The 72,089-nt window shown below is 34.7% G+C and overlaps 3 protein-coding genes and 1 long non-coding RNA gene across 8 annotated transcripts; all 4 read left to right on the top strand.

The window, feature by feature from the left end:
* Positions 1-3,894: 3,894 nt before the first annotated feature.
* Positions 3,895-10,724, top strand: LOC113045154 (dual specificity mitogen-activated protein kinase kinase 2-like). Its single transcript, XM_026205351.1, has 11 exons — positions 3,895-4,596; positions 4,673-4,883; positions 5,824-5,970; positions 6,053-6,130; positions 7,187-7,238; positions 7,577-7,701; positions 7,799-8,012; positions 9,021-9,073; positions 9,269-9,330; positions 9,424-9,469; positions 9,689-10,724. Exons 1-11 carry the CDS (start codon positions 4,508-4,510, stop codon positions 9,797-9,799), a joined length of 1,188 nt encoding a protein of 395 aa, XP_026061136.1. The 5' UTR covers positions 3,895-4,507; the 3' UTR covers positions 9,800-10,724.
* A 10,096-nt stretch (positions 10,725-20,820) lies between these two features.
* Positions 20,821-56,200, top strand: LOC113045152 (transcription factor E2-alpha-like). 4 transcript variants are annotated; one of them, XM_026205350.1, is made up of 20 exons: positions 20,821-21,148; positions 23,353-23,458; positions 24,316-24,379; positions 31,576-31,646; positions 32,825-32,891; positions 34,583-34,614; positions 34,691-34,799; positions 35,577-35,635; positions 39,114-39,210; positions 40,602-40,702; positions 42,178-42,322; positions 42,420-42,478; positions 43,063-43,141; positions 43,248-43,324; positions 44,121-44,285; positions 45,704-45,815; positions 46,213-46,348; positions 52,899-53,125; positions 54,523-54,627; positions 55,707-56,200. In XM_026205350.1, exons 2-19 carry the CDS (start codon positions 23,405-23,407, stop codon positions 54,618-54,620), a joined length of 1,752 nt encoding a protein of 583 aa, XP_026061135.1. In that variant the 5' UTR covers positions 20,821-21,148; positions 23,353-23,404; the 3' UTR covers positions 54,621-54,627; positions 55,707-56,200. The 4 variants fall into 4 exon arrangements, 3 of the variants coding, with proteins under 3 accessions (XP_026061135.1, XP_026061134.1, XP_026061133.1); XR_003275960.1 differs by having other exon boundaries at positions 20,822-21,148; positions 52,896-53,118; XM_026205349.1 differs by having other exon boundaries at positions 20,822-21,148; positions 52,896-53,125.
* Positions 56,201-58,070: 1,870 nt separating this feature from the next.
* On the top strand, positions 58,071-60,505 carry LOC113045151 (uncharacterized). Its single transcript, XR_003275959.1, has 3 exons — positions 58,071-58,521; positions 59,034-59,160; positions 60,168-60,505. It is a non-coding gene; the product is annotated as an uncharacterized LOC113045151 (long non-coding RNA).
* A 937-nt stretch (positions 60,506-61,442) lies between these two features.
* On the top strand, positions 61,443-66,942 carry LOC113045150 (methyl-CpG-binding domain protein 3-like). 2 transcript variants are annotated; one of them, XM_026205347.1, is made up of 7 exons: positions 61,443-61,591; positions 62,447-62,603; positions 62,685-62,822; positions 63,067-63,157; positions 63,295-63,472; positions 64,771-64,917; positions 66,057-66,942. In XM_026205347.1, exons 1-6 carry the CDS (start codon positions 61,578-61,580, stop codon positions 64,913-64,915), a joined length of 723 nt encoding a protein of 240 aa, XP_026061132.1. In that variant the 5' UTR covers positions 61,443-61,577; the 3' UTR covers positions 64,916-64,917; positions 66,057-66,942. The 2 variants fall into 2 exon arrangements, with proteins under 2 accessions (XP_026061132.1, XP_026061131.1); XM_026205346.1 differs by having other exon boundaries at positions 61,484-61,687.
* The last annotated feature ends 5,147 nt before the right edge of the window (positions 66,943-72,089 follow it).

The raw sequence follows: 72,089 nt of genomic DNA, 5'->3' as shown, positions 1-72,089 counted from the left end.
GTTTTCTGAGTTCCCTGTGATGTACATGTCCAGCTGATTGGTCAATATTCTAATCATCCTGATGAAGGTTGTGTTGGTTAAAAGGACGAGCAATCAGTGTGAGTGCTGTCCAGCCCTCCGGCCACTGCTGACCCCGTGACCCCCTGAGTGACCCAAAGGTCAGCTCCTAAGGTCAACCATCTCCGGCCACTGCACTGGACAGAGTCGTCTCCATGGAAACGCAGGCCACAGAGAGACAGTGGGAGTCATGGAGACGACCCCTGGTTCCTGAGAAGTCCTTCCACTCCCTCTGCTGGAGCTCAACAAACAGACGCTGCAGCTCAGAGAGAACAGAAGCTGCTGGGGATGTTCCTTATGACCTCAATCTGGTGTCAGTCTGCTGCATGTAAAATCAGTCTAGACATTTTTATATTTTAAAGCAGAATTTAGGAAATGTTCCATACAGTGTATAATGCTGTGTTTCCACATAGGCCTATTCATCTTTTCTAATGTCATTTCCTTTCATTTGAGACCAGAAATCTAGGATTGAAGCTGTCATCTCCAATGCAAGAAAAACAAGTCAAGTGAATGAATGTCTTTGTGTTTTCCTTCAGAGTTTTCTGCTCAGCTGAGATCTGCAGTGTTCAGATTCATCATCGTGGTGAGTTATGGCCCTCTAGTGATGTAACAGTGTACAACACTTCATTATAATCTTCTGCTCATACACAATGGTATATTTAAATGTAACTTTATTATATTATATTATATTATACAAGTATAATGTTTGGAACAGTTATGATTGTTTAATGTTTAAAGTCTCTTCTGCTCACCAAATCTTAATTTATTGAATTAAAAAATACAATAAAATTATGAAATATTATTACAATTTAAAATAACTGCTTTCTATTGAATTTGTTAAAATCTAATGTATTTCTGTGATGCTCCGCTGTATTTTCAGCATCATTCCTCCAGTCTTCAGTGTCACATGATCTTCAGAAATCATGAAAATGAACATGTCATTATTATTATTATTATTAAATCATCATTATTATTAAAAACCTCTGTGCCACTGATTATTTTGTGGAAACTGTTTAACTGAACCTGTGCTCAGGTAACAGACGCCTGGTCATGTGACTCTTTGATTGATGACGTATGATCGATGCTGACTCGGAGAGGTTTGTTGTATTCAGACATATTTGTGGGTTTTACTTTAGACATTTTAAACATATTTGCTGATTCTTTGTGATTATGTACACAGATATTTTGGGAGCCACAGAAGTAGATTAATTGTCGTCTTTATTAAAGAGAGTTTTGCCGCCATTTTTAAATGTTAAACTATTGCTTTCATGTTACGCTTAGAATTGTTTTTCTATACTTGATAGGCATGATTAAGACGGTACGTTAAAAATGAGGGGGAAATGTCTTCAGTGATGTCATCATCTCTGTTCAGTTAAATAGTGTCTGTGCAATCATTTGCAATCAAGTCAATGATATCGCTGTAGATGAAGTGACCCCAACTAAGCAAGCCAGAGGCGACAGCGGCAAGGAACCGAAACTCCATCGGTGACAGAATGGAGAAAAAAACCTTGGGAGAAACCAGGCTCAGTTGGGGGCCAGTTCTCCTCTGACCAGACGAAACCAGTAGTTCAATTCCAGGCTGCAGCAAAGTCAGATTGTGCAGAAGAATCATCTGTTTCCTGTGGTCTTGTCCTGGTGGTCCTCTGAGACAAGGTCTTTACAGGGGATCTGTATCTGGGCTCTAGTTGTCCTGGTCTCCGCTGTCTTTCAGGGCAGTAGAGGTCCTTTCTAGGTGCTGATCCACCATCTGGTCTGGATACGTACTGGATCCGGGTGACTGCAGTGACCCTCTGATCTGGACACAGACTGGATCTGGTGGCCACGGTGACCTCGGAACAAGAGAGAAACAGACAAATATTAGCGTAGATGCCATTCTTCTAATGATGTAGAAAGTACATTGGGTGTTATGTGAAGTGTTTCCGGTTCCGGTTTACCTAATTAATGCAGCCTAAAAATCCTTTAACGGATTTGGATATTAAAAGCATATTAGTATGTTATGTGTATGCCAGGTTAAAGAGATGGGTCTTTAATCTAGATTTAAACTGCAAGAGTGTGTCTGCCTCCCGAACAATGTTAGGTAGGTTATTCCAGAGTTTAGGCGCCAAATAGGAAAAGGAGTTTTGAGAACGTAGTGGACGTAGAGGAGTATAATGTAAAAGGAGCTCATTCAAATACTGAGGTGCTAAACCATTCAGGGCTTTATAAGTAATAAGCAATATTTTAAAATCTATACGATGTTTGATAGGGAGCCAGTGCAGTGTGGACAGGACCGGGCTAATATGGTCATACTTCCTGGTTCTAGTAAGAACTCTTGCTGCTGCATTTTGGACTAGCTGTAGTTTGTTTACCAAGTGTGCAGAACAACCACCCAATAAAGCATTACAATAATCTAACCTTGAGGTCATAAATGCATGGATTAGCATTTCTGCATTTGACGTTGAGTGTGTTTGCCTCATTATTTGTTTCAAAAGGCCATGTTTGAGGACAGTGTGACCTTAAAAGAGCAACCTAGTATCAGTGCAGATGTCAGCTGCAAGCAACTTCAGCTATAATCCCATTCTTTCCCATGTGACTTCTCTCAAAACACTGCATTCAAACTATGCTTACAATAGTTTTCTATAGGATAAATCAAATATTTCATCAACGTCTGTCTCATGCTTCATTCTTGCTCTGATAAGTTGTTGTGTCTGTAACTTTAATCTTAACTTTAATTGACAATTAAACATCAGTAAAATGTTCCAAGACCAAAACATATGGTCCAGTCTTGAAATTTTAGGTGGTCCAAACTTTGTATATAATATGATATCTTTATATATTTGTTTAAGTTCAATTTAAACTAAAAAAAAAAAAAGAAATGTTGCCTAGACAATTTCAATTAACAATTCAGTTTCAGGTAATGATGTGTTTTTATGGTTTTAGTTATCAATAATAACTAATAATTCTTTATTCCTCTGTGAACACGAGCAAAGATATTTTCCTGGAAACATTAGTATAATGTTAGCAATCATACATGTTCTTGAAAACAGCTCTCTTGTTCTTGTGCTATTGCTTTGATGTTATAATATTAAAAACAAGATCTCATGCAAGTACTCTTTTGCCGTTAAATACTGAATATAGTAAGCATTTGTCATTCATTGTGTTATATATATATAACAATAAAGTTTCCTTGTTAAATTGTTAGTTCTAAATTTTGGTGAATTTATAAGAAACTTATTCAAAGCTTTTTTTTTAAATTTACTTTACACGTTCTATGCATTATATTGTTGGTATGACTGTACTTTTGTATTGACAAAGCATTTGCAGCTTGTCTGCAATGAGTCTGCAAATAAAAATAAAATAGAAGTTAAGTTGCGATAAAAAAAGAAAAAATCTAAACTAATTCAAAATATAAAAAAACTCATTGTATTTCAAAGATACTAAAATAACATTGCTTTTTAAACAACGTATATATTTTACCCCTTTAAAGAAGGTACTGATAACCATAAATAAAATCGAAATATAATAGAAAAACATATATTTGCCAGTATAAAATTACTCAAATTAATAGCAGTCCAACATCACTAACCATACCAGTCACTGTTTTTGGTAGAAATTATTACTATTGATATTACTATTATTTTTGCTTTTGCAGTATTTTGAAGTAAAACCTTTTTTTTTTTACATAATTCTTACTGTCCAAAAACTTTTAATTGGTAGTGTATTTACAAAAAGGTCACAATTAGTGGTACAAAAATAACGTGGCAGAATGTTAAAAAAAGATAAAATAGCAACATACAATATTTATAAAATGCCAAATGAACTTTTAGCGAGCGTTCTTCTCTCATCTCGCGAGAGTTGGCGCGGGATCTGCGCTCTGATGTTTCCGGTAACCTGCGGAGCGAGCAGCTGGGCCGAAGCTCACCGCGCCCTCTTCCTCCTCAGCCTCCTCTACCGGGACATTCCGCTCACCGGAATCGCCCTCACCCTCCACGGAGCTCGGGAGCTCATTTACCGTTACATGAGAGATCCAGAGAGCGCTGACAGGCGCTTTAAACCTCAGCGGACACTCGAACCGATGCTAGCAAGCTAACAGCATCCTGTCGCGCGGACAGATAAATCAAAACAATGTATTTATTTATTACTCCTAGTTCATTTATACTGCTTTTATAAAGCAAATGTGCTTCTCGCTCAGACACAGGTGTTACGTGTGTTAGCGACAGTAGCACGTGTTGTTTCTAAGTTACAGGTGCTTTTACTCTTAGTTTGTTGTTTATCTCTGTGTATTATAAGAGTCCGCATTAGTAAAGTGAATGTCAGCTCATTCATACTCTTAGAGGTTTAATAAAACAATGAGAAGATCTGAACAGTATATAGACTGATCTGGGAACTTAGCAGCTTGATGTCAAGTTGTGAATCAGAGTTATTACACAGTAAAGCTCAGTCTGAGCTCGTCTTAGATTAAACATCAGCCATGGCTCCGAAGAAGAGACCTGAGCCCATAGTTATAACCGGATCTGTGGAAGCACAGACGAGCTCTACATCCATCGACGCAGCTTCAGAGTAAGTTTGAAGTCCAGTCTGGGAAGAGAAGATCGTGTGCATGTCCCTTGACCTCTTTTCATTCATTTAATCTCAGAGCGAATCTCGAGGCCCTGCAGAAGAAGCTGGAAGAGCTGGATCTGGACGAGCAGCAGAAGAAGCGTCTGGAAGCTTTCCTCACGCAGAAAGCACATCTGGGCGAGCTGAAAGATGACGATTTCCAGCATATCAGTGAACTGGGCGCTGGGAACGGAGGGGTGGTTAATAAAGTGTGCCACAAACCCTCCGGCCTCGTAATGGCCCGGAAAGTGAGTCTCCAACATTTATCATTTATCATTTGCCATTTTCATCACAAACAGTTTTACAGAAGGTTAATTTCATGTCAACTCAACCAGGGGTCCCTGGGTTTAAATGTATGATTTAGCTAAAAAAAAAAAGAAAAGAAAGAAAGACATGTATAGTGATGAAAGCCAAAATATTAAATGTCTTGGATGAATATTTACTGAGTAATCCACTGTTTTAGATGGGGGTCAAAATTGCAGTTTTCACCTGATATTCAGAGTCAGATTACAGAGGGGTAAAAATGACTTCAGAAAGATGGCAGCATCATAATCTTACTTTTACACAGAGATTGTTAGATCTGTTAGTAAAAGCTGTTGACTTCAGCAATCTTTGTTGTGTTATGTGCCAATGGTGACCATCCAAAAATGGGGAAAGAGCACTTTTCAAGTTTTTCTCCAAAGTTTGCATGCTTGTAACTCAAGAAGTATTAAAGATATCTTAAAGCCATTTTAGATACTGGGTCTAAACAAACTTTTCTTTAGATATCTTTATTTTTACGGCCCTATATGGTTCGGTTCCAGAGATATTAGAATCGTAATATGGCTCCAGGAGTAAACCGTGTGATTATATTGGATGAGTTTACCTGTTGGGCGTGACGTTTAATCTCCTGACGATCTCTATAGTCCCATTTTGACAATTGTTAACAAATGCATATTTCAACACAAGGAAAAGCTTTAAAAATCATTAGGAGAAACAACTGGTGGAGTTTATGTCCTAGAATAAAACGGAAACAAAATATCTTGCGTAACCTTAAACCAATTAAAAAAAAACAACTGCAAAAAAATGCATCATCCCATCTCCAGTCAGTCATTCTATCATAAATGTTTCCTGTTGATTTTTTGGAATAATTTTCTGTTGTAATTGACAGCATAGCCATAATGAAAACATCTGCATGTGTTTGTGTAGTTAATTCATCTGGAGATCAAGCCGGCCGTCAGACATCAGATCATCCGGGAGCTGCAGGTCCTGCACGAGTGTAACTCACCGTACATCGTGGGCTTCTACGGAGCGTTTTACAGCGACGGCGAGATCAGCATCTGTATGGAGAACATGGTGCGTCTAGAGGCTTTTACAGTGACTGTAGTGCTGCAAAACGACTGATCGCATTCAGAACTCGTATTCTTCTTCTTGTCAGGACGGAGGCTCTCTGGATCAGGTTCAGAAAGAGGCTCGCAGAATTCCCGAGGAGATCTTGGGAAAAGTCAGCATAGCCGTGAGTGTTTACTGCAATAATGTGTTCAATTACAAAAGCCCTACTTCAGATTGTTTGAGTTTTCGATGTGTGCTAGTGATGCACTGATACAAAACAGCTCTATGTTTAATGACTGGATCTCTACATTATTACAGGAAAACATTGTGATTATTGTGCCACTGCAGCAGAGCAGCTCGAAATGTAATAAAGTGACAGATAAATGAAAGATAAAATACAGTAAAGAGAGAATGAAGAGTGAATATACAGAAGCTTTGTATGCCGTATTTTTCGGACTGTAAGTCGCACCGGAGTATAAGTAGCATCAGTCCAAAACTACGTCATGACGAGGAAAAAAAACATATATATAAGTTGCATTGGAGTATAAGTCACATTTATTTAAAACCAAGAACCAAGAGAAGACATTACCGTCTCCAGCAGCGAGAGGGCGCTCTATGTCTTCAGTGTAGACTACAGGAGAACTGAGCAGCATAGAGCGCCCTCTGGCGGCAGGAGACAGTAATGTTTTCTCTTTGTTCATGTCAAATTAATTTTGATAAATAAGTCGCACCTGACTATAAGTCACAGGACCAGCCAAACAATGAAAAAAGTGTGACTTGTAGTCCGGAAAATACGGTAGTTTGTTTTAACAAGTGGAAGGTAGCATGTAGATGTCTAAAGGAAACATCTATTTACCAATATAAATTTTGCAAGCTAATATGATATTTTTGGTTTCTTTGCCCAAAAGAGGTGTCAGTAATCATTGGAAAGTTTTCAGAATGAAAGAAACATTTCAGTATTGCAAAGTGGTGTGAAATCTCCGATGTGATCTGAAGTTGTCACAATTTTTTATAAGAATAATTACTCGAAAACTTGAATAATTTGCTTCTGTAAAAAACAAAAGGTGATGTTTAGCACAATCTTCATGCTGCTCTTTTTTTTTTTTTTTTTAAACGATGGAACAAATCTCCACTGAAGCTCTCAAATATCATTCTTGCTCTTGTTGTATGGAAAAATATAGTTTTGGAACAACATTTATACTGTTTCATTTTTAATTATTAATTTTTTCTCTTCAAACAGGTTTTAAGAGGTCTCGCTTACCTTCGAGAAAAGCACCAGATTATTCACAGAGGTAAAGGATAAAACACTTCTCCACTTCACACTGCACTTAATAATCGTGCAGTTATTCATCTGAAATGTGTATATACTGTACATTATTACTGTGACAATAGAAGTTATATCTGGAGAGGATGTGATTCCTGTCTTTTCATCCTCCAGTGTAAAAGCTGTTAAAATAAGACGCTTGTTGTAGTATTTCAGTTTGTACACACTGATTTGTGGTCAGAAATATGAGTGCTGTACTCTGTCTGAATTAAAAACAGAAGTACAGACTGTGTTGAAATAATTCTGTCTGTATCTGTCAAACACAAGCACTTGTAGGAAGATAAGACCGTGTTTTCTTGTTCACAGATGTGAAACCTTCCAATATCCTGGTGAATTCCCGCGGAGAGATCAAACTGTGTGACTTCGGCGTGAGCGGCCAGCTCATCGACTCCATGGCTAACTCTTTTGTAGGAACGCGCTCGTACATGTCGGTATGTTTCCACTGGTGTTTAGAGAGAGGATCAGATGTGTTCAAGGGCATGTTTGCATGAAATCGTGTGTGTGTGTGTGTGTGTGTGTGTGTGTCAGCCGGAGCGGTTGCAGGGCACTCATTACTCGGTGCAGTCAGACGTGTGGAGCATGGGTCTGTCTCTGGTGGAGCTGGCCATCGGCCGTTATCCCATTCCTCCACCCGATGCGAGGGAGCTGGAGGGCATCTTCGGCAGGGCAGTGATGGATGTGAGGGATCCAGGGACACACAGTACGTCTGCTCGACCCAGAGCCCCCGGGAGACCCGCCAGCGGTGAGAAACCTTATCTTTGTGGAGGGCAGCGAGAGTCTTGTGCACTGTGATGAAACTGAAGGAGTAGTGAGGGATTTCTGTGCTATTAGAGTCACCACATGAGACATAACTGCTCAGAGGTTTAGGATTCTTCGAATGTTTTTTTAAAAAAATGCTTGCCGTTGTTGCATTTATTTGATGAAAAATACAGTAAAAAGAGTAATACTGTGAAATATTAAAACAGTTGTGAATGTTAAAGTGTAATGTATTTCTGTGATGCTCCGCTGTATTTTCAGCATCATTCCTCCAGTCTTCAGTGTCACATGATCTTCAGAAATCAGAATAATATGATCATTTACTGCTCGAGAAACATTTCTGATTATTATCAGTGTTGAAATCGGTTGTGCTGATCAATATTTTTGTGAAACTGGGATGCATTTTATTTTTCAGGATTCACAGATGAACAGAAAGTTCAGAAGAACAGCATTTATTAGAAATAGAAGTCTTATGTAACTATCACTTTTGAGCAATTTTTGAACTCTTTCTGTGATTAAGTTTTTTGTGTGTGTGTTACAAATTTATTTTTTTGTTAACAAATTTAAGTTAAAAAACATGTTTAATTTGTACATTTTAATTTTAAAATTAAACACTGATAAATGAATACATTAACAACATTGATATTAATCAGAAATGTTTCTTGAATCATTATTCTGATTTCTGAAGATCATGTGACACTGAAGACTGGAGGAATGATGCTGAAAATACAGCGGAGCATCACAGAAATATATTACGCTTTAACACATATTCACTCAGAAAACAGCTGTTTGAAATAGTAATAATATTTCACATTATTAGTATTTTTGACTTCATTCCAAACTTGTTACTGATAGTCTAAATTCAAAGCAGTGAATATGACTAGTGTAATATCATGTTGAATGCCAGCAGGGGTCAGTATAAAGACACGGCTCACTGTTATATCACACAAACATGAAGTGTCTCATTTCTCTCTGTGTGACTGTTCTCTTTCAGGTCCAGGGCCAGTCATGGCTATATTTGAGCTGCTGGATTATATAGTCAATGAGGTGAGAGTCTTACGCTTTCAAACACAAGCTTCAGTTTCAGACTGAACGCCTGGACACCTGCTGTCCTGAAGCTGACGTCTGTGTCTGAACTAACAGTATTCATTACTTCGTGTGTAGAGCAGTAGTTTCCAGTGCAGGGCTCTTTAAGTCACTGCTGCGGTTATTATTGATGTGTATGTGTGTGTTATCCATCAGCCGCCTCCTAAACTCCCTCACGGCGTCTTCACTCCTGATTTCCAGGACTTTGTGACCAAATGGTGAGAGATGTTCCTCAGCAGGTGAAGTGCAACATCTTTGGTGCGTCTCCTCAGACATAATCTCAGTGTTTTCTGTGTGTTTTTGTCTTGTAGTCTGATAAAAAACCCTGCGGACCGAGCGGACCTGAAGATGCTGGTGGTGAGAGCACATTCCTTATGTTTATGATATCAAATCACAGTTTACTTTTGATAAATGTGTTTGATCATGAAGTATCCATTATTAGTATTATTATTATTACAGAAGTTAATAACAACCAAGCATATCATATATCCTACTTACTGGACTGTTGCTGGAGTCAAACGTGTGTGTGTGTGTGTGTGTGTGTGTGTGTGTGTGTGTGTGATCTCTCGCTTCCAGAATCACACGTTTATTAAGCGCTCCGAGGTGGAGGAGGTGGACTTCGCTGGATGGTTGTGTAAAACTATGGGGCTCAATCAGCCCAGCACACCCACCCAAACATCTGAATGACACACACACACACACACACACCTGACCGGCACAAAACAAGTGTTTCCAGCCTCTCTGATGGTACACCTGCAGAGCTGCTTGTTTGACACTTTGACTTCTGTATTCAAGGATGAATCTCATGGATCCAGTCAAGAACACAAACATTTCACGCACAAATCTGCTAAATAAGGGATGCATGTATTTTTAAGATCTTTTTCTTGCCAAAAAAGTGCATTTGCCCCCAGAAACCCAATGAAACATTACTAAATTATGAAGCAAAGTCCCATACACTTTTAAAAATAAAGCTGTTTCAAAAGCTTCTTCACAAGCGATGCTATAGAAGAAGTGTTTTCGGTTCCACAAAGAAGCGTCTCTTTCTTTTTTAAATCTTTTAAGGTTCTTTAAGACAAAGAAGGTTCTTCTATGACATCGTGAAGCACCTTTATTTATAAGAGTGTATTGTAGTATTTGTAGTACTTACAGTAGTATTTTTTTACTGTAGTATGCAAAAAAAATACAGGTACTGTTATGTACTTGACTAATAAAAATAATTGCAAAGATGAAATTACTGAAATTAGTAAAAGGAAGGTTTGGTGAATTGTTTTGAAAATGTCACAATGCAAAAGCGATCTTAAATCTGGTCTTATTTCGGATATTTTTCGTTTGGTTTCTCGTGAGGATGTTTTGGACACACACACACACACGTTCTCGTCTGGTTCTTCATCATGTGTAACACAGAATGATTTCTGTTTGTTCGTTCTTGCGTTTCTCACACACAGTTGCTGCTTTAAAGACTCAATAAAGTGATTGTAGAGGGGATGAACTGATTCTGGCTCGTGCTGCTGTTTGTTTAAATGGAGAAGTTGGGACTTAATATCAAATCTGTGCTGTTTTAGTTTCACAAACACGTTTGGCATCCGAAATAAAGACTGACATTTCAAAATCAGCGACTTACAAGCAACTCTTCACTGTTCCATGTACATATAATATAATGTGCTCTGTTTAGTGATAAATGATTTATATATGTATATATTTTCACTAATATATTTTTTTATGTCATATGATTTGTCATTTGTTCATTATTGATTGATAACGATGCTGCTCTCTAGATACCACTTCTATGTAAGTAGGACTTTTCACCTGATTTATCTGAAAGCGCAGAATTAATACTGACTCTTGAATGAGGAAGTTTAATAATAGTTTTATTAATGTCCTTCAGAGAAGGTTTAGTGATTTCCTGATCCAGATCACACTGGTTCATCTTCAAAACCAGTTTATGGTAAGAGTTTGTCGATGTGATGATTTAGTCATGCTGCCCAAGTTTGCACTTGTGTGTGAGTGATGTGACGCCTGTGTCAGCCAGCAGGGGGCAGTACACACATTTTTTTTTTTTTTTAAGTTGAAAAAACTTAAGACAACCAGCTTCAGCAGATTTTTTGAGGTTTATCCACTTTTTGGTGTAAAGACTGAAGCTGAGAAGTTACGTTTGTTTTTTGTTTTTTTGCTTGTATCAGTCTTTATTCATTGTCACAAATGCTTGAGGAGTTTTTGGGGTTATTTGTCCATTTTCATGCTTAGAATTCTTCATGTAAAACTTATTTTTACATAATTCATACTGTTATAAGAATGTTCTTATAATATAGGAAGCCTATAGTGGGTCAGATTTGTAGCAATGTAGCCTTTCATCAATGGATGCTCTGCAGTGAATGGGTGCCGTCACAATCACAAAACATCACAATAATCCACAGCACTCCAGTCCATCAGTGAACATCTGGAGAAGACAAAAGATGAAACACATCCAGCATTAATATGTTTCTAACTCAAACACATAGAGTCTATAATCCATAATAACACTTCCTCCAGTGAAAAAGTGTTCTGGTCTGAATCAGGAGAGAAATCTGCACAGATCAAGCAGCGTTTAAACAGGAGATGCACAATATTTGGCCAGAAGTGAAGGTTTGACGTTAAAATCATCTTAATGCTGGATTTATTTCAGGTTTTGTCTTCTCCAGATGTTCACTGATGGACTGGAGTGCTGTGGATTATTGTGATGTTTTTATCAGACTCTCATTCTGACGGCACCCATTCACTACAGAGCATCCATTGATGAGACACTGATGCAGTGCTACATTTCTCCAAATCTGATGAAGAAACACACTCATCCTAATCTCGGATGAGGACATTTTCAGTAGATGTTAACTTGCGGGTGAACTATTCCTTCAATCACTATAAGATCCAGTGGTGTCTTGTAAACTGAAGTTAAAAACCAAGACAAGAAATACCGAGCAGTGCATGACTCGTGAACTCATAATAACATGCGGTTTACTCTCACTATTACTAGCATCTGTGGCAAATCTGTGGCTGAAAGCGTGAAGGTTTTGTCCCGGTCAGTGATGTTTTACTAGTGACCCGAGTATGAGGTCATGGTGTGTTTTCACACTGATTCTGGGTATTTACCCCACAGTCGTCAGGACGGGGGGCTTTAAAGCCTCACTCACTGCCGCAGTCATACCACAAGCTCTGCAGTCATTAATATGCAAAAATGCAAATGAGTGGGTAATTAAGAGCAGGAGTTCCACAGAGGCTCTTTGATTGCTAATGAATTCTAATCTGGCAGAACGGGGGATGGGCTGATGAAAACATGCACTCGTTATTCAACCCTCGCTCAGAAATTCGGGTTTGTCCAACCCAAATCATTTAAACTAACCTTGATTTTCTTGAAATAATGCATGCAAAAAATAATGACAGTTCCGATCATGGTTCAGCATGCAAATATTATGGTTTTGCATGCCTTTAAGATTATTTTAATGTGTGACATTGTTTTAAAATTTTAATCTTAAATCCAAACCAAGTCTTAATTTATTGTTGAATTAGAAATTTTGACTTTTGTAAAAATATAAACTTGCAGTTCTAAAAAAAAAAAATCATGTTGTGTGTGTGTGTGTGTGTGTGTGTTGCAATTACTTTTTATATTTTTTATTTTGAGGTGGAAACAGAATTGCATAATGCATTAAAAAAATCTATTACAATATAAAAGTCAGAATTGCGAGATATAACTACAGTTAAAAAAAAGTCTGAATAAAAGTGTTATCTCACAATTTTAGATAAGATTACTGTAAACTCATAATTCTGAGATTAAAAAGTTATTTACATTTTATAGTAGTTGGGGGAAAAAAGACTCAGAATTCAGACCAAACACTAAATATGAGATGTTTTTTTATTATCCCGTGTCCGACACAGCTTTCCTTTGAATCTGGTTCAGACCTTCAGCATTATTTATTTAGTTGCTTAGATGCATTACTCAATAAATAATGCTAAATGGCGTTCCCCTGAGGCCTTATTTGTGTTTGCGTGTTTGTTTTCTGCTGCGTCTGACCCTCAGCGAGTGGGTTTGGGGGTTCGGGCAAAGCCTGAAACTGCAGCATATGTGTTGCAAAACCCAAACGATGTTAAATTAGCATTTTGGCAAGCCATGACTTCACATATGCAGAGAGAGACGGAGATGTTGTTTAGAGCTCCCCTGACGACTGCATCTCATCTGTCTCTCTCTCTCTCTCTCTCTCTCTCTCTCTCTCGGTCTGTCTGTCTCATGCATTCTTTCACTTGCATTCAGGACTAATGTAAGCAATGCACAATATCTGATGCAAGTGTTGTTGCACTGAATCAAAAGCAGGTAAACATGTGTAAGAAAACCTGATCACATGACACTGTCACTATGATGTTATGAACTAAAGATGTCACAGTGCACAGAGTGTTTGCGAAGTCTCTTTTTAACATGTGGTAATGTGGTTTTTAGGGTCTCAGTAGTGGTTATTTACTGGGCCGTGTCAAGCTCATCGTGGTTTCATGAATGTTTTCGCCTACAGTTTTGGGGCAGATGCCAGTAAGAGAGGCAGATCTCACTCCTGACCGTAAAGAGGCTGTTATGATCGATTTGAGTCATGCTTTATGAGCGTCACTGATGACAGAATATGGGAGGATTACTGTAGTGCCTAATCATTTAAAAAAACAAAAACAGGGTTCACACGTTTGATTAAGTGCACAGTGTGTGTCGTTTTTGAGTAGACACTACAGGCAAATGCAGCGGTTTTTATGCACTGCTCAACTTTGAGATATTGATCTGTTTTGCTTCAAAACATCAAAAATACACTTTTTAATGTTTATTTCACTGCACTTTGTCTTTTTACATCTGTGGATTTAAATTTCAGTATATGTAATTAAATATAAATATCTCTATTTTTACTGAAGGTTTTGTTAATATATCATTCTCGCTGATTAAAAAAAAAAATTCAAAAATTTTTTTTTTCTGTTGACAGAATTTTCTTTCTTTATATATTTTTTTATGAAATCAAACAAGAAATCCAAAAGTGTTTATTTCATTGCACATCGTCTTTTTGCATCTGTAGATTTAGAAATATAAATATCTATATTTTTTCTTAAGAGTTTGTTCATATATCATTCTCACTGATTTAAAAAAAAATTATTCATCTTACAGTATTTTCTTTCTTTTTTTATTATTATTTTTTTTTTTTATGAAGTAAAACAGGAAATCCAAAAACCTGTAATATGTCACAAAATCAAATATGTTTGAATCTGGCCTTATCCAATATTCAGATTTCTGTTTTTAGAAATTTATGCAAATGAATGCATTTTTTATTAAATAATGCCTCATTTGCATATTTAAACATAACATTTCAGAACACTTGTAATCTGAAAACACTAAACATAAAGTATCACACGCTAACCATCTTTCAGGTCACTCTGAACAACAAATGCATCAGACGTGTGATGAATCGGCTCAATATCAGCTCAGAATATCGAACATGTTTGATGTCTCGTCAACTTTCTGTGCAGTTCTCTTTGATGCATCAGAGAAAGATTCTGTGCAACATTTGCATAGTGTTTATTCTTCTTGTGCTCTTTTGCATGAGGCTCTTCGCTGCAGTCGGTAGGTATCTGGTGGCTCTTTAATAGAGCTGATGAAGCTCTCTGCTCTGACACACACTTCCTCTCCTGCGACCGCAGCGCTGCACAGTAGCTGTGTGTCGAGCTGCAGGAGTGTGTGTGCTCAGGAAGTGTGTGTCGTGTACTGTAACCTGAGCGTGGGTGTTCAGACACACCGGGTCTCCCCAAAAACGACATCAAGGGAACCCCGGCGTACAGGACAAATGCTGAAAGCCCAGCCTGAGGACACCAACATCTGCTCAGAGGAAGAGCCATCAATCTCTGCTTCTCGTTCTGTGTGTAATCTTGATAGATGTGACTGGGAGATGCTGCACTAGATGAGAATGACTCCTCAAAATCACGTGTGTTGTTTGAGGAGAGGAGTTCTGCTGTTTAACACAGCAGAAAACATGTGGAAAAAACCTCATCTGGAGACCAGAAGATCTCAGAGATGCAATGGTGCAGGACCTGTTAAAAAAAAAAAAAACTCTTGCAAACACCACAGCTGACAGGAAACATTCCGGCAAAGTTCTCTCCAAGTTATGAACAAAGGCTTTTCCAGAACATTTGTTCAAAGCGGGGTTTAATGTTATTTATGCACTGTGCATGGAACATCTTTTAATAATCGTGACAGGAAACGTTCTCGCAATGTTTTCTCAAACTTTTTCTAATATTGTTAATAGAATGTTGATTCAAAGTTATCTGGTCTTTCATGTTTTTCAAAATGTTACATTATGGAAACATTTTTTTTTAAAACGCTTTAGTTTGATGTTGATCTAACATTTTTTTCAATGTTCCAGTAACGTTAATAGAATGTTCTCAAAGCATCGGCACAAAAACGTTATTAATGCATTGTTCATGGAATTTATTTTCTGAAACGTCAGTTTTAATCTCGTCTAACGTTTGCTACAATTGTTTTTTTTTCTTTTTTCGGAATGTTCAGAAAACTTTAAAATGTAACATTCCCATAATCTTGGCAGAGTGATACAATGGAATGTTCCCTTAACATCTGTATAGATTTATTTTATCTTTTTAACTGGAAATTTTTACATTTTAGAGATCATTCAGAAAACACATGTTTATAACTTAAAGTGAACAGTAGCACAACGTTCTTTGAATGTATTTCTGTTAGCTGGGCACCCAGGAGTTTTCAGAAACCTGTGCTTTTTCATGTGTACCTTAAAACTCGCTCCCAACCTGCGGGACGAGGATGCATGCGCTGTCTTGAGAAATATCTGCAAGTGTCAGAGGAAGTAGTGTGTGTGTGAACTAGAGCTAGAAAAAGCCCCTTTGAACTAGTTTGCACGGTGGTCTCGCTGCATGTGTGTGTGTGTGTGTGTGTGTGTGTGCTGTCCCTCTCAACGCTGCTTGGTTTTCTTGAGAATTATAAACCACGAGCCCAGACACACGGCTGCCAGCATATCATCAAAGACGAGATTCGCTAGAAGCAGGTGCACAATCATCCCACAACATTAACACTGTGATGTCTGATACGACACACACCTCACACACACACCTGAGCCATCACAATCCACTCCGTTTACTTTTATACTCAGGATCATGCCAGCTACTAAAAGGGTTCTGAGTGTCGTTTCATAAATAATGCACTGAAATAAGTGTAATGCATTGATGATGTGTGTGGAGCTGCAGCGCTGGGCTCTCTCCGCAGACGAGGGTTTGATCTGGGTCACATGACCGCTGACTTCCTGTTTGCAGTAACTCTGTGTGAGGGTTTCAGGGTGGAAAGCCCTCGACGGTGAAATGACTCTGCAGTCTCAGGTGCACAGATACCTGTTAGTCAGCCTTCCTTTCAGCAAGATGATGTCTAATCACCGGTGGAAACTGAACAATTACTCGCACTTCTGATTAACTGACTGACTGATTCACTTTTGCAGAATTTACACTATTGTTGTCTGAAAATCTGCTGGAAATCCACTTAGCCTCAGATCATCAGAGATCAGTATGAGTTTGTGTCTTCATCAGATTTGGAGGAATGCAGCATTGCATCACTTGCTCTGCAGTGAATGGGTGCCGTCAGAATGAGAGTCTGATAAAAACATCACAATAATCCACAGCACTCCAGTCCATCAGTGAACATCTGGAGAAGACAAAAGATGAAACACATCCAGCATTAAGATGATTTTAACTCAAACACATAGAGTCTATAATCCAGATCTGTGCAGATTTCTCTCCTGATTCAGACCAGAACTCTTTTTCACTGGAGGAAGTGTTATTCTGGATTATAGACTCTATGTATTTGAGTTAAAATCATCTTAATGCTGGATGTGTTTCAGGTTTTGTCTTCTCCAGATGTTCACTGATGGACTGGAGTGCTGTGGATTATTGTGATGTTTTTATCAGACTCTCATTCTGACGGCACCCATTCACTGCAGAGCATCCATTGATGAGACACTGATGCATTTCTCCAAACCTGATGAAGAAACAAACTCATCCACATCTTGGATTTTGATTTGATTTGTGACATGCGGGTTTATTAAGGTCCTTCTCAATGACGTTCTTCTGCCAAGTGTTTATTATCTCAAGGATTGTGGAATTCCATTTTAATTGTAAAACATATTTTTGCGATTATCAGTCCATTCATGTCGTGCACAGCTGCCCCGGTCCGTCTCCAGATCTCACAGGACCATCTCATGGTGTGTGTCTTGTGTCCATTGTATTTCTCGGCGTATCTCGTCTCTTGTATGCGTCGCTTGTGCGAGGTGCTGGTTGCTATGGTTTTGACGGTATTGGCGGATGCTTTCAGTTAGCTATTCCTGCTCGATGCTCTCCAAACCCTGATGAATGCACTTGATGCCAGACGCAGCTGGCCCTGCATTCAGTCCTGAGCGTTCACAGACCCATCGACTCAACAGAGCAGCTAGTCAAGCGCCTGCGAGTATAAACATCAGCACTCAGCACAGACCACAAGATGAGGTTGTGCGGGCAGGGATGGCATTTGAGAAGCGTGCTAGCTTTGGACAGCACATCATTTCAAAGGTGAAACGTAACATCTAACTGTTCTAAACTATTAGACTTCAGCGAATTATAATTATGCATAACAGCTCTATGGAAATGTTGCATGGCAAACAGCACTAGCTTTTTTTTAGAAAACATAAAAAAACATAGAAAATGTAGTGTTTAGACAATTCTACAAATACATTTTAAAATAAAATAATTGATGGTTTAATTATAGAATCATACCATGTTTTTTGCCTGTTTTTATCTGGTTTGAGTTTAAAAAGGATGATTTAGTTTAAAATAATACATTAATATAGTTTAATTGTAGAAATAAAATATACATTCAATATATAAAAATATATAAAAAAAGCTATGAATTTTCATATATATATATATATATATATATATATATATATATATATATATATATATATATATATATATATATATATATATATAAATGCATATGCATGTCGAATGTACAAATAAAAGCTTATTTTCATTTCAAATAATAAATAATGCATAATTGGTTTATCATGGTAAAATCCTACAAATAAAATTATTAAATAAAATTATTGAAATAAGAAAAGTATAGTATTTTTTTATGTTGAGTGAAATGTGATGCATGTGGCAAATGCACAAATTAATTTTTCTGCTTCATATTAGATTTACATTTTTGTCTTTCTTGGTCTGTTTTCATTTGGTTTGAGTTTAAATGCATAATTGAGTTTTAAATAATACAGTGATCTATTTACCATGGTATATTTCTATAAACAAAAATAGTCAAATGCATTAAATTATTGCGCTCATTTTAAAAAAGATTTATTTGATTAGAGTGAGTTACCGAATGACTGAAACAATGTATAGTGGATGTCTGGTGTCTGGTGAAGACACAACATGATGAAAGCGTTAGTAAACCCCCCACGCACGCAGGGTTCAGCTCTCACACACAGCTCTATTCATGCTGGGGTTAAACTGATCGACATGTCTCTCTGAGCGTCTGTGTTTGTGTTCCAGTGACATGATGCTGCTGTCTCGACTGCTCCTTCCACAAATACAGCACTAAACCTTCACAATCACAGCAGACCGAAGCCCGAGAGAGAGATATCTATCAACTCAGTGTTTAAAACTAGCTGGATGAGGAATGCAGAATCTAATCTTCACCAGTTTGCATTATCTGCCATTCAGCTGCAATATGAAGCATTCAAAACCCATTTTGCTTCAGTAATGTGACGTATGTATGAATCAGGATATCAGCGATTAAAGAGAGACTTGATTTTTATCCTTTTGATTGGATTCTGAAATGTGTGTTATATAACTCTCAGTTCTGGCCTAGCACTTGGAAAGCACTTCTTATTCCTCTACAGAAATATTCCCAGCAAACAAAAACATGTTCTACAGAACGTTTATGAAAACCTTGTTTCTGAATGTTCTCTGCGTGTTTCTTCTTTGTTATGCAAACGTAAAGGAAAACGTTTTTTTGAATGTTACTACTTCAGAATGTTTCGCGAGCATTCTAAAGTAACATTTAAAAAAAGAAAACATTAGATGAACGTCCAACTAAAATGTTTCAGAAAAACAGAAATGGCGTATAAATAATGTTTTTGTGCTAATATTTTGAGAGCATTATTAAGACGTTTCTGAAAGAATGTGTGTTCATAACTTTGAGAGAGTTTTGCATCTGATGACGGATGATAGCTTAATTTTCTGTTGTTGCTATTTCTTGAAAACAATAAAATACATGAAAACAGATGTTACACTTTGATGAAAGATTATGAAGAAAAACATTTTTGTTTTGCACTCTGATGTTTCTAAAGTCAGGCCCATGAAGCGAGAACGTAAACAGCGTGGATTTTGATTTCGTGTGACTTTAATGTCAGTGTTTACCTGGACTCATTTTCATTTGTAAATGCCACAGTTTCACTGTCAGCACCTGAGGACAGATATATTACACATATGAATCATCAGGTTGGTGTTTGCTCATATTAATCTCTCCCCTGGTGTGGTTTCTGCACCACAGTGACCTCAAAAAAACACCAGTTGAAGCGAAGAGGAGGAGCTTCTGTTTTCCCACCACAACACCAAATGTCGGCGCTTCCTCTTCTTTCCTGCCCCTAAACGTCCTGTTCACACCTCCAGCCACAAGCCATTTGCTTCGCTTCAGTTCTGATTATGGCCCATTCAGTTTCAGATTATCCAAGGTGTCAGCTTTCCATCTAAGATGGATTTAGGAAGTGCTAACACTGCCTTTACACCAGCGTGCTGTTTTAACAAACACAAGGTGAAAAAAGTAACAGGTTTATTGCATTTGAAAGCATATCAATATGTCATGCATTATCTTAAGTAAGAGTATTTTTCACCATATGAGGGAATGTGGGATCAAAAGGCATATAAATAGATATGTATTAAAATTGTGCATTTAATTTTAGTTTTCTGTATCATTTATCTTAAAAATTTCCAATTTCACAATAAAGTAAGGTGTTTCATATATATATATATATATATATATATATATATATATATATATATATATATATATATATATATATATATATATATATATGTGTATGTGTATATATATATATATATTTTTTTTTTTTTTTTTTTTTACGTGCCTAACTGTTATCATTGTGTAACATTTTAATTTGATCCGAATAAATTTCTAAACGAATCTGAATTTGTACAATCACAATTCAACCGCTCAATTAGCGGTAAACAATTTGCGTAAAACAAAAGTATACAGTCTTCCATGGCTTCCTGTTGCCATTCTTTTAAAACCTGGGTAGGGTGTGCAGGGAAAAGAGGTTTGGCTTTAGTGTTAGTGTTTTCATTGGCCAACGAATATGTCAATCAAACGTTCCTTGAACCCTATTGGTCGGCTCGGTGGGTCTATCGCTCCATTTCGCTCTGTTTCAGTCCATCTGTCTTTAACTGTGCTTCGTCGCATTCCGCGCGTTAATCTAGTCCGGTAAAATTTACAGCAAAATCCTACTCATATTACGATAAAGTTGGATATACTGCTTCCCGTATCATTTTGCAGTTTATTCGTGTTAAGTGTATTGTAAATATCAAAGTAATTGCGTTATAAACGCAGTCCTAATTTTCTGGGCGTCTGAAATCGGACACCGCTATAACCTCAGCGCGGAGGGATACACTGTCGGAGCTGACAATGTGGACGGTGCTAAAATGTCTCCTCGGAAGATGAGATGTTACATTTGTAGCGCTCGGAAGAATTAGAATAGAACTCTAGGCAGAGTTACATTTGAGCGCGGTTACATTGTAACAACTCTCGACGCGGATTGTTCGTGTTTCCCGGGAGACTGGACGCGTTTCGCACCGTGAATTAGCGGGACCTGAGACGCGGAGGGGTTGGGGGGGGGGATTTTGTCCCCCAACTTTTCTGTTTTTCCTCTCGGGCTGAAGCGCGTTTCTCTCCCGCTGGATGCCGCGCGCGTGACGCGAGGAACGGTGAGTATTTACCGCGTTTATCCGATTTTACACGCGAAAACGTGCACGTTTTTTTTTACTTCAACGCATCTGTTGTGATTAATGAACTTTTGCTGCACGGCAAATGTGTGTGAAGTGTTTTGTCTTTGAGCTTCGGTGTGTGTGTGTGTGTGTGAGCGGGGTTCGAGTCCAGAGGAAACGGCTTCTTTGTTCAATAATTGGCAACAATGTCAAGTTTAAAACCCCTGTATAGCTCGTTTTTACCAGAGGGACTGTGTTTATAACTTTATAGAACATCTGCTGCCTCTTTCGCTTGTATATTTGCTGCAATTCGTGTTTTTAAACTTTTTGATGGTTATAACAGATTAAAGTTTGCACTTGGGTTAAATGAAGTCATCTGCGAAGTACATTTGAAGCATTTTTCATCCGTTGTGTTTGGAGTTTCCTGCTATTTTCAGTTCTTCTAATGCCACGGTCTGCTTATTTGACTTTTCTTGGGAAGTAACTTTTCCCTTTTCCACTTTTGGGAATGTCTCGCCCCTCTTGTCCTCTCTGGAAAACTAGTGGAGGTGTTTGGGCACTTGTATGATCTCTATTCTGCCATCTGGAGTGTTTCTTGTTGTTGTTCTTGTGTAGTTTTCAAACTTAGTGTCGAGGGCCGTGTGTTTCTTTGTGTTGGAGATGTTGGGGGTGGGGGGGTCTTGTTCACTATCTAGGGTGAACGTGGCCTAAAGTCTTCATGTGTCTCGGTCTGTTGCTGATCATGCTTGTGTTGAGTCCTGTGGGCTATTTTCCTCTTTTGGATGTTGGATCTATAATGCTGCACTTGCACGTGTTTTAGAAGCTTAATGCCAAGGAGTACTATGATAGCACATGGAGCTTGTGTGTGTGTGTGTGTGTGTGTGTGTGTGTGCTGAGTGTTCATCATGTTGTGTTTACATTGTGTTCTTAAAGATATTGCATGCATTGTCATGCTACAAGTAAACAAATCAATAGAAATGTACAAAATGACTCCAAAGGATGGTCATACACTGGTGCTATGTAACAAATGTCAAGTCTAAAATGCATGCTCAAAAACATTACTTTATCCACTGTGTTGAAATGTATAACATGGTAATTACACTGCATTTAAAAAAATGGTGTAGCACTTTGGGATTTTATGCCCAATGGCGTCTGTCCTTAAAACCATGGTATTTCCATTGCAGATGCTACTGTTCAAGCATTACTTAAAATCAGGTATTTTTTTAAAGGAATTAATATATTTTTTTTAATCAAGGATTCATTCAAATTGATCAAAAGTGACCGTAAAGTCATTTATAATGTAACAAAATAGTCATCATCTTATAAATGCTGTTCTTTTGAACTTTCTATACAACTACAAATCCTGAAAAATAACATTTATGACAGTAATTACGAAAATTTGAACGTATATTAAAACAATTATTTGAAATTATAATATTCACAATTTTACTATATTTCTGAACAAAGAAATGGAGCCTCAGTGAAGCTGTGTTTAAAAACACTGCAGTATAATCATAATTAATGCTCAACATCATGATATTTCCATGCTACATGCCCCAAGCACTTTTGGATATTCTTTTGTCAGTGTAAACTGCATCCCAAAAGTGAAAGCAAAGCCAGTATTGTGGCTTTTAATATTTCATAGTCATCTACCTGTTGATGTTCATCAATGGAGGTGCTGATTATGACTCCAGTGAAGCTGTTATTGGAGCAGTTTTTGGATAAGGCTTCTCGCTTTTCTTGTCTCGGATGTTTAATGAGTTGCTTCACGAATTAAAGAAAAGTGTAAAATCGCAGTGCTCCGTTTGATGACGTTTGTCTTCTGAAAGCTGCCATTTTTTCCCCTTTCAATATTTCAGATTGAAAAGCATGTATTGCATAGAAATTAAAACAATGTTATTTATAAGAGCTTGCATTCCTGTTAGCTATAATTTAAAAAAAAATTCATGTATAGACGTAAACTTGATATTTGACGCTATGGAGACTCGCTGGTGGTCTCTTTTGGTGGTTAACTGAGTTCAGATGTGGTGCATTCTGGGAAAACTCTCTTACAGCGGGTCTGTAATGTAGAGTCATTGTTCAGATAGAAGCGGCAGTCGGATTATTTTAGATCGTATGCGTTCACGTCAGATTTGATTACTAGACCCAGAGTCCATAAATGATCTGAAAGCATGATTGTCCGTTATGCATCTCCTTCCCTACAGGATCATAAACCTGTTTGAGCTGAAAGAGAGAGAGAAGCAGATCAGGACCAGGATGGCGACAGCGGGGACCGACATGGAGCTGAACGACCTGCTGGACTTCAGTGTTGTAAGTCAAAGAAACTCTTCTCTTTAGTTTGTGGATAGTTGACATCAATGTGAAGCAGTGTGACCTGCAGTAAACTGTGCTGTAAGGGAGTCAGAACTAAAGGCTGGTGTTTATTATATTGTACCTTATTGCCTTTAACTTTAATAATTTATAATTATAGACTCAAAATGAATACAAATAGAATAGAAAATGTATATGAATATATATATGTATTTGTGTGTGAATATGTATACCCATGTTATTAAGATACTATTATCGTTTTAATTAAGATTTTGAAAAGAGATTTTATATTTTCAATTTTAATTGTAGTTAAAGTTTGGGTAATTATTATGATTTTTTTTATTTATTTTTTATTTTGTCTCTGTAGTCATTTATCATTTTTCCAGCTTTACTAAATTAAAATGAGGTGTTGCTTTGCTTTTTTAAAAAAAAAAATATTTTATTATATATTTTCGTTTCAAGTGTATTTTTGTATGTAAGTGTATGTTTTGGTTTTGAATAACCATAACACCCCTAACATAAACTTTCCTTAATTTGTTAATGTTTATTTATTCGTTTACTTATAAATAAATTTACAACAATACAATTTTAAAATTATATTTTTTTAATTCTTTAAATAAACACAAATTTAATTTACACTTAATTTTAACTTGGAAAAAATCATATAGAACCTAAATAGATAAATAATGAAGAATTACATTTAAGTACAAATGTTATGTTTCAACTTTTACTGATGCATAAGATCTGTAATACGCATGTTGTTGTTTTTTTTATTTTTTATTATTATTATTTTTTTTTTTTTTTGAAGCAATGGCATGTATTTTCTCTGCTTATTTTTCTCTCTCTTCCTTCGGTAGATGTTTCCTCATCCGGTGTCGAACGGGAGAAACCGAGGCCCTACTGTTCCCAGCAGTCAGTATGGTAGGCAATCTAAATTACACTGATTATAGAAACGACTGATTCAGGATACAGAGAGAGTGATATAATCTGAAGATGACTTTCACTCTTTTGGATGAAACGCGTGTGGATGTGGTTAGGGTCCGAGTGTTTGCGAGGCCTGTTTGATCCTCGTCATTCTCTCTCTCAGCTGTCGTTCCTCCATCACGGCGGAGGAGGGGATGATGGGAAATGATAGTCGTCCTCTCACTCTTTCTGTTATTCAGAAATTGCATTCTGTTTGATTTGAAATCAGAGGTTTTTGTTTGAATATGTTCGGTGGCTTTTCACCATTTACAGTTTAACCCAAACAAGCTTTAATTCATAAGGTGTGCCACCCAGATCTACTACTGATCACAGAACCGTGCTTCACGGAAAGTGTGTGTATTTAATGATAGTTTTGTGTTCATCTAAAACCAAAGCATTAGACCGTGATATAATATTTTCCTGTTAGTGGTGAACTGTATAACATTGAATTTTTTATGAATAATTTAATAGTAGAGCTTGTCTGTAAATATTAAACCGCACGAAGTCTTTTAATGTGAAGTCTCAGTCTTCATGACAACCTGCCATAATAAAAGTCCAGTTTAACTTGAAGAGTTTGTGACACATTACTGTGAGTTGTGCAGTTGAATATACACCAAGTAGAAATAATAATATAAAATTAAATGTATCTATTTATTGCACCATTGTTTCCATTTTTAACAGCAAACTTTTATTCTTCAGCACAACTGTCACCAAAAAATAAAAGAAAGTTTTAAATTGTCATGCCACATTAGTTTACAACGTAAAAAAAAATAATTAATTTGTATTAAATCATAAATCCATAAAAATAAAAACAGACAACACTTTTTGAATTTGTTTTTGAAAAATAAAACATTTCCTAGGGCAATATGTAAAAAAAAAAAAAAAATTATAAAAATTTTACGAAGCGATTTAAACACGCTTTTTGATTATTAAAATTTTCAGAATCCAGAAAAAAAAAATAAAACTAAATTTCATAGGGCCCTAAAAATTTAATTCTTTTGAATCTTGTTATGGTTCTTAAACCGTATGCATTTGATGATTTCAATTAATTAGACATGGTTTTTGATTACTTAAATTGAATTAAATAATTAAATTAAAACAGTTGCTAGAATGATATTAAAAATGGGGAAAAACCTGAATTTGGGAAATAATAAAACGGATTTCATGTTCAATGCCCTATTCTTGTGAGTGAGAGTCAATGGTGTCCAATGTTGTTTTTCAGAATACCTTCTTCTGTGTTTTTCTGATGGAAGTAAGCCATACAGGTTTAGAATGACATGAACCGTCTGTCGTCTTTTATTCATTCTGAATTCTGCGTAAACTATTTAATGCAGTGTTTGAAATCCGATCCGGAGACGGTTCGTATCTTTGTCCAAACGGCACAATCCTCCACACAAAGCACAAAAGTGGTTCATAACTGGATAGATGGCGTGTGGGGAAGCGTATGGTTTCTGATTGAGAGAATATGAGAGTTATGACTGAATCCAGCAGAGACGTATCTGCTCATCAAAGACTAAACCACATGCTTTCTTTTAGCTCTGAATAGCGAGAGAAAAGTCCTGCCCAGTGTTTGCGCTTTGTAATTTATCAGTCGATTGTTTGACCTTCTGTGTTGATTCGAGTGGGAGGATATTGTGTTTTATGACACAAAGATGCATTGAGATTTGCTCTGAAGTTTGAGGAGGCCGTGTGCGTCTGTCACCGGCCACAGTTTCATTTACTGAGCACCTGAAACTGAGAATAAGTCAGATATTTATAACGGCAGAACTGGAGTTAAAAATACAGAGAAATGCAAAGAGTTTTCATGAGTAGGAAAGAAGAATCATCTTCCTGCTACAGTGACAACATTCAGCGTTTCACTTCATGTATTTGCTCTGAAAGGACTTTAAATGTTTTCCTTTGACTCATCATCGAGGCCAAACAGCTGATTGATAATGTTCAGTGCACGAAACACAATACTGAAGAAAATGAACACTAAGAGAAATCTAGGGAATTGCTAACAGCTTGCACTCATTGCACACACCGTAAAAACTCAATAACCCTTAATAATATCGAGTATATTAGACTTTTGATATGCATACTACATTAAAATGTCCTGAGATGTGCTTAACTAACAATAAATCATGTTTTATTTTGTTGTTGCCTTGCATTTAGCTTCAAAATATTTCTGATAAATATTGCAATTTAATATCATTCTATTACAATTTGACTTAAAATATAGTTAAAAATAATAGACTAAATATTAAAGCAACCCTGTACAATGCGACTAAATGATATCTAATATTAGCCAATGTCTAATAAATTCAGTGTGTGAGCTGGAGTCTAAGTATAAGTTAAGCACAGATATATTTTCACTGCGCTTTTAAGAACTGCCAGGTTCTCTGATTGTGGGCGGAGCTTATGTGCAAACCACACTCTCTCATTGGCTGGTGCTCTCCCATCATCATCATCCCATATATTTATAATTCTTGACCGACTGATGATGTTAAGAGTGTACTTTTAGATATTTCAAAAGCTGTGCCATTTCCCAAACATCATATACTAGAAGTAAACAAAAAAATGGCGATTCAGTTGTCCGTAAAGTAAATTTTTAACCTAATTGCTCAAAATTTTTCAACTTATCATGTAGGCCACACAGCCATTTATTACAAAACTGATTGAAAATGTATTTAACTCAATACTGTAAAGTGCAATGCAGTGCTGTAAGAATCAGGAGGACGTTTTTAACAGCTTATAACAACACTCACTGTGTTTCTTGATCTTATATCCTGTAAATCCAGTGAATCCTCATCCTTTCAGTATGCAGACTAAATCAAACTAACCTGAGATGAGTGTGTGAGTCACACGGAGGGAGATGTAGTAATAAATGGTGTTTGTTTCAGTGTGAGCGTGATGTTTTGATGTGTTTGTGTGTCTGGGACCCGTGTAGTCGTGACTCGTTCGGCTCGGCGTTTCTCTGCTCGTAATTATAGCTCTGCTGTGTGTGTGTGTGTGTGTGTGTGTGTCCTGAGTCACTGTGAGCTCACCGACTCGCTCACGATCCCCTCGGGACACACACTCTCTTCTAACGCCTCTTGTGTCGAAGCGGACAGGTAGAGCTCAGGATGACACAATAAAACCATGATTCATCTGCTCATAAATCAACATCCTGTCATTAATGTCTAGATTTCTTTGATACAAAATCCACCCATATATGTTTGTTTTTCATTAAAGGTTTGACCGTTCTTGCCTGGCGTTTAACATGCTTCAAAAACGCTTACGGCTGATATTGCTGTTTGAGTCAATGTAGTCCAAGGTTTCTTAAATGTTCTTGAACGCATTGACCTCGAATATTACTTGAGGTTCCTTGAAAAGTGTTTACTGGAAATGTTTACTTGTCGATTTTCAATCGTTCATGATTATCTGATATTGGCTAATGGTCACATGACTTCCAGGTTAACTAAATCCTTCAATATTTTAATATTTAATAAGAGGGTTCTTTTTTTAGTATTTTTTTTTATTTAATTGAAAAATTGTCTGATTTAATCAACTCAAAATGCCGGTCTACACTTGCTTAGGGCCCAGTGAAATGCATTTTGAAAAATGTTGTATTTTTTAAAAATATATGTTTTTAATTTTTAGACATCTTTTTTTTTCTTTTTTTTAAGAGACAAAATTTTAGACCTATAATTTTACCAATTCATAATATTAATGTATTATTTTTTCAATACCAGTTTTAATTATAATGTTAATTACCATTATTTGAATTAAATATTATCTTATAATATTATTTAATGTTATATTATCTTGTTTAATGTTTACCAGTAATTGTCTTGATTTTTTTTTTTTTTTTTTTTTTAATTTAAACAGATTGAGTTCACTTGGGTACGGTGACCCCTCCCCCCCCCCAAAAAAAAAAAAAATATATATATATATATATATATATATATGATTTATTAATAGATTTTTTTTTTGCATTTGCGTCAAGTTTCAAAACATGTAAAAACATGTAAACATTTTTTTTAATAATTATAATTTTTTTAATGATTTATTTTTTTGCATCACGTTTTAAGTTTAAAAACATGTCTTGATTTGTACATTTTCTTTTTTTTTTTTTTTTTATGATTTTTTTAATTGATTTAAACATTTTGAGTTCACTTGGGTACGGTGACCATTTGGTTAAAATAATGCTCCCTCAGATTAAACGAAGTCCCCCGTGTCACACCATGTCCCAAACCTCTTTTCCTCCGTGCTCCTGTCCTCCTCCAGGAGTGTTTTATCAGACTGAGTGAGCAGAGCTGAAACACCGCATCATTCCTAAACTTTGCTCTGATTGGTTTGATATCTCTTCTCCCGTTCTGAACTCTACCTGTTTGCGGTGTACATAAAGCGTGCTTGTGTTTCGGAGAGCTCTCTGTCCTCTGTGGATCAGCTGGAGTCATTAGACGCCCAAAGGCCACGGAGCAAAGTTTTGTTTATTCAGCTGCGGAGGGGAATGTCTCATAACTCCAGCCATTCGCTCGCAATCTAAAGAGTTTTCTGGCTTCCTGGAGAGCAAAAGAGCCTTTTTTCTGAATGAATTCCTCACTTTTCCACCCACTAATCAGTTCTGTTAATTGAAGTGAATATTCAGTGCGCTTATGAATATGGATCACCTCTATTTTTGAGGGTATTTTTCATACTGTGCTGAAATGTCATCACCCTCCTGTTGTTTCTCGTGCTGTATTTCACAGTATTAGCTGTCTTTCATCTCTGTCTTTCTCTCCCACCCGCCACGGATCGCTGTAAATATCAATCTCACTTCCTTCACCTCGACTCTCATGATCCGGATCACAATTGACCAGACCGGCTGCTATAAATATATATTACTAGTGTCTTTGTGAATTATTCATCTGTTCATGTTAAGTGTTATCAACAAGATCTCTTGCTTAACATTGACCACAACTAGTGAGCTGCCTTGCCTTTCATTCCCTACATAGGCAGCATCCTATCTAGGGATGTCCAGTAGTATACTACTTTAGGTTTTATTATTTTATTTATTATTTTAGAATAGTGTTATATGATATATATATAGTAATATTGATGTTTATTTGCCTGTTTTACATTTTGAACACTTGATTGCTTTTACTTAATCTGATAATTTAATGCACTTGATCTTTATTTTTATTGCATATCAGATGATATTGCATATATAAGCTAATATTGATATTTAGCTGCCTGTTTTATATTTTAATTATCCATTATCGAGCATTCACTTAATCTAATTTAATAAGATATAATTTAATCTTTTTTTTCTTCAGTATATCAATTAGTGTATATATATGTTATATATATTAAATAAAATAATTTAACAATTTTTGGATCAATATTAGGCAATATTGATGTTGAAATGCCTATTTTTTGCATTTTAGTGGTTAATATTAGTGCTATAAAATATATAATATTTTTCTTAACTATAGATTTTTTTTTTTTACATTTTTATTGCATTTCAGTTACTATTAGATTATAAGCTAACATTAATAATTTAATAATGCATTTTATTTATTTGTATTTATTTTTTGAAGCATATTGATTAATATCAGTGCCGTCAAATTATTAATCAAGATTAATCGCATCCAAAATAAAAGTATTTGTTTACATAATGTGTGTATTATGTCTATAAATGCACACTCATACAGTATATATTTTTATAAATATTTACATATATAATACAAATATATTTAATATACAATTTAATTAATTTTGTAGCATTTGTTACTATTATATTATAAGCTAATATTGATGTTTAAATCCTTATTTCTGCATTTTGATTGTTTATACGTCACACTAATTCACACATCATACAAGTTTATGATTAAACCATAATTTGCTGTGTGTTTTGTACCCTTTATAAATATTTTTTTAACTATTTCATTATATGAATGTGTATTTGTGGATGGCGTCTCAGTAGGAGTCCGGGCCGTCCACAGGAAGTCCAGTCATTGTTAAAAACGGCGTTCCTAATGTATTTCCGTCTCATTGTTTGCAGTGAGCAGCTCGTCTCGGCAGAGCTTGAGTAATTCTTCCTGTTTTGCTGGTGGTGCTCCGTCGGTGGAGTGTGTAGTTTGGGTTAATTTGCTGACACAAGCCTGCGAGCCGTTTCTCACACCGACGGCTCTCGAGTCGTAATTCACTCGTCCGCTGTACTTCTGTTTCTCCGTCTCCAGCGCTGGCGTGATCACCCCACACTTCCCCCCCGTCTAATTAGACAACAAAACAAAACTTATGAATATGCATTAGCAGAGACCTCATTAATATGTGCAATTATGCAAATCAGCGCACAATTAGGCTGCTTCTCTCCAGAGAATCAAAGGGGAGACGGTTTTGGGGAAATTTCTGCACCGTCGATCTTTAAAATTCTTCCGTTCTGCATCTTTCCAGCTTTTGTGTTTGTGGTTTGCTTGACTTATAAGACCGACACAATATGAGAACGATTTAACAAACAAAATCTGTTGTGTCTGAAGAACCTGGTGTGTAAGAGGCTTAAGAAGCTCGTCTCGTCGACTTTAAGTTTACAGGGCTTCGTTTCGACGTATTCGTTCACTACTCGTGCATGCTACGTTCTGTCCCATGTTTTTAAATATAAAATGGTCATTTGTCTTTTTGTTGTATATGCTATACTTAGTTGGAAATCAAGTAGATGCATTTTAAGATTAAGGAAACTATTCAATTTATTCATCAAAGATGCATTAAATTTATTAGAAGTGCATTTGTGTCGCACGATTTCTATTTCAAATAAATGTTGTTCTTTTGAACTTTCTATTCATCTGTGAATCCTGAAAAATAAAATGCATCACATTTTCTGCAAAACACGTGAATGGTTTTCAACATTGATTTTAATCAGAAATGTTTCTGATTTCTGAAGATCTGGAGACTGGAGGAATGATGCTGGAAATACAGCTGTGCATCACAGAAATAAATTACAGCTTACAATACAATCACATAGAAAGTTGTTTTTTAAATTTTAATAATATTTTAGAATTTTACGGTTTCTGAACAAACAAATGCAGATTAAAGAAATCATGTTTTTGAACATTAGTGTACATAAAACAGTATACATTATAATGCCAAATTCATAATTTCCTAAACAGTTCATATCTAGTTGTAAGAATTGATAATGTTTGCTTGTTTTTCAGGTTTAGATGAAAGAAGTGCCTCTGGTTCTTGGGCTTCAGGAGAAGCGAACGGTCCTGCGTTCACCGCACGGGTACGGACACACACACACACACACACACACACACACACACAGACTGTTAGTGTAAAGCTGTAGATGTGACGGTCAGCAGACGTGTGTTTGTAGGTCAGTCGGTCAGATTAGCCGCTGTAGCTAGCGATGCTCATGTTTACCTGCGTGTCTAGCGCTGATCTCTCACCTGTCAGAGCTCATGAACGTTAGAGACGTTTCACGTGTGTGAATGTTTTGCACATAAACAAGGAGGATGTAATTTCAGTTTTCATGACCATTTCTCTCCACTTATATAGAATATATATTATATTCAACAGTTTTTTTCTCCCCTGTTGCATGAATCTTTTTGATTGATGTGATTGTTGCAGGAGAAAAAAAAAATGTGTTTATATTAGGGCTGATCGATTATGGCAAAAATCATAATCCTGGTTATTTTGATCAATATTGTAATCATGGTTATTTAACAGGATTATGAGGGAGCCATATGACCAGAACTTTATATGAGTGATTTATTTAAAGAAAATTATTTTAATTTCTATTTTTTAATTACAATTTTTATTTTTTATTTACATTTTTCAATTTTAATTTATTTTAATTTTAATTTAATTTCAAATTTTTAATTACAATTTTTATCTTTAATTTACATTTTTCAATTTTCAATTTTTATTTCTTTCAATTTTAATTTCTAATTTTTAATTACAATTTTTATTTTTTATTTACATTTTTCAATTTTAATTTATTTTAATTTTAATTTAATTTCAAATTTTTAATTACAATTTTTATCTTTAATTTACATTTTTCAATTTTCAATTTTTATTTCTTTCATTTTTAATTACAATTTTTAATTTACTTTTTTAAATTTTCAATTTTTATTTCTTTTTAATTTAAATGTTTAATTCATTTTTTTAATTTTTAATTAAAATGTTTAATTTACATGTACATTTTTTTTTTAATTTTGTAATTTTTAATGTAATTTTTCATTTTAATTTTTTATTATTTAAAGAAACTTAAAATGATATTATGCATTGAATTGAAATAATTTTCCTTCCAGTAAATGTCGCGAGTGCACTAAAGGGGAAGTTCAGAATGTTAACTTTCTTTAATCTTGATATTTCATGATGTGATGACTTCTCAGTGACTTTCGTAATGAATCCTTGTGTGTGTGTGTGTGTGTGTGTGTGTGTGTGTGTGTGTGTCAGCTGTATGGAGACGGTCCTCAGAGTCACTACCCTGAACACGACAGCATGTACAACTTAGAGATTGACGGTGAGTTCAAAACACACAACATTTCACGTCACTTTTGACACCAGTTTCTTTCATTTGGGCTGTTAGGAGGTGTGTGTTATAATCCCAGATCATATGTTCATAGATGAGCTGTGGTTTCTTTGTGTTGACCTCATTTCCGCTGCAGGTCACCAGCGTCTGACACGAGCACACGAACCCGTGCATCGCCTGCTGTCCTGAGCAGGTTTAGGTCACGCTGGGATTCGGAGGGGGGTTAATCCACACGCTGGGGTGGGGGTTGCTTTTGAACTAATTAGCACTTAGGCATCTATAATGGGGAGATTTGTTGTTTGTGCCGAGTCTTAAAACCATGAATGCTGCACCTCGAGGTCACACGCAGACAGATGGAGTCCAGCAACACTTCAGCCCGACATTATCAGTCAATTAATAAATCACTCATTCAGATTTCATTTACTAGTGCCTCACTTATACTGCTATAGAAATATATAGCTATATGTATATACATCCTTTTTTAGTATATATTAAAATTCTAAAAGTATCTCAATGATACTAAAATAACACTGATATCATAAATATTGTGTGTGTGTGTGTGTATAAAATATGGATGTAATATTAAAACATTGCATGAATATATAATATATATATAATTGTGTGTGTATACATGTGAGTGTGTGTATATATATATATATATATATATATATATATATATATATATATAAGGAAGGGAACTGCAAAAACTGTTAACTTATAAATAAAAAAAAAATCATGTTTTTTATTATTTTATTACATTTTTATTGTAATAGCTTTTTTTAAAGTTAAGATTAAGAGTGATCTGTTTTTGCAAATTAACTCATTAATAATTATTAATAAGTAACAAATTTATATATATATATATGTATGTATGTATGTATAAACTTTAGTATAATTGAAATAGTAACAGTTTTTTAATATTTTATTTTATTTATTAATATTTTTCATTTTTGGTGACGTTTTGGCACTTGAATAATGATTTCTTTTTACATTTTATTTTAGTATTATTATTTATATTTTCATGTCTATCATATCAGTTATGATTTATAATTTATATATAGTTTTAGTTTTAATTATTTTAGTACTCCGGTTAAACTAAACGAGTTATGAGAGTGGTGCTGAAATAAATATTTTATAATTTTTTATAGTTTTAATTTAATTGTAATAACCCTGGTGTGTGTGTGTCATTTATTTATTAATGTATGTATTTTAGTGTATATATATGTATTTTAGTGTATGTATATATATATATATATATATATATATATATATATATATATATATATATATATATATATATATATATATATATATATATATATATATATATATATATATATATATATATATATAAAAAATCTAATTGAATTAAAATATAGAATTAACTCCTGTGGCTGGACTGGATCAATCTGAATGCATTCATTTGTTGTGATGTGACTTTAGTTTTATAGCTCTGTTACTGTATTAAAATGCAAACTTGACTAACTTTCAATCATTTGCAGATGCATACAATCTATTCCTACCTATTCACATCAAAAATCATCTTTTGCTCAGATATGAGGCGCATTACGGAGGTTTAATGTGAAAGTTCATGTTGGCGTTCAGTGCGTTTCCAGATTACTCCGCAGCACAGAAATGAAACTGTGTGATGTCACTAAGAGTTTCTGGTGTTTCTTCTGCAGGGAAATCTGAACGAGGGTACCCCGTTACTCAGGTAATGAACTCTTTTATGAAGTCTTTGAGTAGTTTTGGGTGTTAGTCTGTCTGCTGACCTCAGTTTCTGTGTTTAGCCGCAGCTCTTGCCCGCTGATATCAGCGACGGTCTCTCTCCTCCGGGAATGAAAGTCTCTTCTCAGTTCTACAGTCTTCATCGCCGGAGGGGCGCAGACTCCAGTTTAGGTGAGACTTATTCACCTGATCACTTTTGTGTAATTAATAAATCATTCTGGAGTGGGTGAAATAATTTGGTTGTTAAATGCATCTGCATAGGAATGAAAAAAATATTTTTTTAAATGCAGAAGACTTTTTTTGATTGTGAAATTAATCTATTTATTTTTTTTTTTTTACCAATTCAGTATGGATTTTTTTTTTTTTTTTTTTAAGATTAAAATGTTTTTCTGTTTTCCATTTATATTTGTAATTCTGTTGTGTTTATAATTTTTCTTTGCTTTTGTGTTTTTAGTTTTGTTTGTTTATTAGTTGTTGTTTTTTTTTTTAAATTGGTACTTTAAATGAAATGTAATTTTTGAATTTTAAAATTTTAATATTGCTTAAATAAGTTTAAGTATATATGCACATTTTATTTAAATGATTTTAATATTTAAATAATTTTTGTTGTCTGTTTTCACTTTAATTTTGAAGTTTTTGTAGTTGTAAATTTGTTTTAATACTTAAAATGAAAAATGTCGCAGAAGTAAAATAAGTTTATAATATTTTATTTATAATTGCTAATTAAGTATCTTAAATGTTAAAATGTATACTATAAAGTAGAAAAATTCTAAATAAAAATTACAATACTATACTAATATTTAATCTTAATATTCAATACTAATATCTAAATCATTATTTTCAAATAGTATACCATTGAGCTTTTAATTGAATGATTTATTGTAATTATCTCTTTAGCATTTCAAATGATTCGATCGCTAATAATCGCTAATAATGCTTTCGTTTCAGATCCACTGCCCAAGAAGATCCGGAAGGTTCCTTCTGGCCTGCCGTCGTCGGTGTCTTCGGTGAGTGTGGATGTGCCCTCATTAGTGTCTGTGCTCTTCCTGTAGGGCTCATGTCACATACTACATGCATGTCTGTAGTGTGCATTTATTCTCTTTGCGTTTGCTGTGTATGCAGCCGTGCATTCATGCTCAAAACATGGACAAAGCACTCCTCCACTGATACCCACGAGGCTTCGGAGGGTTGCTGTGGGCAACGGTGCATGATCTACTTCCTGTGTCTTTTCCTGTTTGAGGCAGGGCTGCTGAAATCCAACCCATTCATTCCTCCTCCTTTCAATGCAGAGCAAAATTGAGTTTTCAGTGGGCCACATTCCCACTGAATGATTTCAAGTAATTAATAAACATAAAACAAGGGTGAGCACATGGTGATTTAGCTTTAAATATCTGAATTTCATGTTTTCTAATAATTTGTGAGTGAGTTCAGTAAATATTGTCATAAATATATTGCTGTGTGTTTCTAAAAATAAGTCTTGGTGGGTTTAAAGTATTCGAAAAGCATTAGTAGAAACTAAAATACATGTTAATGTTTATAATGTCATTTTTTTTTATTGGCTGATATTTTACATTTTAAAATTGTGCTACTAATGTGTAGTTATTTTATTTTTACCAAGTTATTTTCTGTAAAATACAGTAATTATGAGATGTGCACGCAATAGATATATTATGAATGTTTGACACAATATTTACTTAATTTATTCCCCAAATATTTGAAAACAGTACATTTGGACTGAAATGTAGATATTTTAAAGCAAAATTGTCTTGTACAATTTTAGTAAATATTTTAGAGATAATATTTTAAATAGTTTATAATGTTTGTATTTTATTATTATTTTATTTAGCAATTTTGTTTGTTTTAAGTAGTGTATATATTATTTATTTAAGTTTTAGGTATTTTAGTGCATCAAGCTAATATATTTTTATGATTTTTTTTATATTATATTTAATTTAAGTTAATGTCTATTTTATTTTAAGGAACCAAAAAAGTTTATCTAAAAAAAAAAAAAAATTTTTTTAATTGATTTAAGTTCGCTCTAATAACCCTAGTCTCTCATGTTGTTCCACTCTTTATGTTTTCTTTCTGTGGAAGTGAAGCCTCTGATCTGCTCATTCATTACAGTAAAATCATCCCGGTGTGCAGAAATCAAGACGTTTAGGTTTTCACAGACTAATATTTGTGATATTTTGAGCCAACAGTAACTGGGAAATTATGCAGAATGTCTCTGTTTATGTTCCATGGAAGAAAGAAAGTCTTTTTGGTTTGGAACGACGTGATGACGGTGAATAAATGATGAGAGAGCTTTCTTTTTTGAGGAAACGATCGCTTTAATCGGTCAATTGGACACATCTGATCATCTCAAATACCCAAATTATACTTATATAATACACACACACACACATAAAGAAAAGGGGTTTTCAAGCATCAAACAATAAAAGTTTAAAACTGCTTTAAGTTTAGTTTTTTTCCCCATACATTAAAATTGTATTATATTTTTCTGAGCCCAAAATAATGACTGTCATACATTTTTACCATGATTTACAATTTTAACAATAATTCATAATTCAAAAAAATCTATACATTAATGGACGTTTTTAAAAGTTTCTCCCCGAATTATTTACAACAACAAAAAAAATCATGCATATTAAAATATAAACATTGTATATAACTGTGATTACTGTATTCATTATTGTTATTGTAGGTGTACAGGTGCATTTTAATCTGTTGGCTGTTTTTGTTAAATTATATTGGAATCCTAATACAGTTTATTTTGCCATGAATTAGCCATTAGTGCTGATATGATGTTAAATCATAAATATATAACGTAAATCTTTAGCAATTTTTGCTACTAGGTTTTAATCATTGCCTTTAAATATAACACATTTTAGGATGGTCACACAAGTAAGTTGTTTAATTTTTGCACAAATATGTTTACGCTAAATGATGATGAAACATTATTTCACCCATATTTTACATTTTTTTCACAGAAGTTATTGGAAACATTGACGAAAACACTTGCATTTAATCTGCATCCTATGCATTTAGTGAATTGACTTTGATGTGAAGGTCTCGTATAGTGTTTAAACTCTCTGTTCTTATGGCTCTCTAATAGTGCCTCTATTTTTACTCTCCCTGTCTTCCTCTATTTCTCTTTCCTCTCATTTTTCCTGCTCGTTCTCTCCGTGTCTCCAGCTGTCTGTGGTCTTGGCTGCTCTCCAGGAACGGCCAGATGGCTCTGTAATTGGGAATGCATCTCTCTCTCTCTCTGTTCTTTCTTTATTTCTTCCTTGTGTTCATGCATCTCCTTCGTTCTCTCGTCTTCTATTTGGTATCGTTTATTTATGCACATTTCACGTGGTTCTGTTCTTTAGATTTCTCCATCATTGACATCAGATCGCTGGAGCGTGGCTTGTTTTCGACCCCTTCGTTGTTTAATTGGCTTGTAATTCAGTCGCATGTTCATTATTTTAACACAGGCGTGCGTTGTTGTTTCTTTTGTTTTAGCGAATAACAAAGTATAAAGTGTTTTTCGCGTCATGCCTTTGTGTGTGAAAACTAAAGACTTCAATCAATGGTGGATCACTTCATTTTAAGGAAACCCTGTTTGATCAGATGTGCTTCACATCAAATAAATTATATATGAAAAAAACAAAATGTCATTTGACTTTTTTTATTGTGACAACAATTCTTTACACACAAAAAAATAAAAATAAAAATGTATACATGTAAGTCTAATATTCAAATAAAATACATATTTTTATATTTAAATATAAATAAAATTATATTTAATAAAAGTAAAAAAAATAACATAATATATGATTTTGTTTTTTAAAATTTACCATTTTTATTTACAAAATTGTTGCATAAATATGTTTATATAAATGTATAAATAAAATGCATATATAATTGTAACTTAAGTTGGTATTTTATTAAAATATATATTAAATAAAGATTATTACATTATTAATTTTACATTGTGTGTCATGTTCAAAAAAAGGTAATTTTTTACCATTTTATAAAAAAAAATGTATTTTGTATATATGACAAAAGAAATGGAGACTAAACAACACAAATAAAGTTATATAGAAATAAGTATTTTAATGAAATGGTAGCTATAAATATAAATAAAATTTTGTAGTACAGCTTCTTGACCGGAAAATGTTTAAATATATATATGTTATTAGTTTTTTTTATTCTATAGTAAATATATATTAGTATTAGTATGTATCAAAATATGTAAAAGGCCAAATTTGTGGTAAGTCGTCATTGAAATGTCAGTTATTTTGGGCACTGCTTGCGGTTCCTCTTGTCTGCTGTATGTTGTGGTCGTCGGTGTGTTATTTTGGACTTTCCCTTGAGTCAGGGTTCGTTTTCTGATGAATGTTTCCTAATTTATTGCACATGCACACATACTGCGGCTAAAGCAGAACCGCGTCTTCTGGACGATCACATGACTTTAGTGTGGTGTGTTCTGTGTGGCAGGTTTATCCCGGTTCCACCGGCGAGGACTATAACCCTGACGGCTCCGGATACCCCGGATCCAAAGCTGCAAACCTTTATCCAGGCTCTTTCTGGCCAGGTACGTGCGCAGGACATGCTGATGGCTGCTTTCTGTCTGATTTGTTGGTTCTATTAGTAATATTGGTAACTTTGCATTAAGGGATGTAACGATTAACCACGAGCCAGTTGAAAATCAATTAAAATGTGACCATTCAATTAGGTGCTGGAGTTTACATGAATGCGTGTCCGAGGGGAATTAACTGTCTTTAAAAAGTTTAGATTATATTTTTTCTTTTCATTTTATCTCTGTATAACGCATATTAAAGTTCATAAGTGCAGCAGTGCTTTGTTTACATCAGTAACCAAGGAAACGCTTAAAGCTCCGCCTACTGCGGTGTTCATAAGTGCTTTGTTTACATCAGTAACCAAGGAAACGCTTTAAGCTCCGCCTACTGCGGTGTTCATAAGTGCTTTGTTTACATCAGTAACCAAGGAAACGCTTTAAGCTCCGCCTGCTGGCTGAGAGTGGATCTGCGTCTCGTTCAGCTCGTCTGCGGTTTCTGTTTCATAAAGATATTTTTATATATAGTATCACAAACCTGAAGTCAAACCATTCTGTTTTTGCTTTAAATTGGGTAATTCTACAATCTAATTTAGATTAAAACTGCTCATGTTGCTCATGCATGATTAAAATGCAATGGTTGTCTCTAATTGTAAATGGAAAGAGCACCGACAAAGCCTTCATTTGTTTATATGAAGAGATTTCTTTTATTTGAGTAACTTTTTCTTTTTTTTGATCTAGGGCTTGTTTTAAAATTGTATTTAATGTAATTTAATTGTTATTTACGTTTATATTTAAATTTTGTTTATCCAAAGTGATTACAAATTAGGACAATAGAAGCAATCAAAACCAACAAAAGAGCAATAACATGCAAGTACTATATTAGTATATTATTATTATTAATAGTGTTATATTTCACAAAGAAACATGCAGCATTTTATCCATGCAATGATAAAAGGACACGTTTAATTTATAATTGTCTTAAGTCTAATTTTGTAAAAAAAAAAATTGTGAATGGAGTTGAGTGAAATTACATCCCTGTTTGCATTGCATCACCTAAAATAATTAATGTGACATTTTGCATTTAAAAGCATTTTTCTGCCTTTTTAAAAACGGCATTGTCGCACATATTTTGTATTAAACTTTTTTTAATTCCATTTAAATTAACGAAAAATGGATTATAAATATAATTATCCTTTTTTTAGTTTTAATGGAATATTTTTTTAATAAACTTTTAACCCTATATCCAATCAATCAATCAATCAAACCAAGAAAATGAAAAACCCCAAGGCAAAAGTGTAGATATAGGCATTTCAGATGCTTTTGCAATAATTCTACAGTTAATCTTCAGGCTGGTTTCTTTGGATCGCATGTTTTGATGAGTGTTTGGTGTTGTTTTGGTTTCTCAGATGGGCTTCCGGATCACTGGGGACAGTCTGGTTATCCTCCGGTCATGAGTAACTCTCCTCACATCGCTCAGCCGGCTCCGTTCCCCTCCATAAACACACAGGTGAGCCCAGCGCCCACAGTCCTTCTGCAGCTGAAGTGGATTTGGTTTCTCAAACGAAAAATCAATCAATAATCTTATTATGGATTCAAACGGAACCATTTCTAATATGTGACCCTTGAGCACAAAACCTAAGGTCACATGAGGGTCAATGAGGTTTATACAACATCTGAAGCAGAATAAATCATCTCTCCATTGATGTGTGGTTTGTTAGGAGGACAATATTTGGCAGAGATACAACTATATGAAAATCTGAGGGTGCAAAAAACATCTAAATGTTGAGAAAATCATCTTTAAAGTTGTTCAAATGAATTCTTAGCAATGCATATTACTAATAAAAAATTAATTGATATATTTATGTTAGGAACTATACAAAATATCTTCATGAAGCATGATCTTTACTTAATATCCTAATGATTTTGGGCTTAAAAGAGAAATGTATAATTGTGACTCATACAATGTATTGTTGTTTGATACTAATATACCTTTGTTACTTTATGACTTCTTCTGTGCTGCAGGGTCACATATATTGACATATATTGCCTATTTATTTTTAAATACAAATTATAAATACATACAAATATATTTTAATGGCTAAATGTATAATATTGTCACATTTATGGTGTCTCATAGGTCTCTCAGTATTGATGGGTCTCAAAATGATTAATTTTGGGTAAAAAATGTTTAAATATACTAACAATCTGTATTTAAATGTTTACATTTTTTTAAATTCATAACTTGTATCTAAATATAAAAATGATATATTAAATGGCTAAATTGTCATTTATGGCAACTCTTCCGAGACTTAGCTATTTAGTTATAAAAATGAATATACTTTAATAATATATTTTTATTTACTTTTTAAAAAAAATATAAATTATACATTATAAAATTTTATTTAAATATAGAAAAATGGCTAACTTTTTTAGTGTGTCATATTTAACTTTTCTCAGGTCACTCTTGTCAAAGTTATTTATTAAAAAATATATAAATATTTATTTTTCGATTTAATATAAATTATGTTTGAAAATAAATTCTCAGTGTGTATGTGTGGGTTTATATATACGTGTATATATTTGTAAAAATGTATAAATAAATTTACAGTATTCCCTAATATCAAATTATATATATATATATATATATATATGCACACACACAGGCGGTTGGAGATCAGACGTTTCATTATTAAAATCTTAGTTGTGTCTGATCATCATGAGCTCAGATTCATTTGGTTAAAAAATAGCTCCTGATGACCTCATCCAGATGTTTTTTCCCTTTCTGATGAGCCAGAGACCACAGAAGAAATGCATTCGATTACCGCAGACCTTCATGTGGAAAAGCAATCGAACATTCCTGATGTTGAACCTGCTCTTTTTCAGCGTCTCAATTGCTTTTGGGCCGCCCCAGAGCTGCATGATAGAGACCATACCATGTCTGCCTCATGCTCGTGAATAATTATGTGTGTGTGTGTCCCGCAGAAGCGTCAGCCTTTGCCCCTGTCGCCGCAGAACTACCCTCTGCACGGGAGCGAGGTCAACTTACCCACCAGCTTCCACCCGGCCTCGGCTGGATACGGCGTTCCCAACCACACGCCGCCCCTCAGCGGCTCCGACAGCATCATGGGTAACACTCTCCACCCTGACGTGACCACAAACCATAGAGAAACGACCTGCTCTCGTTTCAGTTCTCCTGTAAACACCGCTTCATTCTCTGTTCACAGTCAGCAGAGCTGGAAACACGGGCAGCTCTGGCGCCGAGATCGGGAAAGCGCTCGCTTCGGTGAGTCTGTCACTTACTATTAAGTGTGGTGATAAACTCCTGGTGATTGGAACGATTATAAGGAATGCATTTGCTAAATTTGTTTAAGCAGGACACATCAAAACATGCATGATGATGCGTGCATACCAGATACAAATGCATCCACAGATGTGAATCCCAGTTTAGTTAGCAAGGTTTTAGTCCAGTTAAACAGTTGTAATCATCTCATTTCTTCAGGGAGGGTTATTGTTTAGATCCATTATCAAAAATCTTTATAAAAAACTGCGTCTTTGTAGTAATACAGTGCCAGAAACTGAATGAGACCATCCACAAAAACATTTGCAGGAATCTCATTCTTCATGGTATTTTCTTCAGATTTAAAATATAAACTCATGAGACATGTGACTTTCGACACGTTTCTTTTCTGGATTGCTCCAGGACTGATTTCAGGTATTTTTTTATGAAAAGAATGAAACATTTGGTGTGGTTCAATTCTTTTCAAGGCACTTCAGTGTCTATAACTCGGCATGATCAACTCTGGATGATGGATCGTAAAGCCCATATATATATAACTCTGTCTGAATAGTGTCTCTTGTGATTTGTAGATCTATCCCTCTGATAATAACAGCAGCAGTTACTCTCCGAGTCCCTCCACTCCTGTGGGCTCTCCTTCGAATGTTGCTGGTGGGTTTCCTGAAGGTTGTTGTGTTGTAAACGTCTCTGTAGTGCCATCTGCTGTGGGATTGTTCCACACACAGGGCTTTACTGACCGCTGTGTTTGTGTTTTCAGCTTCTGCGTCTCAGTGGCCCAAAGGCTCGTCTCAGCCCGCGTCGTCTCCGGGGTTCGAGCCCGGACTGCAGGCGCTGGTACGTTCCTTTGCAGAAACTAAATTTTTAAACTGGAGATTTTACTGTGAGCTGTGCTACATATGAAATATGCATGGATAGTAATTCTACAAACATAATAATATTCATGATCAATATTTGATGTCCACATATAGGAAGTTTATTATATATAGGCATTATAAATTATATAGGTTATACATATATAACTTTCACTTTATGGTTTCAGAATGCACAAATTTCCATCCGCGGTAATAATATAAACAATACTTTCAAATTTTGTCATGGTCTTTTTTTTTAAAGTTCAATGTGTTGAATCATTTTGTTGTTCTGAACCAGGTTTTATAGTTAAAAATAAAATCCATTATAAAAACATTTGTTACTTGAAATAAAATAAATGTTAACTGATATAGCTTTTTTTTATTTTGGCAAAATTAACAAGAAATTTTATAAAAATTATATAGATCATTTATTAAAAGAAATGACAAAAAAAAAATTATACTTTACATTTTGAATGAAAACGTAAAATATAAAGATGAAAACTGTTTCATGATACTATCTCAGTGATATTAAAATAACACTCATGAGCAGCAAAATTAAAATGTTTTGATGGGTATTAATGACTGAACTATATTTATAGAAATATGGATAAGTGTGTTCTACATTTAAGAGAAGAAATAGTTAGAATTAACTTTTTGTCCCTCCTATTTTCATCTTTAAGGCTCACAGAATTAACGTTCATTGCCAAACCTCCAGCAAACTGTCTTGCTGTGCATTTGATGAACTGTTTGGGCAGCTCGAGTGATGTGTGTTTTTGCAGAGTAAGATGGATGACCGTCTGGGTGAAGCGCTGCAAGTGTTGAGTCATTATGCGGTGGGTGCAGACATGCAGAGTTTACTGAGCGCAGCGGGACATTCGGCCGGAGCAGCGGCCCTGGGCTCCATCAGTCAGGCCTTCGGGCTCTCCAGCCGTCTGCCAGGACTGGTGAGTGTTTAGGGCCCTGTGTAATCTGCTTTATTTGTTCCTGACATGGATTTTTTAATGTCATCAGTCCTCCATTGCTTCACCGCTGGAGCAGATGTAGACACAAATCTTCTGTTAGATGTAGTAATGAACTCAGCAGTCTTCATTTATTCCTGAGGAGACGCAGTGGATTGTGTTTGTTTCTGAAGGGAAAGCATCCTCTGATCTACATAAATGTGTTTGTTTGCACGAATCATTTGTCATCAAGCTTCGCCTACAGAAGGAGTGTAAGGTTTATTATCAATCTTTGCAAATCGCCTTTCCTTATAATGTGCTAACTAGCAAGTTTCACGATGAATGCGGCTAAAGTTAACAGTCACTCAGAAGAGAGGGGCGGAGTCAGCGGAGCTCATTAACATTTCAAGGAACATGCTACAAAACGGCTTGCTCTGGAAAAAAAACAAATTTTGACACGGTTAAAAAAAATTTTTTTACACTACCTTTGAGAAAAGTTTTACCAAACTAAGACTTTTCATTAAGTTCCTAAAGAATCATATCAACTTGTGGAAAATGGGCATCTGATGACCTCTTTAATATGTTCCTTGAGGCTTACTTATGTTAATAAAGTTTTTTGCACAAGAAAAAGAATGTGGAAATGGTTCAAAGTAGTTATATGAATTCCGATAATTAGACTTCCTTATTCATTATTAAAATGTAACCACCATTAAGAAAACAAGCGTTATTTTTTCAGTGTTGTCAGTTAAAATTTTTCTGGATTGTGTTTTATGATTTAATACAAATTTATCAACGGTGGTAATCAGATGAATGTGATTAACAGTCTAATAGTTTGTTACATTTGAAGTAATAAAAAAGTAAAAATTAAATAAATAGACATTTCGCTACATTTTGTTCATCAAATTCACTGGCGTCAAAACTAAATAAAATGTTGCCAATCCGTTTTGACAATTTATACATTTTTTATAATCTAAAAAGGATGTTTAATCAATTGAAATACTAAAACTTTAAAAATTAAGAAAAAACTAAAGCAAAATTGGTAAACAGTTAAATGCAATGTCTTTAAAAATTGTATCAAATGAAAATGTAATGATTTCATTCTTTTCTTGGGCAAATAACATACTTTTACGGTTTAAATCATAACATGGTCAAACAAATGGTGTGATATCCCTTAAATATGTTTGAATAAATGGTATTACAATTGTGTAGTACTTTGAGAAGTACATTCCACTGTACAATAGTAATTAAACTGTAGTTTTATTTTGGCATGTTGTTGTAAAAAGCTTTGAGATTCTTGCTGTATGTGATGATGGTTTTCTTAAATGAAATGGTTGAATGCTGGTAAAGTGACTCTTAGGGAAGCTCATGTGGAGTGAGAAGGCAGATGAGTGTATATTACTATTAACTCTTGCTCTTTCCTCTAGATGTCAAATCACAGTGATGATGCCGCAGGTTTACCACAGTCCAGTGCTCCGCTGCAGGGACACCACGCCCCCCATCAGGCCCCGCCCACTTCCCAGTCCGACACCTTTACCAGTCAGTGCTGCTCTTTGAGTTTGAATTAAATTGAGATTCATAAATGTGCTCCGTGCAGATCTTTTTTTAGCAGACATGCATGCAAAACGTTTTTTGTATCTTGCATGCTTTTCTGATATATAAAGTGTTTCGGTAGCTCAAACTTGGTGCTAGAAACATCAAGTTCATAGATTCGGTTCTCATGAAATGCATGAACCGATAAAATGCATACCTTGAATGCAATGCAAGTTGATTTGGAATGAAACATCTGCCAAATGCATAAATGTTCAGCATTTATGAGTCTAATTTTAACATCCAGAAATCAAAACACATCACCTTTGAAGAATTACATGATTTCAGAGTGCTGTTATCGCACAGTGTGATCAGCGTTTAATCTCTTCTTGTTTTTGTCTGTTAGGTCTTTCTATGCCTCACTCCTCTCACTCATCTAGCTCGGATATAAAGCGGGAAGATAAGGAAGACGATGAGAACCTGTCTATTGCAGATAAATCAGAGGATGAGAAGAAAGATGGGAAAAGCCGCACACGATCGAGGTATTTGCATGCCCTGCAAACCATCATTTAATCCCAGAAGAAATTCATATAGAGTACTGGTCAAAATTGTGGAATAATTATGATTTTTTTTTTTCTTACCAAGGCTGCATTTTTGACCGAAAAAAAGTAATATTGTGAAATATAAATATAACTTTTCAGTGTGAATTTTATGTATTCCCCAATTGTAAGTCGCTTTGGATAAGTGTCTGCAAAATGACTAAATGTGAATGTTAAACTAATTTATTTCTGTGATTTTTCTCCAGTCTTCAGTGTCACAAGACCTTCAGAAATCATTTTAATATGCTAAATTTTCTGCGACGCGAAACATTTCTGATAATTATCAATGTTGAAAACACTCATGCTGCGCAGTATTTTTGTGGAAACCGTGATACATTTTATTTTTCAAGATTCACAGATGAATAAAAAGTTCAAAACAACAGCATTTATATAAAAAAAAAAATCTTTTGTAACATTATTAATGTTTTCAATTTCACTCGCTTAAGTCTATAAAAGTATTAATATACATTTCCTAAATTTCAAACTATTGAATGATAGAATATTATGATTTCTACAAAAATAAGCAGCATAAACATTTTCAACATGTTTCTTGAGCAGCAAATCAACATATTACAATGATTTCTGAAAGATCATGTGACACTGAATGATGAAAATTCAGCTTTGATCACAGCAATAAATGACATTTTACCATATTTCAAATAAAAAACACTTATATTGCAATAATATTTCACAATATTACTGATTTTACTGTATTTTTAGTCAAATGAATGCAGCCTTGGTGAGCAGAAGCAGCTTCTTCTTTTAAAAACATTAAGAAGTCATGATTATTCCAAACTTTTTATTGCCAGTTAAGTTGCATCAGAACACACTCAATATACTCGACATTCCCAACTCCAGCACCTTCTGATTGGTCTATTTTAAAACCTTGACGTAAGGTACACGTCGTTCCCTGTGAGTGTGCCCTGATTGTTTTGCCTGTAACCCCTCTCACCCCTTTGTTCCTCTGACCCATGAAGTCAAGATGATGAAGAAGATGATGAGGACTTGCCGATTGAGGTGAAAGCGGAGCGGGAGAAAGAGCGGCGCGTGGCCAATAACGCCCGTGAGCGTTTGCGCGTTCGCGACATCAACGAGGCCTTCAAAGAGTTGGGCCGCATGTGCCAGCTGCACATGAACAATGAGAAACCTCAGACCAAACTGCTCGTCCTTCACCAGGCCGTAAATGTTATTCTCAACCTGGAGCAGCAAGTGCGAGGTCAGTGTGTGTGGCTGACCTCCGATTAGTTCTCAGACACCGCAGAGATTCGTCTGTGGTTGGGACACCTGAGTGGGTGCAAGGGGAGGTGGACGGATTTGTTGTTTGGAAATATTAAATGCATGATGGATTAATGCATATGCATCTAGGGTTCAATACAAGTTAAATTATTTTAAGGCAAGACACTTCAAGCAAAAATTCAATTGTTAGTTTTGAGCTTTTGGGCCATTTTCTAACTAGTGGAATGAAAACATGTAAAATACACTTTTGTGTGTTGATTTTATTAAACTTTTACTTATTTGATTCTATAGATTTTAATTACAAAACATATTTGTAAAGGTTTTTTCTCCATTTGAGCAACACTTACATACACCAAAACTTAGGGGTTTATTCCTAACTGTATTCTGAAGGTTTATACTGAGGGGTTTGTACATATATCATTTACACTGATTTATATAACAATTTAATCCTAAAAACATGGCGAAAATCATTATTTTTATTGGCTTTGAGGGTTTTTTTCTCCACTTCAGGAGCACTTACAAATACCAAAATTTACAGTTTTATTCCCTTCTATATTCTGAAGGTTTTTACTGAGGCGTTTGTTTATATATCATTCCCATTGGTTTTTATAACATTTTATTCCTAAAACATGGCAAAAATGCTAATATTTAAAGGCTTTAAGAGTTTTTCCTCTACTTTAGCAACACTTACATACACCAAAACTTAGGGGTTTATTCCTAACTTTATTCTTAAGGTTTTTACTGAGGGGTTTATCCATATATCATTCAAACTGATTTATATAACAATTTATTCCTAAAAACATGGCAAAAATGTATATTTGTAATGGCTTTAAGAGTTTTTTCTCCACTTCAGGGGAACTTACAAACACCAAAACTTAGGGTTTTATTTATATCTATTTTATGAAGGCTTTCACTGAAGGGTTTGCTCATAAATCATTCACACTGATTTGTAGAACATTTTATCCCTACAAACATGATGAAAATGTAATGACAGTATTTTCGAATTTATGAAGAGAAAAAAAAATCCCCTCTGTATAAACCTTTAGCTGTAATGTGTTGACAATCAAATAAGTATTTTGAACCTGATTTTATCCAATGTTAAGAAAAATGTATGCAGATTAGTGCATCTTTAATTAGATAATGCCTCATTTGCGTATTTAAACACATATTTTCTGAAAACTTTGTAATTAATTAACTGGGAGAGTATGGTAAAATCTATTATATGTTTTACACTTTTCACATGTGGTGTCTTGCCTTAAAATAAGCCCTAGAAACAGCCCAGCAACATTTGGCAACCAGCCGAGTTGCATTAAACTCAAGAATGTTTCCTTTTAATAGTCTCTTAAGTTATTAAAGTGTAAATATATAAAATTAAAAGATGTAAGTTATTAATCTTGGTGGTAAATCTTTCGAGATGCATTATGTAGCCTGCTGTCTCCTCGCGGCCCACACAGGTGTCTGTTTAGGGTGATTGTGGGACTGTCTGCACTTTCTGTAACTGTGCATGTGTTTCTGTCTGTCGTTTCATGTTTAGCACTTGTCTCTTCCTGTTTTCTGTTCATCTCACCTGCTTGCAAGATTCATGCAACTAACAAACTCAGCTTAAAGCTAGATGGAATAGTTAAAGGTATAAATGTAAATTGTAATTTACTAACTCTAGGAACATTTTGAAGGATGCTAGAGTAAATGTAAAACCGCTGTCAACCCAAAAAAAAAAAAGCATCATGAAAGTATCCCAACCCTCTTGTGCACCATATTCCTTCTTCTCAAGTCTTATGTTTTGTTTCGGAAACAGACATGACTTTAAAGCCAACTTCAAAGAGCTAGCGGCGACAAAATCCAGCGGTGTTGTTGTCTCACGTGTTGTCGATTACTAGGGCTTTCCAAAAAAAAAAAGGAATTTCGAATATTCATCGAATTTAAAATAAAAGACCACATTTAAATGTAAAAATGTTGAATTTGAATTTTAGGTGTTTATCAGGCAGCCTTATCAGTAGCATAAAAGATACAATGATGATGTAAGTGTCATTGCATTTTAAATTATTGTATTTTTTTTGCCTATCCATTTGAAGACACAATGTGGCGCTTTTTCTATAGGGACATCTATTCACTGTTACGCTCGTGTCTCGCACAAGAGAGCCGCATGTTTAGAAAACAATGTAAAATTAGTGTAAGTTCAACTTTTTAAAACGTGTCTCAAGACTTTATGGCGGCTTTTCCTATCCCATTGCAATCTCATGTTTTTAAATGATGAAAGTACTTTGTAATTGGTTTCCAGTCCTTTGTATTAAACTATACATACATACATGATTCTGTTTTGTTTCTAATTGTTTAAGCCACTTAATTTTATATGGCACTTTTTTCACAATTAGTCATGTTATTTTATTGTTTTAAATAAACGTGTAATAGTAATATTTTACCTGATGCTTACTCTTGTTGCCTCAGGAGAGAAGCCAAAAACTTTTACCCCCAACTCCCCAACTGAAATTTGAATAAAATTAAAAAAATTCATAATATTTAAGTAGCAAATTAGTTTACTTTTTCAGCCATTTTGACAGCCCTATAGACTACAGCCAACTGCAAACCAACACATGCGTTCTGCGCTTGTATGAGAGGAAATAGCTAACTATATCAGCAGCTATGAATAATATATATTCATCAATTATTAGGAGAAACCAAAATATATGCACATATACGAATTGTAAACAAAGCAGCGCTGGCTTTCCATTTTTAATATCAATTATGTTCTTCATTTTAAGCGGGTCATGTTATAAAATATATTTGCATATTGGAATGCTTCGGAAAGATCACGTAAAATTAGAACAGGCTTTTTTCTCTGCTGCCTTCATCTACTTACTAGTTTTTGCTTTAATTCTGGGACAGTGACTCATTTGCCAATCAGAGATCTCACTCGTACCGTCAGCCCTGACGCCAAATTGAATTTGCAACTTAAATATTATCTGAAAGCTGAATAATTAAGTTTTCCATTGATGTGTGGTTTGTTAGGATGGGAAAATATTTGCCTGGAGATACAACTATTTGAAAATCTGTAATCTGAAGATGCAAAAAAATCTAAATATTGTGAAAATCATCTTTAAAGTTGTTCAAATGAAGTTCTAAGCAATGCATATTACTACTTAAAAATTAAGTTTTGATATATTTATGGTAAGAAATTTACAAAATATCTTCATGGAACATGATCTTTACTTAATATCCTAATTATATTTTTTTCATGAAAGAAAAATGTATCATTTTGACCCATACAATGTATTGTTGGCTTTTACTACAAGCATAAATATTGTATTTAACTTTTTCAACTTAAATTTAACTTTAATACAATTTCAATAGTTAAAAAAATGTTTTTAATGGTTTAAGTATTAGTTAAGAGTAACATCCCAAATGCGTCTTGGCATGACAAGTATCAATAAACACATGAACAAAATAGATTTTCAGTGAATAAAGTGTTACATTTCAGTCGTTTTTCTCGTAGAACATGTTAATTTGAATTCAGAAGACTTGAAATGTAGTGCCCTAGTCGTATGGACTGCTTTATGGTGCTTTTTTTGTCATCTTTGCAGTTTGGCACCATCTGTTCCTAATTGAGTAATGAGTAAATAATGGCATTTTGATTAGTCCTTTAAGACTTAATGCATGCAACCATCCTGATTTCCACAGTGGACATCATCGATGCTTCTATTTTTCTTTCTAGCTGTTCAATCCTTTTTAAATCTACGTTCATACACCTCATGGTTTTCTCTTTTCTCCAGTTTGACTGTTGCATGTCTGTAGCCCCGCCCCCCTCCCATCCGCATTAATCCCGCAGATTAGAAGAGACAGACTCCTTCTTTTGTGTTTCCTTCTTAACGTTTTACTCGCTTCAGACTCTAATGGTCTGATTAACGCTTGCATGTCATGTTTAACCCTCTGTTTGCCAGGTTGTTTTTCTTTTTACCCATCTCTCCATCTGTTCTTCAGCCGTTTTCTTTGCAGATGGCCGCAGTGGTTTTTATTCTCATGCTGCATCATAAATGCATCTCAGCAGCGGGATGTGTTTAGGATGAGACAGTCGCATTCACCTCATCCTGTCTTCTGTCTGGCTCTCTCAGTGGCAGTGTGTGTTTCTGTTCGGTTCTTGGCAGACGGTGCATCTCTCTCATCTTGCTGTCCTCTCGTCTTGCGCTCTTTCGCTCAGCGGCAGATCCCACAGGCCTCCTGAACGCCACTGACTCTTAATGCGTAGCTTTGAAATAACGAGTCCGGTCACGATGTAATAAAGATGCTCTGGATCGGCCGCGTCCCGCTCTTCTCTCCGCATCTCCACTGGATCCCTCTCTGCAATCCTCGTTTAACTGGAATCAGTGCAGTTTTAATTGGTTTAGTCGGTTCAGACCACTTCAAGTTGGTATGGAGTTTAAAATGCAGCATTTGTTTCTGCTTTTGAAATCATCTTAAATATCTTTGTATTGTTTAACATGTAAAGAGGGTTTTGCAGGGACCTTTTAGAACATTTTAAAATTGGATAAATTTTCTTGATTGAAATAAATATTATATTAAATATTTTTTATATATATATAAAATATTTAATATAATATTTATTTCCATGTTTTAATTAGGTAATATTTGAACATTTTTAAATATATGTAAAAAAAAAAATGCATTTAAAATGGTAATTACAATGTAAAATTATTTTTTTAATTATAGTTTTTTACTAAAGTTTAGGAAAATTATAATATATTTATAATGCAAAAAAATAATGTTATGTATTCATGATAGTAATACATTATAATATGAAAAATATTAGATTTATTACTTTAAAAATAATTAATATAATAAAGTATATAAAGTTTATATATATATATATATATATATATATATATATATATATATAGTGAATTATAAAATTATATATGTAATACTTTAACATCAATTAATTACAGAAATTGTATACTTGCATATATCAAAGTATAATGAATTAAAGAAATTGCCTATGTAATACAATAACTAAATAAATATTTTTTATTACTATATAAATCATTTTTTGTTTAAACACACACAAACACACACACACACACAAACACATATATACATATACACTAAATAACTATTTTTAAACAAATTGCAATTAACCCTTTCTTCTGTAGTCTTTAGTAGTTGATTAGTAAGGTTCTTTCAAACCTGATGAAGCCGAGACGGTTGATGTAGTAATGGATTAACGAGAGGCTAATGACTAACGAGCGGCGGTTGCTCCTGTTAGCAGCGTGTCGGAGGAGTGTCTGACGCTGGAGGAGAAGGAGCAGCGCGAGCGCGAGCGGCGCATGGCTAATAACGCTCGTGAGCGGGTGCGTGTGCGCGACATTAACGAAGCCTTCAGGGAGCTCGGCCGCATGGTGCAGCTGCACCTGAAGAGCGACAAGGCTCAGACTAAACTCCTCATCCTCCAGCAGGCCGTGCAGGTCATCCTGGGCCTGGAGAGACAGGTGCGAGGTAGGACCAACCCCTGTGAGCCGCCACCGTCCTGCCCAGAGCCAGCAGACACACACACACACACACACACACACACACACACACACACACACACATGCTTCTTCTGCTGAGAGCCGTGTCTCTTTCCTCTCTTCTTCTTCTTCTTCTTCTTCTTCTTCTTCTTCTTCTTCTGCTGCTGCAGTGTTTGTGTGATGCTGACCTCCAGCACAACTTCTGCCTCGTTAACAGTCTTTCCTATCAGTGCTTCCATTTAAAGTTGCTGATTATGATTGGAGCAACTAAATATGTAAAGGGTTAATCTCACAAAAACATGCACGGATCATATTTCACCCAAAAATAAAAAAGCATGGTATTACCATGGTGAAGCAATGAGGCTTCGATATTATTGCTTTTGTTAATTATCCATTACAATTATGTGGCATTTGTAATTATTTATAATAAATTTTTATATTTTTACTTTTTTTTTTTTCAGTTCTCCTTGTTCTTAAAATTAATTGCTATTAGATTCCCTTTACTGTTTATCATGAACGAATATTTACCTGAGGTATAAATACTTAAAATAATAATATAGATTATAAAGATAATCAAATAAAATATATATTTTATAATATATTAATATATATAAAATATTAATATTTTACATTAAATTAAAATTATATAATATTATAGATATTATATATATATATATATATATATATATATATATATATATATATATATATATATATATATATATATATATATATTTAATTTATTTTTTTTTTTGCTGTCAAATGATTAATCACATCCAAAATAAAAGTTTTTGTTTACATTGTGTATATTTATCATGTGTATATATAAATAGACATACATGCATGTATATTTTTAAGAAAAACTATATATTAAATATTTATATATAATTTTAATTACATGAATATATATATTTATACATTTATAATTTGTTATATAACAATATTATAAGAATTCAATTTACAGTATATAATAATACAATAGAGTATAGAATAGCATATTATATTATAGCATATTTGCATTATGCATCTATATTATAAAATGTACATTACATATGAAAATACAGTGTATAGAATATAGAATAAAATGTATATAGTTAACTATTGTTTATATTTTAGCAAATAACAGAAGTGTTTTTTTTTTACACATATTGGTACATAACAATTTAATTATTACTTTTTAATAGCATAATATATTATATAAAATATATTGTTTATACATGTCTTCTGTGTCACATTGCAGTAAAGAGAGTTTGTGTGTTCTTTGTTTTTGGGATGAATTATGATCCAGACATCAGTAACTGAAGTGAATCAGATTGTGCTTCTTCCTTCATTAAACATGTTTGACAGCAGAAGTTAATATCTGATGTGAATGGCTGTTTTGCTCAGAGCGTAATCTGAACCCGAAGGCAGCGTGTCTGAAGAGGAGAGAGGAGGAGAAGGTGTCTGGAGACTGTCTGGGAGGAGACGGACACGGACACATCTAACGCTCAGGTGAGCTCCTGGGATGATGATGATGATGATGATGATGATGCAGCTGAAGATTCACTGTGTGTTTATGCACTTGGGGGCTGCTTTTATCCAAAACCAGTTGCATTGCATTAAATGTGTCAGTTTGATTAGTTCATGTAGGTACAATGTTCATAGTTCAATGAAATTATTTTTATTTTATTCCCAGAATTCTTTTTTTTAATTATTTTATGTAGTTCCAAATTTCCTTTTTTTTTCTCCTCTCTCTCTTTTGATTACTCTGCATTCCATTTTTCAAATTTCTGGATTTCAATAAATTTTTGTTATTTTAAACTTTATATTTAAACTTATCTTTGAATTTAACTAAAATCATTTACATTTTTAACTGAAATGACATTAATGACATAAAATAACATAAAAATGTGCATATGAATTTTTTATTAATATTATTATTATTATTATTATATATTTTTTTCTTGATTTTGATTAAACAGGGTTATAAAGGTTTAACAAAAAACAGAACAATTTTTTCCCCCATATTGCATTTTTTTATCATTCTGTATTATTATTATTTTTTTTATGAATCAATGAGTATTTTTAATTAAAATCATGAAACCTACATAATTTAACATGTTATTAATTAATTTTATTAATTAATTTAACTATTTATTTATTTATTTTCCCTCCAAGCCCCCCCCCCCCCCCCGTTTTATTTATTTATTTTTTTACAAATTGTGTTTAATAGTCAAAGATAATGTATAATCAATTGAATTTAGAAAACTTAACATTTTTAATAAAATTCTGTATTTCTTTATTAAATTCTGTATATAATTTATACACTATTTATATAATTCTGTTTTGTCTCTTTGACTTTTTCTGGATTTATGGTTTAATACCGTAGTATCAAAAATGGTAATAATCAATTGAACTTTTTACAACTTTTTAAAAGTTAACAATTCCTTTCGTAATTTAGAAGAGCTCATGAAGAGTGTGTGTGTATCTGAGGATAGTTTAATGCATAATACATTCTGCTTTCACTCTGAATGAATGAAAGTCAGCTTTTAGATGAGCTTCTGATGATGTCTCTGTGCTTTTCCCCACAGATCCTGTCATGAGGAAGCTCTCCGTCGACGTGGCCTTATCTTCCCGTTCTTAGTCCACACACACACACACTCAGTAACTCCCCGAGCCGCTCGTTGTGCTCGTGATCATGGACCATCGGTGGAAAGCAGCGTCTGCGGTGTTTGATGCTGTGCTGTAGATTTACAGTGTGCTGTTATATAGCACACACTCCGCTGCGGGAACAGATTCCTTCTTTGTTTTTCTAGTTCATGTACTCCACTTTGACTTTCTTTTGTACCGATTTGTGTTTATGATGTAGAGAGAAATGTTCAGTTTTGATACGCAATGTTCGTGATTCTGTTCGGGGATCGCCACTAACGTGTGAATCCCACAAAACTGCACATATTTCACCTCGAACAAACTAATTATATCAAATTCATTTTTTAAGCAAAGTGAAGCCTGTTTTAAATGGAACATTTTAGATTTTTACATTTTTATGACCTATATATATATATATATATATATATATATATATTAGTACACGAAGTAAAAAATAACAATCTAAATGTAGATTATACATAAATGAGTGTTTATTGTGTGTCCTTTATGCTTATTTAAAATAAAATAATTGAATTACAGTTGTTTTATACTGTATTATAGAAACATATATGAGGATATAAGTATAAAAAATATAACTTTGGGACACATTACGATAATGATCCTTAAAAACAGGCTTTATTTTCTTCAGATAAATATATTTTTATATTTTATGTTATTGTTGATTTAATTTTTTTTTTTTTTTTAAGGAAAGTCAAGCCTGTTTTAAAAGACATTAGATTATTTTTATTTAGACTTTTTAACAAATTTGCCTCAAAATTGCATAATTATATTGCAGAAAAATATTAAATATTAACTATTCCTGTTTATTTTCGTGTCCTTTTTTGCTTATTTGAATGCAAATAATTGTATTACAGTATTTTAGCGTATTGTATTTAAAAATATATAAGGATGTAAGAATAAACACTTGAATATAAAACAATTGGACTCGTTATACAATTAAAATAAAAATAACAAAAATGTCATAATGATCCTAAAAGTAGACTTTTTGATTTTTGTGGTGAAATATCTGATGGTTTTTGTGGGATTCACCCTGGATAATATTTTCTTTGTAAAGCAACTGGTTTTCTATCACAGAGAAAAGCTTTCTTTATGCAGAATCTGAGCATTTCAGCCGTGTTTTAACACGCATCTATCAATTTGCTTTGGATTTGACATAAACTGGACTCGAATTTGGTTTCTTCTGAGCAGATTTTGCTCACGATACGAAATCTGATTCGTACGTAGTTAACAATCTCAGATTTATGAGCGATTCATTGCTAAAGTTATAACTCGATGAATTTGCTGCCACTTCTTGTCAATATTTCTACACAAAGTAGAGAAAAATAGATTGCAACGGTCGACCCCCGAGTTGTTGTTTTTACTTCTTTTACAAATTTCTATTAAACGTTTGTTGACTTGTTTTTGTTATTCTATATGTTGACTTTTTTTAAAATGTTAGATAAATGGCGAAAACTAGCACTGGAGTACGCCAGGAACAAATTGTGTTTCATATTTCTGTTGCAATTTTATAACCGGAGATCTTGGGAATAATAATTCGATGCCAAAATATTCCTGGTTGTTTATGAGGTGAACGATCACTGTGCATCAGTGATTTCATTCTTGATCCAGATTGAAAGGAAACACAGTTCCGAGTTTATCTCTAGAGATCTTTTTCTTTTCTTCGTTAGTACTAACATCGTCTTTTACAACTAAAAGATGGTTATATGAATTATTCTTATGTATTGCAAAAATGTAAACTCTTAAAGGAGCGAGAGCGTGGCCTTCCTCATTCTCCGGCGGCGGAGAGTGATTCTGTTCTAGTGCCTGCATGGTTTTGTTCAGTTTTATCCTGGAGTCAAGTCAGGTTTTATTCAGACGTCACGTCTCGTGGCTTCGACCTTGAGAATATTTTATAAATCCACATGAGGAGGGACGAGAGAATTCCAGATGTATGTTAAAGTGGATTCCTGTTCCTCCGAGCAAATAAAGTACTTTCTTTGTAAACCTGGATCTGTTTGTGTTCTTTCTGTTCGGGCAGCTTCAGCTCGAGTCAGATCTGGAGTGATGACGGTTCGTTTGGTGAGATTTGAGATTTATGCAGCATCTGAAAATTAATTTTTTTTTTTTTCTTTGATGTATGGTTTGTTAGGAGGACATCATTTGAAAATCTGGATTCTGAGGGTGCATAAAAAATCCAAAAATTTTGAAAATCATATTTAAAGTTGTTCAAATTAAGTTCTTAGCAATGCATATTACTAATCAAAAATTTAGTTTTTATATATTTAGAGTAGGAGATTTACAAAATATGTACATTGAACGTGATCTTTACTTAATATCCTTATGGTTTTTGGCATAAGAGAAATGGATAATTGTGAGACATGCAAATAGTTGCTTTTGGGGAGTAATGCAATGCATGCATTCGTGTTAAAAGTAACTTCGCCTCCTACTGGACATCAAGCTACTTATCTCTTTGTATTTATATTAATCCTTATTATTCATACGCATCTTCTTTGTGACGTGTTAAATTAAACCTTTAAGAAAAACACAGATAAAAAGAACACTTAAAAACTACAATTTCCCTTTCATACAAATTATTTCAACGAAGACTTTTAATTTGTAACACGTCGCTTTGTCGATGACGCGTCTTCCGTAGATTCCGGCGCGATCTCTCTAGCCGTTCTCCTCTCCTCACACACGACGTCTGATCATGTTGGGCAAAATAATCGGACAGAAATACTTGTCTATCGCCAAATCATGGTAAGAACATGGTAAAGCCCAGTACAGCAGCAGAACCCTGCTCTTTTATGAATATGATGTGTTGTTTCGTATTAATAGCGTTGTCCTTGTGGCGACCTGATGGTAGCTGCTAATGCTAATGAGCTCAGCTAGCGAGAAAACACACTAAACTTGACTGTTTATTTTGCGTTATAGGTCAAATATTATGTATTTGATAGTATGGTGTGTGTTTGTGACAGCTAATTGTGTTTTCTTACCTATGTTTATCGGCGTGATTGTTGTAGTCATCATCAAAACAAACGATATAAAGATGCTTAAACTGTTCAGTCAGATAAAAACAACAACGAGGAATATCTTTAGGATTGTTTGACAGCCGGTCTGACTTTCAGTTTGATAACCTTTGTCTTAAAACCTTCATGTTCTGCTTTAAAGTAACCTCTAGAGTGTGATACAGACTGGTCATATAGAAACCTCTGCGTATGAAATATGAAATCTCTCGCTGTATGTGTGCTCATGAATCTCTGGTTCTGCAGGGTTCCCACGCTCGCCGTCTGGGGAGGAACTGGAGGAGTCGCTCTCGTTTACTTCACAGACTGGAGGCTCATCATGGACTACGTTCCTTACATCAATGGAAAGTTCAAGAAGGAAGATTAGATGAAGGTTTGTCATATTGATATCTCATTAAAGGGATTATTTCCATGGACACGACAGTACACCACCAATCTAAGAGTGTCTCCTGTTCCCCATCCTGCATTTATTTGATCCAAAAATACAGCAGAAGCAGTTATATTGTGAAATATATGTATTATTACTTTGTGTTTGAATATATAATAAAGTGTAATTTATTTCTGTGATGCTCCGCTGTATTTTCAGCATCATTCCTCCAGTCTTCAGTGTCACATGATCTTTAGAAATCAGAATAATATGATTTGATAATTTCTGATTAGTATTATTATCAGTATTCAAAACCGCTGCATAGAACATTTCAAAGATCAGCATCTATCTGAAAAATAAAAAAATATATTTAATAATTATTATTATACACTTCCATTTGAAAGCTTGCTGTCAGTATGTTTGTTTATTATTTATTTTGGTGGTTTTATAGAAATTAATACTTTTAATCAGCAGGCATGCTTTTAATTGATCAGAAGTTATAGACATATATAATGTTTTCAAAATAATTGTATTTCTTCAGGACTTTCTATTCATCAAAGAAACCTGAAAAAATTATACTCTGCTTTTGATAATAATCAGAAATATTTCTTTTATCATTATTCTGATTTCTGAAGATCATGTGACACTGAAGACTGGAGGAATGATGCTGAAAATACAGCGGAGCATCACAGAAATAAATTACACTTTAACACAGATTCACACAGAAAACAGCTGCTTTAACAGTAAAAATATTTCAAAATTTAAGTGTGTTTGCTGTAAGATTTAATATTCAAGCTCGGTGAGCAAAAAAGATGTCTTTAAAAAACATTAAAAATCATATTTTTCTAAACTTTTGACTGGTGGTGTATGAAATGATGAATCAGATTTCATGTTTAGTTTAATTTTTTCATCCAATAACTGTATTTCCACTATCTGTGTGAACAAAGCCAGTCTCTTCTGATTCGCCCGTTGCTGTTTCTTTCTTCTGTTGTCTTCTGTGTTCTGTTGGTCAGTCGTGCTCCTGATGGACTGAAGACGGAGATGTTTGTCCCTGTTTGAGATGAAGACATCAATCCACCGTCTGAATCCACCATCACTGCTAATGAACAATGTCATATTTATTTTTTGGAGTGTTCATCCATTTGTCCCTCATGAAAAGTCTCACAATCTTATAAAGACGTAAAGCCGGGATGTTTTCTATGTTTCTATGAAGAGCTTCTTCAGTTCTTTCCTGTGAATCCTGGAGGAATAAAACCAATGGTTCTGTTATTGAGAGCTGCTGTTGAATTCTGTTGTGATCATTCGCAGGTTACTGGTGATGCTTGATAATAAATCAAAGAAAAGATGAAAATCTGAGGTGTCTGATATGCTTTATGATCAACAGTTATACATATGCATGAGTTTACCAACATTAACATGTTCTTGAGGTCACCTGATTATTATAAATTATTAATAGATTTTTATTTTCAGTTAAACTCTTGGGTTAATGCGAGTAAAGTTTTTTTTTTTTTGTCAGGGTTAAAATCTTTTATGATTTTTGTTAATATTGTGCATGATTTAATTTTTTACGTTTTCTGTTTTAATTTTAAAGTTTTAGTCATTTTATTTTGTGTTTCTAACTTTTACTCATTTTTATTTCTATTTATATAATATAAGTTTATTTACTTTTAGTACTTCAACTAAATGAAAATAAGAAATATTGCTTTGGCAACTAGACATAATAAAGTGTATTTAAGTGTTTTATTAATATATATATATATATATATATATACATATATAATTCATTTGATGTTAATTTTATTGCAAGTTATGAATGTGATTTAGTTTTATTTGTTACTATATGATTTCAGATATTTCTTTTATATTAAATTACTGATCTTTAAAAATATACTTTAACCCTCTGGTGCTCTTCGCTCACTTTTGACAGAAAAAGGTTTTTAGAATTTTTTTAATTCTCAGCTTCATCAGAATCGTACGAAACTTAGTAAACTTTATGATTTATGGAATGTGAACACACACACACACACACACAAATGGATGCCATGAATGGTTAAAAGTGCTATATAAAGTTAATCTTTTTACTTAAGTTATATAAATAGGAGGGATAGTGTGGTAATGACTGGATTATGGGTTGTTTTCTGATCAGTTGGAGTGTCATCTTTATCTTTAAAATCTGAAAATAAGGAATATGTAAACAGATTTTTATAAGTTTTTTTACTCCACACTGGTCTTTATTTGAGTTTTAATATATGAGATGGAGTTCTTCTGATGAACTGAAGAGGGCAGCAATACGCCTTTGAAGCGTGTAAACCTCCTCGAATCACACCAGAAGAAGGAGAAGAAGAAGAAGAAGAAGCAGCAGCATCGCCGTCTTTAACCCTAAACATCCACAGTTTTTCCTCCAGAGAGACTCCGGGAGAAACATGGAGAGGAAAAGGTGGGAGTGCTCGGCTCTCCCAAATGGTTGGAAAAGGGAAGAAGTGACCAGAAAGTCGGGCTTGTCCGCGGGGAAAAGCGATGTCTATTATTTTAGGTACTGCAGCGGGATTAGCCGGAGACCAGCGAGCCGAGACAGACAGAAACTCTCTTAATATATCAATTAACCATCTTTAATCCGACCACAGTTGCCTAACTGAGTACTCTTAGTGCGTTATTATTCCAGATTATTACCGTTTGTTAAATTAATAGTGCTAAGCGTCTCCTGCGAATTAGCACTGTGCGCTAATCTCCGCTAGCACCCATGCTAGCTCAATGTTTTGGTTCCGTTTACTATCTGTTGATCTAGTTTATCTTGGTGTTTTCTTCTATTTTCAGCTGGGTGCATATTTGCTTATAGTTTATCTATCGTTTTTAATCGAGTCTACACTGTATTCACGATTTAAAAATGCTAAATTTAACGGATAACCGGTAAGTGATGCAGCGGATTAAAAAAAAAATTAATGACGTATTCTTTATTATTAATTATCGTTTATTTATCACGAGAATCGCTGGATTAGCTGAACTATTAAAGTTATACAATGTAGATTTTATATATAAATGCCAGTTATCATTTGCACCGTTAGAGACTCCCTTTACTGTGGGAAACACAGTTTTTAGGATATTTCTAGGTATTCATTCTAAATCTTTACTATATTTTTGACATCTAAAATGGGTTGTGTGTTGTTCTGTGGTGATTTGTGTTCATGCATAATCTATTTTTCCTGTTTAACACTAGAGTTATCTGTAAAACATGCAATAAGGAACAATACCAATGCAAAAATGCACAATTTTTGATCTTTCCTTTCGCTCCCAGTCCAACAGGGAAGAAGTTTCGGAGTAAACCACAGCTGGTCCGATATCTGGGAAACTCCATGGACCTCAGCTCCTTTGATTTCCGCACGGGGAAGATGCTGATGAGCAAACTGAACAAGAACCGGCAGCAGATGCGCTATGATCACAGTCAGAACAAGGTCAAGACTGACCCAAAGATGTGCGCTGCAGCTTTCTGTTTTGAGCTGTTTGTAATGTTTGTGTCTGGATACTGTTTTCAGGGTAAACCGGATCTGAACACGTCACTGCCGGTCCGACAGACAGCATCCATCTTCAAACAGCCCGTCACTAAGGTCACAAATCACCCTAGCAACAAGGTTAAGACGGACCCTCAGAAAGCAGTCGAGCAGCCCAGACAGGTACACATCACATGTGATGCTCAGCGGTTTACAGAGGAAATTGATTTAAAACTTTGAAGTCGGTAAGAGTTTTAGAGTCTCTTCTGCTCACCAAGGCTTTACTGCAACGAATTTAGCAGGAAAGCCCCAGCTGGCTAGCTCCAATTAGATCAAAAAGATCCATAAACGTCAATCTAGTCCATTAGCGCCTGTTACACCCAAAGTAATGCAAACTTGAAACACTCTTGCTCTGTTTATTTCTCAGCTGTTCTGGGAGAAGAAGCTGAGCGGACTCAACACGTATGATATCGCAGAGGAGCTGGTGAAGACCATGGATCTTCCTAAAGGACTGCAAGGTGAACCTGGAAGAGCAGCTGCATACAAACACAGCACTGCAGGAGCAGTGTTGGAGCAAACTTCAGGTGTCCTTATTATTACTCTGTCAGTAGTGCACACTCTTTAATGCTGTGTTGTGTTTGTAACTGTTTGGCAGGTGTGGGTCCGGGCTACACAGATACGACGCTGCTCTCGGCTCTAGCGAGCGCTCTGCACACCAGCTCGGCTCCCATCACCGGTCAGCTGTCGTCTGCGGTGGAGAAGAACCCCGGGGTCTGGCTCAACACCACACAGCCTCTGTGTAAAGCCTTCATGGTGACGGACGAAGACATCAGGTACAAGCTGACACTCCAGTGTAGCTCTAGATCTAGTTCAACACAGCCTGAAGCAGCTTCTAGAAACTCCCAAACAGCTGTTCTGGAGCTTTTCCTCCTTCCTCTTCCTCCTAGATGAGAATCTTCTGAATTTAATTGTACATTATTGTATGATTCTTAAGGCTGGATGATGTTGCCAAAATGTATATTACAAATATATTTCTTAATTTCAGTTGACACGATATAATTCCGATATCGATTTGAAAAATTAATCCTCATTAAAAACTGTCAAGGATGTCTGGACATACAAACTTATGAAAAATGAATTTGCCAAGTCTCTTCTTAATAAACTCTATAATGTTTTAGGAAAAGAAAACCACACAAATAAATTACCGTTCACCTTTTATTTGTGTTTAACATGCATACTAACAAGAAGTCACTGTCAAATTAACTTCTCAGACTCACCTTATTAATATTAATATTTGAAATTTCAAATTATAGGCTAATAATACATTACAGGTCGAAAGGTTTTGATTTTATTAAGAATTATCTTCTGTTCACCAAGCCTGCATTTATCTGATCCGAAATACAGCAAAAGCAGTAATATTTTGAAATATTTTTACCATTTAAAATAACTGCTTTCTATTTGAATATATTTGAAAATTTAATTTATTTCTTTGATCAAAACAGAATTTTATTTTAAAGTCAACCGCCACAAATCAATGAATGGGAAACACTTTTAAACACTATGTAATTATTTTAAATGTTTAAAAATCATATTTTGATTTATTGAAATATATATATATATATATATATATATATATATATATATATATATATATATATATATATATATATATATATATATATATATATATATATATATATATATATTCTGCTGTTTAGGAATTTTTTTGTCTAACCGAGGATTTAATTTATGAAAACTAAAGTTAATATTAAAGCATTAACTGAAATAATAAAAGGTTATTTTATTTCAGCTAGTGTAAAATAAGTTTGTTTAACTTAATAATTTTAATGCATTTTATTTGAGCTATTTTAGCGACATTTCTAATTGTCTTATCTAAACTACAACAAAATAAAAATAAATTTGATTTGCTAAAATACCTAAAACTAAATAAAATAACAAACTATGTAGACAACAACAACAAAATTACTAACATTTGAAATGAAGGGTAATCCAGAATAGTAATGGTACATCAGTCTGGGAAGGATGTGAGGAGTCTCCAGTATGTTACAGTAGAAGGATGAGGATGAGTGATGTCTGAATGCTGGATTGAGACGCTCTCTGTGGTCCACAGGAAGCAGGAGGATCTGGTGTACAGCGTGAGGAAGAGGTTGGAGGAAGCGCTCATGGCAGACATGCTCGCACACATCGAGGAAGCTGCCATCGAGGCCAAATCTCTGAAGGAAGAGTCCAACGACGAGGAAATGGAGTCTGTATAGCTGTAAGAGAAAAAACTTGTTTAAAGGCTTTAATAAGAGGATGCTTTATCAATAAATAACTATATTCCATCCAGTTTTTATTGATTGAGTTAGATATTTAACTTTATTTAATAATACGAATGTCTCTTTAAATACTTGACTATTTTAGAATGGTTGTAGAAATGCACCGTTTGCAGTCTTTTTCAGTTTAGGACGTAAATATCAGTTAAAAATTAAATCCAGGTTTATAACAAAACAAGCCTGTTTTTAATTCATGTGCACAGTAAAATTGTGATTTTAAACTTTTTTTTTTTGTTCTTTGTTAAATCATGATAGTCTGTAACATCATGTTTGCACAAATCACTTGTATTGTAACAATGATGCAATACAGGATTTATGATTAATATCTTGATGTACTATATTTAAGCATTATATTTACTTAAAAATGAAAGTCTGTGTGGGTTTTTTTTTTTGCACCGGTGTCTTTTAAAAAATTAATTTTATTAAACGTTATTAAATTTAAAAACAGCTTTTTTTTCTACTTGTTAGAAAATGTTTTACTATTTATTCAGGTTTTTTAAGGTATCTACTATTTTGATCCTTAATTCCATGATCTAAATATTCTTAAAAATAAGTTTGTCATGGACATGTGTTTATGCATTCTTGCATTATTATGCTGTTACATTATGATTAAATATTCAGTGGCTTAAAATGATAATAATATTGCTTATTGCAGTTATTTCTAGGGCAATACATCTCACAACAAAGTGTTTATCGGGACTAGTAGTGCACTCTTGTTTGTGATAACTGGTATAAAGAAGGTGCTCAGTTTTTCCTAGTCTTGTAGAAATGTATTATTAGTGTATTAAATATCAGGAAAAATCCACTTTGCAATTATCTGCAAAAAAAAAAAAACAACAACGTATTTTTAGTTAATTTGCAATTCATTGTTCTGTTTGTTTTTTTTGTCATTTTTATTGATTTTTGTATCTTAAGTTAATATTTATTTAGTGAACGAGTGCAGCTGCATTAAACCAATATTCGGCGGCCAGGGTCAGATCTGTGTTCAGGGAAATGTATTGACCGATTCGGCACGGAAGAAACGCTTTGAAGAAGATCTGGTTGAGTCTGATTGTAATGCTGTTCATCTCTGTGTCTGCAGGAAAGCGTCCGGACGACAGTATTTCCTCCCGAACCCAAAGACGCACTCAGACTCGAGCTGATTCTCTCTTCTCCAACTCAACTGTGAACATTTGTTTGACCCAGAACATTTCAAAACAGTTTTATTTTTCTATCTTGAACTCGTTTGAACTGGATTTGCTCTATTTTTGTACTGTATGAGCTTAAAGTGTGGGCTTGTGCTCCGTCAGGTTTGGGTTTCCGGCTTTATTCAGACATCGTAAGCTAGTTTCAAATCATGATTTCCACACAAATTAGTTTTTTTTTGTTTTGTTTTTTTCATACAATCAAAATGGCATGTTTTTATGACTGATTCTGGAAATAATGTGCTAGTAGTACATACTGGTTACAAATACGGTGCTCAATTCTTTCTTGTACTTCTATATTTTAGCTTTCGTTACAGTAGACATGACATAAGCTCTTACGTTGGTGCTTCGGTTTTTTGTATTCATGAATTTGTCAATGCATAGCTGATATCATTGAATATGTTTTAGTTGCACCAGATTGGATCAAGCTGTGTGTATTTGTCAGCATTCACTGATGCAGCGTGGTTTATTGTTATGGACTGAATGGGTACAGTACAGAGATCTACACGATGCATCAGTGTTTGCTCTTGTTTTTCACTTACACTAACACTTCACACACCCATGATCGAATTTAATAGAGGATTGACTCATACCCTGATGTTTTGTTCTTCACAAATGGTTGCATTGTACACTCATATTTGAAATATGCAGGAGAGGTGTTTTTTATTTTTTCTGTACGGTGCCCTTTATCTGGAAAAAATGTTTTTTTGGAAATACGAACCTTGTAGCTAAAGGACACGTCATTTTGTAAACTTGGGAAATAAAAATCAACACATTTTGGCACATTCTTGTTTTCTTTTAACGCAGATATCTCACATTTCAAAGAAAGCAAATGTTTTTCTTTATATTTAAAATGTACTTAACTGTTATTATTAAATGTGTTTTATAGGATACAACGTATTTATGAAACATTTATAAATGTATAAAATATTTCTGAAGTTGTAATCATAGTTAACATTATATATTTGTTACATGTATTTAATAGTTAAATGTTTATACCTACATTTTACTGCATTTTGAAATCATTGTGGAACAAAGAGTTATAAAATACATGTATGAAGTCTAAATCATATTAATATTTAATTAACTATAAAACCAAATAGTAAAATACTATATAATAGTTTTTGTATAGATATAATTATTTTTATTGCAGAATCTGTAAAAATGTACAAGAGCAGGGAAAAGACACGGACGTATATTTATAAAGTACAATCCTACAAAACAAGGAGAGAAAAACCCACACAGAGAAAGAAAAGGTGTGATAATATATAAAAAATGTGGCACTCTTTGTTATTTGTAAGTATAAGAGATGGGAAAAAATCAAATTTTGAAAGAAACAGAAGGAAAGACCAAGCAGATGTAAGCCATTTTAACTTATAAATGAAGACTTTTGTAATCTATATAATGAAATTAACAACATATTCAACAGACAATTGCTTTGGATTTTCATAATACACAATAACATCCTTGAGGACGCAGGAGTGTGTCACGTTTGTAAGACTAGAAACATTTGCAAGTGGCCTTTGAACCCATTGTTGTGCGTCTGTGACGTCCAGCGCCGTGAGCGAGCGAGCGACGCACAGAGAGAGAGCGAGAGAGAGAGACTGCACACAGACAGACAAAGACACGGCGGAACGAACGGGAGAAAGCGCTGTAATACCTCTGTAGCATTCCACGCGTGAAAACTACCAGGAAAACAATGAGCAGACCGCGCGAGTGAGCGGTGCCGAGGCGGGACGCGTGATCCGAGCGCGCGCTGGGGGTCGAATTTGACCGCGAATGCTTTTGAAACGAGTATTTTTCCCCAACGCCCCCCAACGATAAACGTTAGCAGCTCCGCTAGCGGTTAGCCATCATCACCATCTCCCTCATCTTCCACAAACACCCGACACGAGCAGCGAGCGGGACGGGAGCACATCAGGTGAGGGTTTCCGCTTTATTTAACGCATCTGTGTGGCGGTTTCTTGTTCGCCGGTTTCCGTATCGCCCGCGTGGCGCGCGGCTGAGATCCACAAACAAAGGCGACAATGTGACTGATCGTCTCCGGTTAGCGGCGCGGCTAACAACACTCCAACATCTCCGTTTAAACTCACGAATACGCGGTTTGGAGTCCGCGGGTGTACGCGGCACACTCTCCGCCGCAAAGCTGTCTTAATAACGGCCACTTGTCATGAAATATACGTTAAGCGCGTTGTGAGACTTCAGCGCGGAGCTAATGAGCAGCAGAAACAATGAAGACAAAAGAGACGCGCGCGGCGTGCAGCGCTCGAGAACAACACGCGAACTCGCTCTCTGTGTCACCCCAAACCACAAAACCGGTCAAAAAGGGGGCTTTTTATATATATTTTTTAATTAGATGTATGCATTATTTAAAAGCTGAATAAATAAGTTCAAACTGTTTGTTAGCATAATACGATATTTGTATGAGATACAACTATCTGAATATCTAGAATCTGAGGGTGCAACAAAAAAAAAAATCTAAATATTGAGAAAATCGCGCTAAGTTTTGATCTTTTTAACAAGGTAGGCAATTTACACAATATCTTAATGGGACATTATCATAACTTTATCCTAATGATTTTTGTCATTAAAGAGAAGTAAATAATTTTGAGCCATGCAATGTAATGTTGTCTGTTTCTATAAATAAACCTGTGCTACTGATGACTGTTGTGTGCTGCAGAGTCACTTATGTGTATTTTCTTTCTAGGAAGCGTGCTTGGTTCGGTGTCTGATGCACACGCGGGGACGACTATGCCAAGCCCGTTGTTTCACCCTGACATCATGGACCACGAGATGGTTGTGAGCAGCACTGGACGTCCGGCGGGGTCACCGAGCAGGAGCCCAGGGACGAGGACCATCAGGAGGCGCTGCGCTTCGCTCTGGATCAGCTGTCACTCCATAGCAATGGAGAAGGTCGACTGTCTGGACGGCACCTCGGCCGGTGAGAACTGTAATGGAGGAGTTGGATACGTCGACCTGCAGATGCTCGAGCACACCAATGGCTCCCGGGAATCCCCTGGTTCCTGCTCGCCTTCTCCGGAGTACTACGGCCCGGGAGAGGGGGATACCACATGGCCCGGAACAAAGCTCGGTGCTCCGCAAGAGAAGCGTCAACATGACAGAGTGCGTCCCGGTGCCCACCTCAGAGCATGTGGCCGAGATCGTCGGCAGGCAAGGTAATATTTACGACAGTAAACCAACCATGATAAACAATAAATGCAATGCAGTAGAACAATAAGTAGTTATTTGCCTGCAAAATAAGAATATTTGTTTCTCCAGTGTTATGAGACATGGTAAACAATAAATGCAATGCATTTGAACAATTGGAAAGCATTGCAAGTAATTAGTTGTGTGCAAAATATTAAAATTCCAAAAGATAAACAAATGCAATGCATTTGAACAATATTAAAGCATTAAAGGTAGTTATTTGTGTTTAAATTGAGTATTTTAATACTATATTACAAGAGATAACAAACAAATTCAATGCACTTTCTCAATAGGAAACCATTGCAAGTAGTTATTTGCGTGCAACATATTAAGTTTTTCCAAAAGATAAACAAATGCAATGCATTTTAACAGTATGAAAGCACTAAAGGTAGTTATTTGCATACAAAATGGGAACATTCAGTAGTGTTCTTTGTTTCAAGATATATAAAGAATAAATGCAATGTACAATGAATAATGTTCCAAAATATGCTAAAAAAAAATAAGGCAGTCGAACAATACATCAGTATAACCTTACTGGGATCAGTCATGTGACCCCTATGAGGTTGTTTACTGGTTAGCTGCATTGAAAAATGATTGTTTATCTAAATTCTTTGTTCTGGAATAGTAAATTTGAATTTGAGCAACAGGAACATGGTCACTAAATCGTCTGAGATTGCATGCAAAAGCTGTGATTTGAATATTCACAACTGTTCTGTGTTCCTGGACATCATAAACACAAGCAATGCAGTGCATCAGAACAATAAGCTGGTGTTATGAGCACAAGTGAGCTGCTGCGTGTTACACATGTGTTAACTTATGCTTCTGTCGTTGTCTCTGGTCGCGTGCACGGGTGTTTTGGTGCTTTTTGTCGTTTTGGCGGATGTTTTCCTTCATAAACCTAAGTAGTGTGTTGGGGGTGGGTGGGTGGATGGATGTTGTTGTGGCTGTGGGGTGGAGGAGGGGTTTGGGAGGGGGTCTGCTCAGGTCTACACCAGACAATAGAGACTCGTATCGACCGGTTCTCCCGCCCATCTCTCTGTCTGCTGATGATCGATCTCTGATTGTGTTTAGTTCAGAATCCGTGTTATATGAACGCAGGCAGGGGTCATGTGAGGATACGAGTTATGCAAGTGTAGAGGGCTGGGGCTCGCGCATTTCAGCTCTGATGCTCTTATCTGTTAAACACCCGCGAGAAATCATCTTAAATTATTTGGTTTATGTAAAACGAGCGTTATTTCTGCGAGCGGCGCGAGGTTTGGTCCGGCGCGGCATTGTTCTCTTTGTTTGAAATGCCATGCGTTCAGCTCCGCGATGACGTCACAGAGCGACCGCGCCATTGGCTGAGTGAAATAAGTCACGCGGATTTAAAGGAACAGCGCACCTCTGTTCGGCCGCTTGATGAGTGTAGAAAACAATCCAGGCCAGTGACTTAAATCTCTTTTTTTTTGTGTGCAATTTATTACCATTTGTATGGATTAGTTTAAGTAAATTATGAACTATTTAAAACACTATATTTGCATGTATGTATGTATTTATTTTTTAAGTGAAGCTTTATAAATAAGCTTTCCATTAATGTATGGTTTGTTAGGGAAAATAAATAAATAAAGAGAGAGAGAGAGAGAGAATCTTTAAAGTTGTTCAAAAATAAAAAATTAAGTTATGTATTTATGGTGGGAAAATTTCCAAAAATCTTCATGGAACATAATCTTTAGTTTAATATCCTGATGATTTTTGGCATAAAAGAAAAATTTATAATTTTGACTCATGCAATGTATTATTGGCTATTGCTACAAATATATGTCTGTGCCACTGATGACTGCTTCTGTGCTCCAGAGTCACATATGATAGTCCAAGAAAGTGTTACTAATATTGAATCGAATTTATAATTTTTATATTCAAGTATGTCCCAAGTATTCAACCTTTTTGACTTTCTAATTCATAAAAAATGTAAAATGTCCTGACCTTTTAAAAGTACATATATACCATTTCAATTAATGAGCTCATTACTAAACTGCATTTTTAATAATCATAAATGTATTCTAAATACAGCTGCTCAGATAACCCAACCTGAACCAAATAATATTTATGATCTCGAAGGCAAGAATATACAATTTATTCTTACATATATATTTTTTAATAAAATATCCATGTATTATTATCCATTACTGAAATGATATAATATGATGTGGATATTCACTTTATGGTTTCTTACAGGCAAAGATGTACCTGATACTGACTTAAATGATCAATAATATATACTGGAATTATTGTGATTTACATATTCCCTAAAACCTTTTTAAAAATTCCACTTAAGAATTCTAGCATGATACTACTGGAATAATTTCAGCATTATAATAAATTAAATAATGGCTAATTTAAATAGAATACTTGCATATTTTAGAAACATTAATTAATTTAAAAGTGAAAAGTTATTTAGGTTATATATATAATAAGTATAATAATCAGCAATGACCTGTGTGATGATGAAGTGATGACTTTCAATATAATAATTCCAGTATGATGATGTGTAATTTTACGTATGTCTTTTGCTAGTTAATTTAAATCGTGATGTGCTTACAAATTAATTTTGAAAAACTGGAGATATACCACATTCTCAATTACAATAATGTCTTAATTACACTAATTATATTACATATTTTTTTATTCATTAATGATGCATACATTTGCATATGTGTCTGTAACCTTTATCCTCGCTGCTACTT

The sequence above is a fragment of the Carassius auratus genome, chromosome 27 (genome assembly GCF_003368295.1).
Source record: "Carassius auratus strain Wakin chromosome 27, ASM336829v1, whole genome shotgun sequence".
NCBI lineage: Eukaryota > Metazoa > Chordata > Actinopteri > Cypriniformes > Cyprinidae > Carassius > Carassius auratus.
The sequence above is the reverse complement of the archived record's forward strand: the minus strand, read 5'-3'. Positions and strand labels throughout refer to the sequence as shown.

What these genes read in the sequence shown, in the direction of transcription:
- LOC113045150 (XM_026205346.1), top strand. Translation starts at nt 61,578, where the DNA reads ATGGAGAGGAAAAGGTGGGAGTGCTCGGCTCTCCCAAATGGTTGGAAA. An exon ending in CAGTCGAGCAGCCCAGACAG is followed by an intron (nt 62,823 to 63,066) that starts GTACACATCACA and finishes TTTATTTCTCAG; the next exon opens with CTGTTCTGGGAGAAGAAGCT. An exon ending in TCTTCCTAAAGGACTGCAAG is followed by an intron (nt 63,158 to 63,294) that starts GTGAACCTGGAA and finishes ACTGTTTGGCAG; the next exon opens with GTGTGGGTCCGGGCTACACA.
- LOC113045154 (XM_026205351.1), top strand. Translation starts at nt 4,508, where the DNA reads ATGGCTCCGAAGAAGAGACCTGAGCCCATAGTTATAACCGGATCTGTG. An exon ending in TCCATCGACGCAGCTTCAGA is followed by an intron (nt 4,597 to 4,672) that starts GTAAGTTTGAAG and finishes ATTTAATCTCAG; the next exon opens with AGCGAATCTCGAGGCCCTGC. An exon ending in CGGACCTGAAGATGCTGGTG is followed by an intron (nt 9,470 to 9,688) that starts GTGAGAGCACAT and finishes TCTCGCTTCCAG; the next exon opens with AATCACACGTTTATTAAGCG.
- LOC113045152 (XM_026205348.1), top strand. Translation starts at nt 23,405, where the DNA reads ATGGCGACAGCGGGGACCGACATGGAGCTGAACGACCTGCTGGACTTC. An exon ending in TCCCCTCCATAAACACACAG is followed by an intron (nt 40,703 to 42,177) that starts GTGAGCCCAGCG and finishes TGTGTCCCGCAG; the next exon opens with AAGCGTCAGCCTTTGCCCCT. An exon ending in CCAGTCCGACACCTTTACCA is followed by an intron (nt 45,816 to 46,212) that starts GTCAGTGCTGCT and finishes TTTGTCTGTTAG; the next exon opens with GTCTTTCTATGCCTCACTCC.